The 57,491-nt window shown below is 34.1% G+C and overlaps 3 protein-coding genes across 4 annotated transcripts; 2 read left to right on the plus strand and 1 right to left on the minus strand.

Annotated features, from left to right (window-relative positions):
* Positions 1-32,733: 32,733 nt before the first annotated feature.
* On the plus strand, positions 32,734-35,791 carry LOC139862879 (interactor of constitutive active ROPs 2, chloroplastic-like). The gene is given in 5 exon segments (XM_071851511.1): positions 32,734-32,790; positions 33,421-33,589; positions 33,968-34,630; positions 34,633-35,505; positions 35,615-35,791. Coding segments are annotated over 4 exon segments (1,704 nt in total). The 5' UTR covers positions 32,734-32,770; the 3' UTR covers positions 35,485-35,505; positions 35,615-35,791.
* Positions 35,792-42,411: 6,620 nt separating this feature from the next.
* On the plus strand, positions 42,412-46,856 carry LOC139861354 (pentatricopeptide repeat-containing protein At5g02830, chloroplastic). Its single transcript, XM_071849727.1, has 12 exons — positions 42,412-43,119; positions 43,270-43,357; positions 43,470-43,674; positions 43,867-43,974; positions 44,144-44,308; positions 44,507-45,013; positions 45,201-45,266; positions 45,421-45,501; positions 45,643-45,740; positions 45,930-46,146; positions 46,211-46,271; positions 46,351-46,856. Exons 1-12 carry the CDS (start codon positions 42,543-42,545, stop codon positions 46,662-46,664), a joined length of 2,487 nt encoding a protein of 828 aa, XP_071705828.1. The 5' UTR covers positions 42,412-42,542; the 3' UTR covers positions 46,665-46,856.
* A 123-nt stretch (positions 46,857-46,979) lies between these two features.
* Positions 46,980-50,625, minus strand: LOC139861355 (thioredoxin-like protein AAED1, chloroplastic). Of its 2 annotated transcripts, none has more exons than XM_071849728.1 (9): positions 50,316-50,625; positions 50,111-50,242; positions 49,884-49,929; positions 49,579-49,638; positions 49,313-49,349; positions 48,611-48,690; positions 48,411-48,502; positions 47,224-47,284; positions 46,980-47,115 (listed from the first exon to the last, which is right to left on the minus strand). In XM_071849728.1, exons 1-9 carry the CDS (start codon positions 50,513-50,515, stop codon positions 47,056-47,058), a joined length of 768 nt encoding a protein of 255 aa, XP_071705829.1. In that variant the 5' UTR covers positions 50,516-50,625; the 3' UTR covers positions 46,980-47,055. The 2 variants fall into 2 exon arrangements, with proteins under 2 accessions (XP_071705829.1, XP_071705830.1); XM_071849729.1 differs by having other exon boundaries at positions 50,111-50,237; positions 50,320-50,620.
* Between the last annotated feature and the right edge of the window lie 6,866 nt (positions 50,626-57,491).

Genomic DNA, 57,491 nt, shown 5'->3' on the forward strand with positions numbered 1-57,491 from the left:
AAAATATAGAAAATAGATTTTGACGAACGGCCATTTGGTGTCATCTCAAAACATTTCAAAATTTTAGTGATAAATTATACTCAGAAACATTGTTTTAGCAAATTTGTACAGTTTCGCAAACCTTTACAGACTCATCAGTTTTTAATCATCAACTGGACACATCACTTAGACGAGCATATATCTCATGACAAATCATGTTCTCACAAGTTCGCATACAAATGAAATATATCAATGAACACTTATACTAACATATTCCAGAAGATCAAAGTCTCAATCATCTCCTAGTTCACTCTAGCAATTTTTATGTAAATTTAAAAACCGATTCAGCTCACTTTAAGAACTAAATCTTCATTTTGACATAACGGGAGCATTACACAACCTTTTGACGCAAATCTTAAGTCCAAATTTCATAACTTTTCATAAATAATACAGTGGTACAATTTTTATAGGCTAAAACACAAAGCATTCAACTCGGAAAATTCGGATTACGAACAAAACCTAGTCAAATCTTCGATTAAGCATATCTTAAGCATATGATAATGAAATCACGCAAAATCGGAGTCTAAAATTAATAAATTTTCGATATCTTTCTATTTAAACATATTACAAGATCAGTTCTCATGTCAATTTTATCATATATACAAGAAACAAATTCATTTTTCATGTAAACAACGTTAATTAAGCAATCAAACGATAAATAACAACAAAAGACACCATTAATTGAGCACTAGACTCTAATACACTATGTAATTGAACAAAATTCAGATTTATAAAAACTAGGGTTATCAATTATACCTCTAATGATCAAATTGCTTATACTACCGCGTAGAGAACGATGTAACGACCCGAGTTTTTCGACTTGCTTTTGTGCTTTGTGCTTTCACGAAACTGCGTATTTGTGCGTACTGAGCTATATTATACTCTGGGAACTTCCTACACATGGATTACTTTCATTTATATGTTAGAAGGTGCCATTAAGTACGTAGGGTACTTAACTTGATCCCCGGAAGCCTTTATGACCGTTAGTGTCACTTGACGTTTAGAACGACTGCGTACTTTGTACACATTTAACTTTTATCTTAATCGGAATATTATGACTATGAAATACTAATTGTTATTTTACAATAACAATTACTTAGGTTTTTGGATGCTTAATTACGCTTAGTAATTTACTAGAGCACACTAATTAGTCTTGTTGGACTTTCTACCTTGTTGGACTTTAGCCCACCCTACACTAGCTAGTGGACTATTTAATTAGCCTAATTTTAATAAGTTAGTGACCCATATTAATGTAAGATAAATGTCCATTTATTAGAGGGAACATACTAGCATTTTTGTTAACCATTATCCTTAATGTTGCATGGGATCCTAACATAAGCACAAACTTTAAACAACCATTAACCAAAAAGCAAAAAGGTGTCCCCTTGTCCCCCCTCTCAACCTAAGGCCACCACCACCATGTCACACCCTCACCTTCTATAAATACCAAGCTTATTCATCTCATTTCACACTTGATTTCATTTACAATTTACACACACTTACTCTCTAATTCTCTCTCTAGTCTTTTTCACTCTAAAAAGTGTAAGTTTTAAACTTTCTTCTTCTTCTTCCCTTCTCACTCATGACATCATCATCATCAATGGATCTAGCTCTTTAGCTTTTAGATCTTGTTATATCTTGTAGATTCAAACATGGATTTGAATCCTTCAAGAACATGGAAGATTCAAGCTTTCTAGCTTTGAATCTTCACTTATTTTGTAGATCTAAACCTATTTAGCTTTTAATCACTTTATTTTGTTGTAAAGATTCAAACTTGTGTTTGTAATCTTCATGTAACTTAAAGATCTAGCTTCGTGCTTCAAGGATCTTCAAGAACAACCAAGATTCAAGCTTTCTAGCTTTGAATCTTCATTTCTTTTGTTGGATCTAAGTTTTCTAACTTATGATCTCATTATTTTGTTATAAAGATCAAAACTTGTGTTTATGATCTTCATGTAACTTGAAGATCTAAGCTTTATGCTTCAAGATCTTCAAGAACACCAAAGATTCAAGCTTTCTAGCCTTGTAATCTTATAACTTGTGTGAAAAGGATCCAAGCTCTCTAGCTTAGGGTTTCATTACTTTATTTGATCAAGTTTATGTTCATACTTGTTGATTGATGGAAAGTTTGTAGCTTTAGTTGTAAATAGAACTTGTAATTGTGTTAAGACTAAGAATATGATGTAACCTTGGTTCATCATCCTTCTAAAACTCTTAAGTGAGTTGTATTCTTACTTGGTCTTAATATATTATGTGTTGATGGTTGAATCTTGGTCAAAGTGATGCTAACACATCAATAAGTTGTACACTTGAAGCTACAAGCATCAAGGATGAGAACCGTGATGAGCATCAAGCACCAAGAATCCCACTGGAACAATTGTTTGCTGTTTTTCAGGGTCTGATCACACTCCTAGACTCTGTAAAATTGATTTTCAGATAGTTCGTTTCGAGTAGATGACTTTTCGTTTAGGCCTCGCCTTAATCCGATATACGGTTTAGGATTTATAGCCTTCCGAAAGTCACTACGCCTTTGTAACGTTGTGCTGAAATTTCTGACCTACTCGCACTTAAACTGTCGCCACGGTCAAACAAAGACGAGTTAGGTTCTAAACATTGTTCAGAGTTAGAGGACTCACATACGGAGCCATGGCCACTGACTATGTGTCTTTTCGATTTGTATAGAGGTCGTAACAGCTGTCCAAAGTCAGCCTTTTGTTTCGATCTCTATTCTTGTTAAACTTACCTTAGTATTGATGAATGATAATGATGATGATGATGACACTTAAACTTAATTTATTCAATTTTAAACTTATGGGGACAACATACTGTCCTAGTGACCCTTGACTTAGGTTGACGACCTTTCGGACCGACTTAATACTTGCATACCTTTCCTATCGACTTTTACTGCTTATTCACTGTGAGTTATAGCTTTCCTTTTTACTTTAACTATTTTTGGGACTGAGAATACATGCGCTTTTTATGTTTTACATACTAGTCACGAGTACTTAAACTTTACATATGTGTGGGTAACATAACGACACAAAGATTCCCCTTAGCTCAGTAATGTTTAATCATTGGTTTCCTAACCGTGAACGCGAATCTTAGATATGGATCCATAGGGTTTGACAACCCCACTCGGGCTAGTCGCGCTATCATTCAACGGATGTTTAATACTTCGAGGACAAACGCACTCGCCAAGTGCACTTTTAGGGGGTGATACACATACGTTAAGTCTAGTTACCGGGTGCCCACAGTTAAGCATATACTTTTCATACTGATTTAAACTGCTGATTGAAGCACTGAAATCCCGTGGTCTACATTACTTTACTGATTACAAACTATAGCTCACCAACATTCGTGTTGACTTTTAAGCGTGTATTTCTTAGGTGCTTAGACGATGTTGCTTTCACTGTTAGACTTGCTGTCTTGGTGTATTAGACTTGCTGTTATGGACCTGCTGTGTTAGATTTCCACTGCATTACTTAGAGATGTCTCAATCATAGAACTTTTCTTTTGCATTCGTAACTTATGTTATTTTTAAATAATGACTTTGTAATGACCTTTGGGTCACGTACTTATGTTAAGGCTTCTATTCATAGGAAGCACGTTATCTTTTGTAAAATGCTATCTTTTTATGAATGGAAAACTGGTTTTCAAACAGCATATAGTGTTTGACCTTGTAATGATCCTGTTGTTGAAGAACCGTACATAATGGTTTTGTACGGGGCGTCACAAACGATGCGTAGAACGACGTTCGTGTTGAAGGCTTCTTCTAATTTCGACTTTTGAAGGTGGTGGTGGTGTGATGGTGGCCGACGGCCAAGGGGGAGAGGGAGAGGAGAGAGTGTCGATTGAATTAGGTGAATTATGAGGCTCCTAGCTTTCTAATTTCCTTTTATATCTAGGTTTAGGGCTTAATAATTCCCACTAATGACCCAACTATCAAGTAATGGACCAAAACAATCCAATTAAGAGGTGTTGGGGATGGTTCGGCCGAATGGCCCTTTTATGGGGTCTCGGGCTCATTTTTGCTTAACCCTTGGTACGCGCGTGGTCCGTTTCGAGTGCCGTTAACCGTACCGGGTCTCCAGAGCGTTAACTAGTCGTTGAAACGCAATCACCAGATTTAATTCACTAAATAAATAATAAATTAAATTAGTTTTTCTTAAAGTTAATAATTATTGAAAATAATTATTTCGTCGTTTTTCTGAGTTCCGTAAACTGAAAAGCTTTCTAGGGGATTAACTTAATCGTAATGTTTTCTAGTTATTTCACCTTCCAAAATAAATTCATAAATTAATATAACCTATTAATTCAAGACTCTCTCTAATAAGCATGTATTTAATTCTATTAAACACACAAGTCTAAGTAAACACCGTTAAATACTTAACGGACAAGTGACGAAAGTAAACGAAAAAAGTCGGGTTGTTACACATATAAATTACCAAGGAAAGATTACATTTTATCAAAACTAAAAGATAATAAATGGTTTAGTACTTTAGACCCGAAGTCGGGATATTGGCTAATTAAATTTACATAAGAAACGAAAAAATTAACAGCTTTTAGTTGTCCACCCCAAAATCATTATCAGTTTACAGTATTACCCTTTGGATTAAAACAAGCACCAGGAATATGCCAACGATTTACGGATACAAATCTTCAAGGATTTGAAGATTATAGCCTTGCATATATTGATGATATAATTATTTTTACTGATAAAGAAGAACAAGACCATTACGAAAAATTAAAAACAATTTTACAAAGATGTAAGGAGATAGGGATAATTATTTCAAAAGAAAAGGCCGTATTAGCAAAACAAGAAATAAATTTTCTTGGCTTGCAAATCGGAAAGAAAGGAGAATTAAAACTCCAACCACATATTTTAGAAAAACTACAAAGTTTTCCTGATAAAATGGAAAATAAAAAGCAATTACAAAGATTTTTAGGAAACTTAAATTATATATCAGAACAAGGTTTTCTAAAAAAAAATCTAGCGCGTTATCGCAAAAAACTTCAAAATAAACTTTCAAAAAAAAAAAATACCTTGGCAATGGAAAGAGGAAGATACCATTGAAATACAAACATTGAAAGACTTATGTAAGGATCTACCCGTTTTACATAACCCATCGAAAGACGAATTACTTATTATATATACTGATGCATCTATTGAAGCATGGGGAGCAGTTATGACTACAGTACCCTCACAGTACTATAAGATCTCTGATCTAAATACAAAACAATTGAAGGACGAAAAAATATGTAAATATTTCAGTGGAACCTTTTCCACCACAGAACAAAAATATCCAATACATGAACTTGAAACTCTTGCAGTTTTAAGAACAGCCCGAAAGTGGCGAATTGATTTATTACCAAAAGAATTTGTTTTAAGAACTGATTCAAAATCTGTTACTGGATTTATAAATTATAAATTCAAGGCAAATTATAATCAAGGAAGACTAATTCATTGCAAATGGAGTTGATTCAGTATCCATTCAGGTGTCAATACATAAAATCAGAAGACAATTCACTAGCAGATTCATTAACAAGAGAATGGAAGCAATAAAAGTTATTGAAGCTCAAATTCAAGAAGAAGAAAAGAAAGTTGAAGGAACAAACAAGAAAATTCAATGATTAAGAGCAGCATTAGCAGCAATCAAAGGAGAACAACTGAAAGAATCGAAAGAAATGAATCATTTAAGAAAAAATATTATGTCATTTTTACAGGACCAATGAAAGGAATCTCCGACGATTGGTCAAAAGCAGCAATACATGTACAAAACCATTCAGGAGTCATCCATAAGTCATATGCAACAATTGAAGAAGCAAAGAAAGCCTTTCAAGAATCAACCACATATTCAACCATTACCCAAAAACCAGTTAGCCCATATTACAAACCATCATCATCAAGAAACATGTTAGTTATGACAAAATTACAACCAACGATATCCACCATACCCTCAGCACAAGAAATAGAAAAAATCAAATCCATTACGAAAGAAAAATTTATTCACTGCTACAATACCCTTGTCAACTATGAAGAAAAATATAAAAATCTATCATTCTACCCAAAAGAAAATATTACCTATGGACCAAAAGCTATAATACTACCAGAAGCCTCATCGCTTACGGTATATGAATATTTCAGCCTAGGACTTACAGATTGTATTTACACAAAAAGGGAAAAAATAAACTGAATGTTCAGATTTTTTTTCCCGAATATTTCTGACAAGTACTTCATCAGTACGCAGAAAAATAGCTAAAGAAAGATCCATTTTCTTGAAAACTTATAATATCTATCCACTTTTCGAGGGGGAGAAGCTACAACAAGTAAGCTTCGCAATTGTTAAATTAGGAATTAGCAACGAAAACTATTCACTAATTCCACAAATTGAAGATAAGGAAATAAGCTCAGAAAAAATAATGGCCAACTACATAATGAGTTATAAAGGACTTTGTGAACATTCGCAAAAAATTCAACCCAGTTCAAGACTCAATTACAAAAGCCCAACAATGTTGGTATACAGCAATAGCCCAAGAAAAATGATGACTGAAGCCCAAGACAAAGCAATAGCAGCATTCGAAAGACCCATTATCGATCTACACGAAAGCATAAAGATTCCAGAACCTGCAAGAAAAAGAATTTGTGAATTAATTCAAGGCGTAGCACATCATAAATGTAATTACTGTATAAGCGACAGCTCATCAGCAAAGGAATCAGATAAGGATGACAGCTCATTTGAAGTTTTCCTAGAAGATAAGGAGAGTAGTAATGTAATATAATTAAAGTAGTGTTTACGCTCAATAATGTAAATAGTATGTAGTACTGTGTAATAGGTTACTGTATAATAGAGTAATAATGTAGTGTTAATGTGTAATATAGCAATAATGTAGCCCAAGTATGTAAAACTCCTCTATATAAAGGAGTAGTTATCGTTTGTGTAAGACATAGTTTGTAATTTCACTTATCAATAAAACGTGTGTTTTATTTGACTTTTGCTCTTAAGCATAAGTTTGAAGAATTGTTGAACTTTTATAGTTCTGAATAGCAGTTCGCACTTTTCATATACTCAAAATAATAAATTAAAAATACAAAATCGTAACCAAGAAAGAAATTACTCATCAAAAGCAACATCAATTCTAGAAGACAAATTCAGGTATGAAAACTCAATACTTTGATCTTATTGATTACTATAATTTGCAATATCATGCTATAGGACTAATTAATAATCGTATAGTAATAATATTAATAGACACATGATCATGTCAATCTTTTATTAATCAAAAAATTTTAGAATATGAAAAAAGATATAGGTTAACAACACCAGAGGAAGCAAGTTTTTTAGGATCAACATATGTAATAAAAGAATATGTTATTATAAATATAATATTGTGTGAAACTTTAGTATTAAAAACAAAAATAAAAATATTAGAGAAAGAAAACCCTGTTCAAGTATTATTTGGAACAGACCTTATAGATCAATTTGATCATTTTGAAATAGCTAAAGAAAAAATATTAACTAAAATAGGAAATACTAGACATATAATTCCTAGAATAATATTAATGGAATCTAGTATTGCATTCTTTCTATAAATGGAGAAAAATACAGATATATTTACTTATATAAATACACAAGACACAGAAGAAGGATATAGTTCAGAAATATTAATAGAAGCGGCAAAAATAAAAGAAATAGAGAAAAATAGTAAAATAAATATAAAAGAAAGTCAAGGAATAAAACATACATTATTTAATAATCTATGGAGAAAAAATATAATATATTTAGGGAAAATGGTATCCGAAACACCTATAGAAATATTTGAAGTAAAAGGAACACTAAATTTACCAATAATAGAAAGAAATAGTATAAATAATAAGCTAAGAGAGATACCTCGAGAAAAAAGAGCAAAAATTTCATATATACACATAGGAAGAATACAAATAGTATTAAAATCAACCTATCTAAGAGGAATAGATTCTCCAATAGATTTATTAATTACGGATAATAGAATTAAAAATCAAGAAGAATCAATAATAGGGATTATTCAAGGAAATTTAGGATATACTACAGTAAAATTTGAAGTAGTCTTACAATATGGAATACCCCTAGATACAAAAAATTTAGATAACTCAGTAAGAATAGCTTTTAATTTTAAAAGACAAGATATAATGGAACAAGGAGATTACCCATTTAGTATTTCATATGCAATAGGATACACACTTAGTAACTAAAATCATTCAATAGAGTTTAAAGATAGAGAAAGAATTTCAATAGATGAAATATTTGAAAAAACTAGTACTCAAAAAAGAATGATTAAAAAGAAACCTTTAGAAAGAAATAATCAATTAAGATGAATAAGCTCTTCTAGATCAATTAGAGAAATCCATATAGAAAGACCATTGGTTGTAGGAGCAAACAATAAAGAAGAAAATAATATAGAAGAAAGTATAAATCTACTTAAAAGGCAAGTATCTACTCTACAAAATTTAGCAGAAGGAATAAATGAAAAACTATGAGTTCTAAAATACAAATGAATTGTTCAATATCTAATAAAATTAGAGAAGAATGTTTAAAACATAGATGGTTTAGAATAAAAACCCTACAAGAAGAAATAACCAGATTAGAAAAAGAATTAGAAATATTAAAAGAAGAATTGATAAAAACCCTGAAAATATCTTAGCAAAAGTTTGTATTGCAATAATAACCAACCAAATTAAATATAATCGAATAACAATAGATAACCATTATAAATATATCCAAAAACAATCCACGGAGCTTACTCAATTTACAAGTTAAAATAATGAGTTCAAAAAGACTAATTAGTTGTTAAGAAAGTAATATTTTTTGGAAAGAATTAATAGATAAAAATGGCAAAGTAATTCAAGAATAAGTAAAGCTATAGAACGACTAAATGAAAGTTTAGAAAAAGAAAAAACATATTTACATCAAGTAGATGAAGATATATATGATTATATGGAAACAAGTAGAAGAATTCGAATTATAACGATAAATATAAAACATCATCAAAAGTTTATTAACATATATCTTAATGGAATTAAAAATATCTCTAATAATCTAACTGAATCTACTTGTTAAAATTATCTTGAATGGTCGTAAGATTGAAAGTAGAAAAATATACACATTCATTACGTACAATTATTAATAAAGATCATTAATGCTATTAACACTAGTAAAAATGAACACGATTGTAATTATCATAAAAAGACAAAAAGTATGCCTGTAATCCCCCGTCAGAATCCACTAACGGAATATTAACTCCTGGTCCCACAGCTTAGCGGTCACGCCCTCTATATGAGACGTTTCTGAAAAGTATTCGCATTAATTATCAAATCAAAGTCATTTATTAAAGAAAATGTAACTGGAAAACGTTTGACATAAATGACTAATGTATATGAACCCAAAACATCTCGAAAGAAAGTAGTTTAAATGCAAATATTTGTTCTTGAAATGAAAATGACAAATATGCTGGACGTCGTCCAGTTCTAGCAGCAAGCAGCATAATAACTTCAGTTAAGCGGAAGCACTACCTCTATGTACCTGGGATGAAACATGCAAAATGTCAACGAAAAATGTTGAGTGAATCTATAGGTTTAGTAAATCATTTCGTAAGTTAGGCCATAAGATTTTCTTGAATAACATCATAGAAAAAGTATACATTATCATGAGCACTTGATTATAAAGCTTTAACCTTTGCGTGAGCCGAGCCACACGTCTTGGTTTACCCTATCATGGCGATACACCGATCAAGTGTACGAGTAACAACAAAATAAGCACCAGTTTATGTTGCGGTGAGGTTTGTCAAATCTAACGGTATCGTCCCTATAAGTCGAGCTTACAAAGTAACTAATATAATCAAGCTAAGGGATTTTTAATCTGAACTCATATGTATAGTTGTTTAAGTTACTTGTGCCTAATATGTAAAACATTTGGAAAAAGCATGCATCTCATCCCTATAAAAATGTAGTAGGGACTGTAGACTCACCTTAGCAAAAGCACTTGTATATTTCTTAGCAAAACGTACGGTTGTCGAACAATCTCGACTGAACAACGCAACCTAAATAAGTAAATCATCTTAAGTATACACTTATAGTTCAAACCATGTCAACCCATAGTGTACGCAAAGTCCTTGTGCTCAGACTGACTCAACGAACAAATAAAAGTCAAATAATCCAAGCAAGTCAACCAAAGTCAACCAAAGTCAACCCTAGGTCAACTCGGTCAAAGTGGTCAACTAAAGTCAAACATCTCACTAGGTCATGCAAACATGGTCAACAAGTCAAATCTAGATCAAATATCATTTTACAAGTCATAGGAAAGCAAATTGCACTTTTGCATTTTAAACATGTCTTAGAAATTCGTACGTCGTAGAAAGATCAAACTATAGCTCATAGAACACAAATCATTAAATTATGAACAACTCCAGATAATAACTACACTTAAAATAGATTCCAAAAAGTCCAGCCAAAGCCTCATACGATATATAAAAGTCCAATATCAGAAAGGGTCTAATCATAGTTCATTACAGCAATTTCTGCCCGCGCGTCAGTTTTTAAACAATTTTCAAAAAATATAGAAAATAGATTTTGACAAACGGCCAATTGAAGTCATCTCAAAACATCTCAAAATTTTAGTGATAAAATAATCAGAAACATTTCTCTAGCCAATTTGTACAATTTCGGAAACCTTTACAGACTCATTAGTTTTTAATCATCAACTGTACACATCAATTAGACGAGCATATATCTCATGGAAAATCACGTTCTCGAAAGTTCGCATACAAATGAAATATGTCAAGGAATACTTAGACTAACATATTCCAGAATATCAAAGTATAAATCAACTCCTAGTTCACTCTAGCAATTTTTATGTAACTTCAAAAACCGATTCAGCTCACTTTAAGAATCAAATCTTTGTTTTGACATAACGGGAGCATTACACAACCTTTTGACGCAAATATTAAGTCCAAATTGCATAACTTTTCATAAGGAATACAGTGGTACACTTTTTATAATCTAAAACACAAATCATGCAACTCAGAAAATTCGGATTACGAATAAAACCTAGTCAAATCTTCGATTAAGCATATCTTAAGCATACAATAACGAAATCACGCAAAATTGGAGTCTAAAATTAATAACTTTTCGATATCTTCCTATCTAAACATATTACAAGATCAGTTCTCATGTCAAGTTTATCAGATCCACAAGAAACAAATTCGTTTTTCATGTAAACAACGTTAATTAAGCAATCAAACGATAAATAACAACACAAGACACCATTAATTGAGCACTAAACTCTAATACACTATGTAATTGAACAAAATTCAGATTTATAAAAAATAGGGTTAGAAATTATACCTCTAATGATCAAATTGCTTATACTACCGCGTAGAGAACGATGCGTAGAACGACGTTCGTGTTGAAGGCTTCTTCTAATTTTGACTTTTAAAGGTGGTGGTGGTGTGATGGTGGCCGACGGCCAAGGGGGAGAGGGAGAGGGGAGAGTGTCGATTGAATTAGGTGAATTATGAGGCTCCTAGCTTTCTAATTTCCTTTTATATCTAGGTTTAGGGCCTAATACTTCCCACTAATGACCCAACTATCAAGTAATAGACCAAAACAATCCAAGTAAGGGGTGTTGGGGAGGGTTCGGCCGAATGGCCCTTTTATGGGGTCTCGGGCTTGTTTTTGCTTAACTCTTGGTACGCGCGTGGTCCGTTTCGAGTGCCGTTAACCATACCGGGTCTCCGGAACGTTAACTAGTCGTTGAAACGCAATCACCGGATTTAATTCACTAAATAAATAATAAATTAGATTAGTTTTTCTTAAAGTTAATAATTATTGAAAATAATTATTTCGTCGTTTTTCTGAGTTCCGTAAATTGAAAAGCTCTCTAGGCGATTAACTTAATCGTAACGTTTTCTAGTTATTTCACCTTCCGAAATAAATTCATAAATTAATATAACCTACTAATTCAAGAATCTCTCTAATAAGCATGCATTTAATTCTATTAAACACACAAGTCTAAGTAAACACTGTTAAATACTTAACGGACAAGTGACGAAAGTAAACGAAAAAAGTCGAGTTGTTACATTTCCCACCTGTGATGAAAAATTTCGTTCCGAAATTTTAGTGTTCATCCGCCGTAGTCGTCTCCTCGGGAAACAGTTGCGGATACTTAAGTCTCATCTGATCTTCACGTTCCCACGTGAATTCTGGTCCTCTACGGGCATTCCATCTAACATTAACGAGCGAAATTCTACTTTGCTTTAGTTGCTTAACCTCGTGTCCCATAATCTCAACAGGTTCTTCAATGAAATTAAGCTTAGGATCAACTTGCACTTCGTCTAAGGGAATTACCAAGCTTTTGTCTGATAAACATTTCTTCAAATTGGAAACATGAAATGTATCGTGAATCTCACTAAGTTCCTGCAGTAACTTTAGTCTATACGCTACCGGTCCAATTCTATCGATAATCTCAAACGGTCCAATATACCTCGGACTTAACTTTCCTCTGTTGCCAAAACGCACTACACCCTTCCAGGGTGACACTTTAAGCATAACTTTGTCTCTAACCTGAAATTCCAAATCTTTCCTTCTAATATCGGCATAAATCTTTTGACGATCTCGCGCTATTTTCATTCTCTCTCGTATCTGCGCGATCTTCTCAGTCGTTTCATGTACAATCTCAGGACCAATTAAGTTAACTGACTATCTCCTAACTTAGTCCAACATATAGGTGATCTGCACTTTCTGCCATACAGTGCTTCAAAAGGCGCTGCCTTTATACTTGCGTGATAACTATTGTTGTAAGAAAACTCTACTAACGGTAGATGTTTATCCCATCCAATTCCAAAGTCAATAACACACGCTCTTAACATGTCTTATAGTGTCTGAATGGTTCTCTCACTTTGACCATCAGTCTGCGGATGGTATGCTGTACTCATGTTTAAACGGGTTCCCATGGCATCTTGCATAGCTTGCCAGAATCTAGATGTAAATCTACTATCTCTGTCAAAAATAATGAATAGCGGCACTCCATGTCGAGAAACTACCTCCTTTATGTATATTTGTGCCAACCTCTCCATCTTATCCGTTTCCTTAATCGGTAGAAAATGAGCAGACTTTGTAAGACGATCAACGATAACCCAAATCGTATCATAACCTCCTACAGTTTTAGGCAACTTAGTGATAAAATCCATTGTAATATTCTCCCACTTCCATTGTGGAATCTCTGGCTGTGTCAACAATCCTGACGGTTTCTGATGCTCTGCCTTAACTTTAGCACAAGTCAAGCACTTACCAACATAAGTAGCGATATCAGCTTTCATATTAGGCCACCAATACAGTGCCTTAAGATCTTGGTACATCTTGTGGGATCCAGGTTGAATAGAATACCTTGTCTTGTGTGCCTCTTCTAGCACTAGTTCCCTTAATTCGCCAAACTTCGTTACCCAAATTCTATCGATAAAATATCGGGTTCTATCGTCTCGAGTAATGAACTTCTTATCGATTCCTCGAAGCGATTCGGTAGCAACGTTCTCTTCTTTCAATGCCTCTAACTGTGCATAATGTATCTGAGAAGTAAGGTTCCTTCGAATAGTCAAGTTCAATGCTCTAACTTGAATAGGCTTAACTCTTTCCTTCCTACTCAAAGCATCTGCCACTACATTAGCCTTACCAGGCTGATAGCTATTGTCACAATCGTAGTCGTTCAATAGTTTGATCCAATGTCTCTGTCTCATATTAAGCTGTTTCTGATCGAAAATATGCTGCAAACTCTTGTGATCCGTGAAAACAGTATACTTAGTACCATACCGATAGTGTCTCCACATCTTCAGTGCAAAGACTACAACACCAAGTTCTAAATCGTGAGTCGTGTAATTCAACTCATGTATCTTCAATTGCCGCGATCCATACGCAATCACTTTCGTACATTGCATCAACACGTAACTAAAACCTTGCCGTGAAGCGTCGCAGTAAACTACGAAATCCTCGGTTTCTTCGGGTAAGGACAAAATCGGTGCAGTCGTTAACTTCTCTTTTAACAACTGAAATGCAGCGTCATGCAACTCTGTCCATTCATACTTCTTACCCTCGTGAGTCAATGCTGTTAACGGTCGGGCAATAGTAGAAAATCCCTCAATGAATCTTCTATAATAACCGGCGAGACCTAAGAATTATCGTTTCTGCGTTGGCGACTTAGGAGTCTCCCATTTCTTAACCGTCTCTATCTTCACAGGATCAACTTGGATACCATTGACACGTACAATATGACCCAAAAATTGCACTTCTTGCAGCCAAAAGTCACATTTCAAAAATTTCGCGTACAACTGCTCCTTCCTGAGCATCTCTAGTAACAAACGGAGATGTTGTTCATGTTCCTTCTCATTCTTAGAGTATACCAAAATATCATCGATAAACACAATAACAAACTTGTCTTGATATGGCTTACAGACATGGTTTATGAGATCCATGAACACAGCTGATGCGTTGGTCAATCCAAACGGCATTACAGTAAATTCATGATGACCATAGCGTGTCCTAAACGCTATTTTCGGTATATCTATCTCTTTCACTCTCATCTGATGATAACCTGATCTCAGATCAATTTTAGATTAACACGCTGATCCTTGCAATTGATCAAACAAATCATCAATCCTCGACAACAGATATCTATTCTTGATAGTTAACTTATTCAACTCCCTATAATCAATACAGAGTCTCATAGATCCATCCTTATTCTTCACAAAAAGTACTAGAGCTCCCCATGGTGACGATCTCGGTCGAATGAATCCTTTATCTAAAAGCTCTTGCAGTTGACTAGACAACTCTTGCAATTCTGGTGGTGCGAGTCTATACGGTACACGTGCTACTGGTGCTGCTCCGGGAACTAAATCAATCTGGAACTCTACATCTCTATGTGGAGGTAATCTGGGTAACTCATCAGGAAAAACATCGGGAAATTCTCTAACAATAGGACATCTTCGAGTTTCTTGCCTTCAGATTCAGTTTTGCTCACGTGAACCAGCATAGCAAGACAACTCTTTCTTATGTGTTTTTGCGCCTTCAAACAGTTAATAAAATGTAAAGGCGTATTGCTTCGCTCTCCATACACCATTAGAGGTTCACCTTCGATAACAGGAATGCGAATTGCCTTCTGATGACAAACAATGTCGGCTCTATTCTCGGCTAACCAATCCATTCCAACCACAAGGTCAAAACTTCCTAGCTTAATCGGTATCACATCTATCTTAAATGACATTCCAGCCAAAGTCAAAGTATAATCACGGTAAACCTTATCAGCACTCATTAGATTACCATTTCCTAGCTCTATAGACTATAAGTTTTCTAATGACGATACAAGATTCTTAAGATTATGGAAAAAAATCTCTAGACACAAAGCTTCTATCAGCTCCAGAATCGAAAAGTACATAAACATGTTGATTATCGAGAAGAAACATACCCGTGACTAGCTTAGGATCATCACGAGCCTCATTAGAGTTAATGTTGAAAGCCCTTCCTCTAGCAGGTTCAGCAGCCTTACTAGCAGTTGGGCAATCCTTCCGGAAGTGACCTTCTTTTCCGTACCCATAGCACATATTTGTACCAGCTCTGCACTCGGCAGCCACATGTCCATTCTTCTTGCACTTATCATACCTCTTCATACAATCTCCCGAGTGATGCCTATTACATTTAGCACACAACGGGAACTTTCCCTTATAACTAGTACTAGCATTCGGAGTTGCAGTGTTGCCCTTAGCAGTATATTATTTCTTAAAGGGCTGCCGATTTAAATTCTTCCCCGAGTTATTATAATTGTTACATTTCCTCTAGTTACCATAAGTTTTAGTCTTAGTTGAGGCGTGAGTCTTTCCTCGCTGTTCAACTTGGTCTATCAACTCACCAGCCATCTCAACAGCCTCTTGTATAGTTCTCGGTTTTGAAGTAGTCACACCGCTTTGAATATTATCGATCAAACCTCTCGCATACAAAGTGATCTTGCGGCGTTCGGGAGTAACCATTTGTGGACACATGAGAGCGAGCTTAAAGAATCTCTTGTTGTAACTGGCCAGATTAGTGAAATGTTCCGTTCATATTGATTATAAACGTTCCATATTAATTGATTTCGTTGCGAGGTTTTGACCTCTATATGAGACGTTTTTCAAAGACTGCATTCGATTTTAAAACAAACCATAACCTTTATTTTATCGATAGAGGTTTAAAAATGATAATAAAAAATATAGCATTTTTACACGACCATTACATAATGGTTTACAATAATATTACACAACAATATATGTCTTCGAATGCAGTTTTCAAACAATATTATACAAGCATGGACTCCAAATCTTGTCCTTAATTTAGTGTGCAACAGCGGAAGCTCTTAACAATTACCTGAGAATAAACATGCTTAAAACGTCAACAAAAATGTTGGTGAGTTATATGTTTAACCTATATATTTATCAATCATAATAATAGACCACAAGATTTCATATTTTCATTTTTCATAAACATCATCCCATACATAGAGATAAAAACATTCATATGGTGAACACCTGGTAACCGACATTAACAAGATGCATATAAGAATATCCCCATCATTTCGGGACATCCATCGGACATGATATAAAAACTCGAAGTACTAAAGCATCCGCTACAACGGATGGGGTTTGTTGGGCCCAATAGATCTATCTTTAGGATTCACGTCAATTAGTAGACTGGTTTATTAATTCTTAGGTTACCAAGCAAAAGGGGCATATTCGGCTTCGATCATTCAACCATAGAAAGTAGTTTCACGTACTTGTGTCTATTTTGTAAAACATTTATAAAATTGCATGTATTCTCATCCCAAAAATATTAGATTTTTAAAATTGGGACTATAACTCACTTTCACAGATTTTTACTTCGTCGGGAAGTAAGACTTGGCCACGGGTTGATTCACGAACCTATAACAAATATATACATATATATCAAAGTATGTTCAAAATATATTTACAACATTTTTATTACATTTTAATGATTTGAGTTTGTTAAGTCAGCAGTCCTCGTTAGTAACCTACAACTAGTTGTCCACAGTTAGATGTACAAAAATAAATTAATATATAATATCTCGAATCAATCCATGACCCAGTGTATACAAGTCTCAGGCTAGATCACAGCTCAAAGTATATATATTATTTTGCAATTAACCTCAACCCTGGATAGCTAACTCCAGCATTACTGCATATAGAGTGTCTATGGTTGTTCCGAAATATATATATAGATGGGTCGATATGATATGTCAAAACATTGTATTCGTGTCTATGGTATCCCAAGATTACATAATATATGTTAGAATATATGTATAATACAATATAAGTTAGTTAAGTTATGATTTGTATAGATTTGTTACAAATTTCACGTAGCTACAACAAGCAAAATTATCCAATTTTGTTTTACCCATAACTTCTTCGTTTTAAATCCGTTTTGAGTGATTCAAGTTGCTATGGTTTCATATTGAACTTAAGTTTATGAATATAAACAGAAAAAGTATAAGTTTATAGTCGGAAATACAGATTACAAGTCATTTTTGTAAAGGTAGTCATTTCAGTCGAAAGAACGACGTCTAGATGATCATTTTGGAAAACATACTTCCATTTTGAGTTTAACCATGATTTTTGGATATACTTTCATGTTATAAGAAAAATCATTTTCCCAGGAGAATAGCTTTTAAATCAAAGTTTATCATAGTTTTTAATTAACTAACCCAAAACAACCCGCGGTGTTACTACGACGGCGTATGTCCGGTTTTACGGTGTTTTTCGTGTTTTCGGGTTTTAAATCATTAAGTTAGCATATCACATAGATATAGAACATGTGTCTAGTTGATTTTAAAAGTCAAGTTAGAAGGATAAACTTTGTTTGCGAACAAGTTTAGAATTAACTAAACTATGTTCTAGTGATTACATGTTCAAATCTTCGAATAAGATAGTTATATATATATGAATCGAATGATGTTATGAACATCATTACTACCTTAAGCTTAGTAGGTAAACCTACTGGAAGTGACAAAAATTGATCTAGCTTCAAAGGATTCTTGGATGGCTTGAAAGTTCTTGAAGTAGAATCATGACACGAAAACAAGTTCAAGTAAGATTATCACTCAAAATAAGATTGTTATAGTTATAGAAATTGAACTAAAGTTTGAATATGAGTATTACCTTGAATTAGAAAGATATCTTACTGTAAATAAGAAAGATTTCTTGAGATTGGATGATCACTTGAAATGGATTAGAAAGCTTGGAAGTAGACTTGTAAACTTGAGAGTATTCTTGATTTTATGAAACTAGAACTTATAGAATTTATGAAGAACACCTAGAACTTGAAGATAGAACTTGAGAGAGATCAATTAGATGAAGAAAATTGAAGAATGAAAGTATTTGTAGGTGTTTTTGGTCGTTGGTATATGGATTAGATATAAAGGATGTGTAAGTTTGTTTTCATGTAAATAATTCATGAATGATTTATAATATTTTTGTAATTTTGTGAGATATTTCATGCTAGTTGCCAAATGATGGTTCCCACATGTTTAATGACTCACATGGGCTGCTAAGGAGCTGATCATTGAAGTATATATAACAATAGTATATACATCTAGAAGCTGTGTATTGTACGAGTACGAATACGGGTGCATACGAGTAGAATTGTTGATGAAAATGAAAGAGGATGTAATTGTAAGCATTTTTGTTAAGTAGAAGTACCTTGATATGTGTCATGAAGTCTTTCAAAAGTGTACAAATATATCTAAATATACTACATGTATATACATTTTAACTGAGTCGTTAAGTCATCGTTAGTCGTTACATGTAAGTGTTGTTTTGAAACCTTTAAGTTAACGATCTTGTTAAATGTAATTAATTCATTATTATTATACTTAAATGAGATGTTAAATTGTTATGTTAACATGATAACATGGTGTATGAATATATCTTAACATCATATATATATGTTAAAATACTATTACAACGATAATCATTACATATATGTATTGTTTCGAAATCCTTAAGTTAGTAGTCTCATCTTACTTGTATAGTTCATTGTTAATACACTCAATGATATACTTAATTATCATTTTATCATGTTAAATATAGTGTAACAATATCTTAATATGATACATATGTACTTAGTAAGACGTTGTCATAACGATAATCGTTATATATATCGTTTCCAGTTTCTTAATTCAATAGTCTCATTTTATGTATATAACTCATTGTTAATATACCTAGTGAGATACTTTCTTATCATAATATCATGTTAACTATATATATGTTAATATATATATCACCATGTAGTTTTTACAAGTTTTAACGTTCATGAATCACCGGTCAACTTGGGTGGTCAATTGTCTACATGAAACTCATTTCAAATAATCAAGTCTTAACAAGTTTGATTGCTTAACATGTTGAAAACATTTAATCATATAAATATACCAATTTTATTATTATTATATATATATATATATATAAACATGGAAAAGTTCAGGTCACTACAGTACCTACCCGTTAAATAAATTTCGTCCCGAAATTTTAAGCTGTTGAAGGTGTTGACGAATCTTCTGGAAATAGGTACGGGTATTTCAGCTTCATTTGATCTTCACGCTCCCAGGTGAACTCGGTTCCCCTACGAGCATTCCATCGAACCTTGACGATTGGTATCTTATTTTGATTGAGCCTTTTAACCTCACGATCCATTATCTCGACGGGTTCTTCAACGAATTGTAGTTTTTCGTTGATTTTAATTTCATCTAAAGGAATAGTGAGATCTTCTTTAGCTAAGCACTTCTTCAGATTCGAGACGTGAAAGGTATTATGTACATTGGCGAGTTGTTGAGGTAATTCAAGTCAGTAGGCTACTGGCCCCACACGATCTAAAATCTTGAATGGTCCAATGTATCTTGGATTTAGTTTCCCCCGTTTACCAAATCGAACAACGCCTTTCCAAGGTGAAACCTTAAGCATGACCATCTCTCCAATTTCAAATTCTATATCTTTCCTTTTAAGGTCCGCGTAGCTCTTTTGTCGACTCTAAGTGGTTTTCAACCGTTGTTGAATTTGGATGATTTTCTAGGTAGTTTCTTGAATTATATCCGGACCCGTAATTTGTCTATCCCCAACTTCACTCCAACAAATCGGAGACCTGCACTTTCTACCATAAAGTGCCTCAAACGGTGCCATCTTGATACTTGAGTGATATGTAACATCCCGCTTTTCCCGTACATATCTAAAGGTACACACTTAATCATTAGTACATTTGTAACCCGTTAGTTTATGTGTAAATGTATAGATGTATGTGTAGATATATATATATATATTTGAGAATGTGTGCATGTACATGTATATACATGGGTTTTGATAGCGTTAAGTCTTGTGAGACTATTGTTGAAGGCTAGGTGGATATAGGAAGCGGGAATGGAATGTACAAATTAATTAAATCGGAAATTTGTTTAAGGTTGTCGAGCTGGTCAGGTGCAGCCTTAAGCCGCGCCGCGATGACCATAGTCGCGCCGCGATAATAAACGCAAACCAGAGTCAGGAAGGGGTTTAAATAGATCACTTGTGCACGTTGTTCGCCGCGCCGCGGCAAAGGGGCTCGCACCGCGGCATCTCAAGCAAAACTGAAGTCAGGAGGCCTGCTAAGAAGGGTCGGATTTCCCTTTATACGTCGCGCCGCGATAAATAGAGCCGTGTCGCGGCAGTCCTGCTGGACAGATTTCGGACTTAGCTCATTTTAAGGGATTTTAAGGGGAAATTTGGTAATTTGACGTGTAGATCTGATGGGAGCATTAAATCTCCACCACTTATCCATTTAATTCATTTTCTTTTCTCTTTTCTTTCCATTTTCTCTTCCAAAACATAAAACCCATTTGGATTAAAAATGAGATTTGAGAGTGAAGGATTGAGAGTTGATCTTTGGAGCAAGAATTAAAGTTGTTCTCCTTGTTCTTAGCTACAAGTGGATAGTGTTGGTAAGTTTTAACTCTATATTTTGAGTTTTAATTGGTTTATGCTAGGGTTTGTTCATTTGGAACTTGTGTGACCCATTTGAGGGTTAAATGGGTGGATTTTGGGTTAGATTGTTGAAAGTAAACCCTAATAGCCATAACCTAGGGTTTGGTCTTATGATTTGAGGTTGTAAGTGTTAAATGGTGTTGTTAGTCACTAATACACTTTTAAATTGATGAAAGAATTGTTAATGGGTAAGTTTGACTCGATTGTGAGTCTAAGTATTTAAAATGGGTCAAATGAGTACTAGTTGACCTAATTGGGTAAAATGGGTATGAATTACCCTAAGTTATGTTAGTTGATGTTAGTAGACTTTAAATCACTAGCCTTAGTGATTTAGTATGAGTCTTGGCCATTTATGGGCGGTTGTGGTGTAGTTGAGTCATTTAATGCAAATTGGGTCATTAAATGCTCAAGTGTAAGTATTGTGGTTAATTCCACTAGTTGTGTGATTGAATGTGTACTTAATGAATTAGGTACATTGCCTTGAAGTTCGGACGTGCATAATCATCATCCTTGTGTCAAGGTGAGTGGAATAAGTATACTTGTATGTATATGATGTGTTTATTTGTACGTAAGGATATGTGTTGTCATAGTTAGTGATATATGTGTTGTACACTAACGATTTATGAACAGATATGTGTTGTCCAAGTTAGTAATATATGTATTGTACACTAACGGTTTTATAAATGGATATGTGTTGTCCAAGTTGGTGATATATGTGTTGTACACTAACGATCTTATGAACGGATATGTGTTGTCCAAGGGTTGGTGATATATGTGTTGTACACTAACGGTTGTTATGAACACCGATGGGAAATTCGAGTACCATTCCTTTTACTATTGGTTAACCATGGTTGTGTGAATTTGGTATTAGCATAATTAATATTGAACTATATGCTATTGGTGTTGCTAGTTTCTTGTGAATTGTGGATAGTAGTTTATGCATGATGTTTGCATGGTCGTCGTATTGCTAGCTTGTATGCGGTGTTGCGTAAGTGGTTGCGAATAAGTAGGTTATACATGAACATGTATAATTATTGTATTCATTAAGCATTAGCTTACCCCTCTCGTTGTTTATCTTTTTAGATGCAGGTGTCGATAAGGGCAAAGGGGTTATCGGGCATTAGGTATCCCTTGATGATGTTTTGTTGGAGCTTTGAAGTTGGCCTAACGTTTTGGGTAATTTAGTCCCAAACCATGATCGAAGTGTCGTTTGGATTATAAACTATCATTTGTAGTGGGTCAAACTTGTATTAAACTTAATTAATGGCCTTCGTGCCTTGTAAACATTTAAATTGTGGTACGTTTTAAATGAAACTTGTGGAATGGTTTACATATTTTATTAGCGCGTAAATGTGTATTAAATAAAAAAAAATTATCGTATGGAATACAAGTTGGGTTGTTTCATGATAACTGTTGTTGTAGGAAAATTCCGCTAACGGTAGGTGTCGATCCCAGCTGTTTTCAAAGTCAATAACACATGCTTGTAGTATGTCTTCAAGCGTTTGTATCGTCCTTTCGCTCTGCCCATCAGTCAGTGAATGATAGGTGGTACTCATGTCTAGAAGAGTTTCTAATGCTTGCTGTAATGTCTGCCAAAACTTTGAAACAAATCTGCCATCCTTATCGGAGATAATAGAGATTGGTATTCCATGTCTGGAGACAACTTCTTTCAAGTATAATCGCGCTAACTTCTCCATTTTGTCATCTTCTCTCATTGGCAGAAAATGTGCTGATTTGGTGAGACGATCGACTATTACCCAAATAGTATCATAACCACTTGCATTCCTTGGCAATTTAGTAATGAAATCCATGGTAATGTTTTCCCATTTTCATTCTGGGATTTCAGGTTGTTGAAGTAGACCTGATGGTTTCTGATGTTCAGCTTTGACCTTAGAACACGTCAAACATTCATCCACATATCTAGCAATATCAGCTTTCATACCCGGCCACCAAAAGTGCTTCTTGAGATCTTTGTACATTTTTCCCGCTCCGGGATGTATTGAATATCTCGTTTTATGTGCTTCCCCAAGTACCATTTCTCTCACATCCCCAAACTTTGGTACCTAAATTCTGTCATCCCTATACCGGGTTCCGTTTTCCCGAATATTAAGATATTTCTTTGATCCTTTGGGTATTTCATCCTTTAAATTTCCTTTTTTTACAACTCCCTGTTGCGCCTCCTTTATTTGAGTAGTAAGGTTAGTACGAATAATTATATTCATGGCTTTTACCCGTATAGGTTCTCTGTCCTTTCTACTGAAAGCGTCGGCTACCACATTCGCCTTTCCCGGGTGGTAACGAATCTCAAAGTCATAATTATTTAACAATTCAATCCACCTACGCTGCCTCATGTTCAGTTGTTTCTGATTAAATATGTGTTGAAGACTATTGTGGTCGGTATATATAATACTTTTGACCCCATATAAGTAGTGCCTCCAAGTCTTTAATGCAAAAACAACCGCGCCTAATTCCAAATCATGCGTCGTATAATTCTGTTCGTGAATCTTCAATTGTCTAGATGCATAAGCAATTACCTTCGTTCGTTGCATTAATACACAACCGAGACCTTGCTTTGAGGCGTCACACTATATCACAAAATCATCATTCCCTTCAGGTAATGACAATATAGGTGACGTAGTTAACTTTTTCTTCAACAATTAAAACGCTTTCTCCTGCTCATCCTTCCATTCAAATTTCTTCCCTTTATGCGTTAATGCAGTCAAGGGTTTTGCTATTTTTGAAAAATCTTGGATGAATCTCCTATAATAACCAGCCAACCCTAAAAATTGGCGTATGTGTTTCGGAGTTTTCGGGGTTTCCCACTTTTCAACGGTTTCAATCTTTGCCGGATCCACCTGAATACCTTCTTTGTTCACTATGTGACCAAGGAATTGAACTTCTTCCAACCAAAATGCACACTTTGAAAACTTAGCGTACAATTTTTATTTTCTCAACAATTCTAGCACTTTTCTCAAATGTTCTTCGTGCTCTTGATCATTCTTCGAGTAAATAAGTATGTCATCGATGAAAACAATGACAAACTTGTCAAGATATGGCCCACACACATGGTTCATGAGGTCCATGAACACAGCTGGTGCGTTAGTCATTCCAAATGGCATAACCATAAACTCATAATGACCGTAACGCGTCCTAAAAGCAGTCTTCAGAATGTCATCCTCCTTCACTCGCATTTGATGATACCCAGAACGTAAATCGATCTTCGAATAAACTGACGAGCCTTGTAGTTGATCAAATAAATCGTCGATTCTCGGTAATGGATAACGGTTCTTGATGGTAAGTTTGTTCAACTCTCTATAGTCGATACATAATCTAAATGTACCATCTTTCTTTTTGACAAACAAAACAGGAGATCCGCACGGTGATGTGCTTGGTCGAATGAAACCACGCTCTAAAAGTTCTTGTAATTGGCTCTGAAGTTCTTTCATTTCACTGGGTGCGAGTCTGTATGGAGCAAGAGCTATTGGTGCAGCTCCCGGTACAAGGTCTATTTGAAATTCAACAGATCGGGTAATCCCGGTAATTCTTTCAGAAATATATCGAGAAATTCTTTTGTGACGGGAACATCATTGATGTTCTTTTCTTCGGAGTTGACTTTCTCGATGTGTGCTAGCACAGCATAGCAACCTTTTCTTATTAGTTTTTGCGCCTTCAGGTTACTAATAAGATTTAACTTCGCGTTGCTCTTTTCTCCGTACACCATTAAGGGTTTTCCTTTTTCTCGTATAATGCGAATTGCATTTTTGTAACAAATGATCTATGCTTTCACTTCTTTCAACCAGTCAATACCGATTATCACATCAAAACTCCCTAACTCTACTGGTATCAAGTCAATCTTAAATGTTTCGCTAACCAGTTTAATTTCTCATTTCCGACATATATTATCTGCTGTAATTAATTTACCATTTGCTAATTCGAGTAAAAATTTATTATCCAAGGGCATCGGTGGGCAACTTAGTTTAGCACAAAAATCTCTACTCATATAGCTTCTATCTGCACCCGAATCAAATAAAACATAAGCAGATTTATTGTCAATAAGAAACGTACCCGTAACAAGCTCCGGGTCTTCCTGCGCTTCTGCCGTATTAATATTGAAAACTCTTCCGCGGTCCTGCCCATTAGTATTCACCTGATTCGGGCAATTCCTAATAAAGTGGCCGGGTTTTCCACATCCATAACAAACTATGGCGGTGTTATTTGTTCCGACATTATTTGTTCTTTTAGTTCTGTTATGCATTGGTCCGTAGATCTCGCACTTCGTTGCGCTATGACCATTTATTTTACACCTGTTGCAAAATGTCGTGCAGAACCCCGGGTGATGCTCTTCACACCTTTGGCATGGCTATTTTTGGTTTTTGTTGCCATTGTTGTTATTGAGATTGTTGTTGGGATTGTTATTGTTGTTGTTGTTGTTGTTGTTGTTGTTGTTATTGTTGTTGGGACGGTTATTGTAGTTGTTGTTGGGACATTTGTTGAAGTTGTTGTTGCGATTGATGTTGCGGTTGTTGGGATAGTTATTGCGATTGTGGTTGTGATTGTTGTTGTTGTGTTGGTGATTCTTGTCACTGGTTTCTTCCCACTTTCTCTTGACTTGTTTCATGTTAGCCTCTTCGGCTGCCTGCTCTTTAATCCTTCCTTAGATCTGGTTCACTAGTTTGTGATCCATTCGACTTGCCTTTTGTATGGAGGCGGGCTCATGTGAACTCACATCTTCTTGAATTCTTTCCGGTAACCCTTTTACAAATGCGTCGATCTTCTCTTATTCGTCTTCGAACGTTCTGGGACACAATAGGCACAACTATGTGAATCGTCGTTCGTACGTGGTGATATCGAAACCTTGCGTTCGTAATCCTCTAAGCTCAACCTTGAGCTTATTGACCTCGTTTCTGGGACGATACTGCTCGTTCATTAATTGCTTGAATGCTGACCACGGTAGTGCATAAGCAGCATCTTGTCCTACCTGCTCGAGATAGGTATTCCACCATGTTAACGCCGTACCTGTGAAGGTATTCAAGAATGAATTTGCAAATGTTGCTCACGTCCTTTCTCACTCTTGGAGAAGTTCAAAATGTCATCCGTGAAAACAGTTACTAACTTATGGCTGGCTAGTTTTAAGTTACAGTCTTTATAGACTTGGTTAACCTTCATATCTTTGATAGTTATGGACGTTGTGGAAGACGTAGTCAGACGAGGAAATTATGAAACATCGTGGTAAGAGTTGGTGTAGTTGGACGAACCATGATTCTTCACTACATAAGGGTGTATAGAAGTTTGATAAATCTGATAGGTCATAAGTTTGAAAAATTTTAAGCAGGATAAAGATGAATATGATATAAACGAAACACTTTATATTATTAAGAACGAGGCATTAAATAAGCCTTTTTTTAATACACGATTCGAAAATAGAAATGGTTTAAGTCATAGCCTTTACATAGATGGGAAATTAGAATAGGATAAACTAGGAAATATTAAGATTGCAGTAGTCTTCATATTTCTTTTTCTTTCCTCAACCTTCTTCATAAACTTCCCAACTTTCTCATTCTTCGCCTTTTGTTTCTCATGCAGGAAATCGAGGCGGTTTTCCTCCATCTTCAATTTAAAGTTATCATCTTCTCTTAGGTAGGCAAGAGATTGCTTCCCCCATCGGGCATTTCTATCACCTTCATACTTCACCAACTTTATCTCCTTCTTTAGCTCAGCGTTTTCCTCCATGAGCTTCCTGATCGCTAGGTCTTTTTCCTTTATTTGAACATCGATCCTTGCAATATGGCGAATTAGGTCATCGGTAGTTTTTCGCAGATTCATGATATCGTACTTGGCATCAACTTCTTCGTAGGAAGGAGATCGGGATCTTTTCTTTGACGGACCATCTTCTTTAAAATCAGCAGGGCGTTTCCCTTTACTTTCCGTTCTTGGAGTCTGGTAGTATTCGGGAGAATTAGGTAAAGTATCCGGAATATAGTTTGGTGAGGGAGGACCACCAAAGCCATAAGGTGGACTTTGGACTGGTCTTGCAGTTGAAGGATATCCAATATCTTCTTCGATAGCAGGTTTGAAGTGAGTCATTACTTCAGATGGTTTGAAAAGAATTGTCTTGTCATTTTTATTAACGCTTGACATTCTATCATTAGGAAAGAGACTTTGATTAACATTTTAAGCCAAGATTATCAAGGCAAGTGTGACGATCCGGAGATTTCCGACCAAATTTAAACTTGATTCTTATTTAATTGTTGACACGATATGCAAAGTCTGTTAGGTTGAGTCTCAAAAATTTTGAACTGATTCATATATGCAATTACCCTCGACCATTCCCGACGATTCACGAACAATTAATTGTAAATAAATATGTAGATATATATATATATATATATATATATATATATATATATATATATATATATATAGGTATATAAATAATAATTAGAGATATTAAATAAAGTATTATATGAATTGATGATTTGAATTAATAATTAAGTTGTTAGTTAATATATATTTATGTAAATATAATGTAATTCAAAAATAAATGGTTTTGAATTCATTTAGGAAACAATAATAACACTCGTTTGTCATTCAAATGATTAGTTTAATTCGAACTTATATGATTTTAAAATAAACGGTGATTCGAAAATGAGTTCTATAAATTTTAGGCTTATTAAAAATGTATTTAGGACCTAGTTATTAAATTTTAAATTTTTTTATATTTTACTTGGGGTTGGGAGTGAATAATTAATGTAATTTTTATTTAATAGTTAATGACTGAATTTTATACCATAATGACCAAAATAAATAAATATAGTTAATTTAAAATTTTGAAATTTTTCTGAACACTTTTATTTGCCACCGAGTTAAACAACGGAGTACGATATATCATTCCATAGAAAACTGTCGGCAGATAATATCAAATATAAGAAGTGTAAAGTAATTGATGATTGGGCACGTTTTTGCTGTCTTCATTTAAAATATATATTGTCTTTCATTTAAAAATATATAATTACTATTTGAGCTTTGTATATATATGATTTTAGTCAACAAAGATACCATGTAATTTGTTTTATAAGTTTAAACATTCGGTGCATATAGATATATAAATATATAGGTAATAGACACATGGATAATACACTCACATACATGATCACATTCCTTCTTCTTGATTCCTCCTTTTGTTATCCATTCAAACCACCCTTGAAGCCACACCATCCTGTGTTACACTGTTACTGTCCGATATTTCTACTACCATCATCGCTATTAAAATATCAAAACAACCACCTGCTACTGGTTATTATTATCCTGATTTGTTTGAGAATCAACACTGTAACACCCCAGCTTAACATGACCACAATATTGTCCGCTTTGCCCGCAGGCGCACGGCTTTTTCTTGGCGACCACACTCGAGAAGCACTTTCCCAGGAGGTCACCCATCCTGGTAGTGTTCTCGCCCGAGCACGCTTAACCACAGCGTACTCGCACTTCTACTCAGCCTGTGATCCCAAAACGCGTTGTGTCATTTAAGCGTGAGTATTACCTTATAATCCCATGATCACTCATGTTCGTGGGCGATGTGAGATTTGCCTAGGGTGTTACAAACACAACACCTATTGAAATGCTCAGTGTTCAAACTAAACCCACTTCACCCATTTCATCACCGCCATCACCACACGATCATCCCCACCAAAACCCACTAACCACTTATCTATTATCTAATACTTATAAGATATAATCCATAATTACGTAATATCTCTAATAGGGAGGTAAGATGTAGACAGTCCTTCCCCTATCCAAGAATAAAGACAAGTCATTTCTCCACCCAGAGTGAAATACCCTCAAGAGTAGAGAAATTCATCCCTCTCTTTATTCGACGGATAAAGAGATTGCTTCCGAGAGGACCTCCGGCCTTTACGTAGGAATTTTTTTTTTTTATACTAAAATCACACCTTTATTACTTTGTTTTTTATACTAACTTATCTTACTTTAACCCATACTTAAATAATAATGTTATATCTTATCTTGCTTTAACCCATAACAAAACAATAATGTAGTACTTAATTACTCATTACATTATCTTTCACCCATATATCTATAGTCTATATAAGGAATACATCTTTCTCCAAAAAAAAATATAAGAAACACATACATATGTGTATCAGTTCATATAAGAAATATTTATAATTAATCGTTTTTATAACATTCACAATTTGTATCGATTTATAACATTATAAGGAATAGTTATGTCAAGTGTATCAGATTTTTCAACTGATCAGGTATAATATTTCATTTAATGGCACATTAAACCATATTTTATTATTAAATTGAAACTAAATAACTTGCATTTTCAGGTGTTCAATAGTCGTGAAGAGTTGACCGAATGGGTAAAAAATGAAGCACGTTCTCATAACCAAGTTATTGTCATCAGAAGATTAAAAGAAAAAAAGGGTTACGTAGTCAAGATTGAATATGTACATTCAATATATGCGTTCCAATTATGTACATTCAACATATGCGTTTCAATTATGAGTCTTCGCATGTAAATCTAGATTAGAATATTAATTTCAGATTATTTTTTGTTGTTAATTATTTATTTTATTGAAGGAAATTATTTATTTTGTCAAATAATAAACTTATTGAGAAAAATAAAAAAGTATAAATAAATTAACATTTAATTAATATTAATATAATTATAATTAATAAATAAAAAATTAAAATGAAGCTATAAAAAAAAAAAAAAATAGAAATCGGTGCTTACCACTTAAACTATACTATTAACTTATTAGGTAGTATTTATATTTTCTATTTCCTATTAATATAATTGTAATTGTAATTGTAATTGTAGTATAATTTAATAATAAAAAGGAAATAAAAAGGACTTTTGTGTCAGGACTCAGAATTGCAGAGGCTAGGGAGGGTGTCCTTTAAGAATTTCCCTTAATAAAAATGTACTACATAATAATACATCAAATATAATATAAATATATAAATATTATAATTATAAATATATTTTGATATGTTATTAATTTGAATTCGCTTTTTAATTCGGTTTTCGATTAACCAAATTAAAAATTTTCAAAACCAAAAACCAAACTAAAAACCGAATTACAAATTCGGTTTCGGTTTCGATCGATCTGAAAACTGTTTAAAAATTTATGTTTGATTTTTTTTTTCGATTCGATATTTATTTATTCGGTTTGAAACTAAATGGTGCACACTCTTACTGGAGAGTGCATAGAGCGCGTGCATAAAGATGCGCGTGTAAATAAACGTGGACCCCGCCCAAAATTTTAATTTTAGTCACACAAAACAAACACCCTCTCTTCAGTCTTCCCTCACAGTTTTTGTAGAAAGAGAAGAAGACTTGCAAAACTTGGGAACTGCAACACTTCCTGCCTTTAAAAATAAAACACCAACACACATTTCATCTTCATCTTCCTTCACTTTAAACCTTTTTTTTTTTTTTTTTTTTTTTTTTTTTTTAACAAATTAGGGTTTTCAGGTTACTACAATAGCAGACACACTAGCTAACTTATTGCTTCATACACCTCTCATTTATAAGGTAAGTCCCCAACAAAATTTGTTATTTTTTGATACATCTTCCAATTTTTTTAGTTGGGTTTGCAAATTTTTTGAACATTACAGTGTTAATAAAATGCATTTTAAGTGCTTATACCTTATTTTAAACTTACATTTGCATTAGTCTATTTTAAGTGTTTGAAATAATATTCTTTCTTTGATAGTACTAGTTATAGTTATAATAATCCTACTGCATTTGGATAGTTTTGGTTTGTTATTTTACAAATATAATAAAATAAAATGAAACTAATTTTTTTCTTTCTTTAAATATCAGTAGTATACTGTAACAATGTTTGTGTGTTTATGCGTTTGTAAGATTCATAAAATCTGTTAAGTAGATCTAAGCGTTTCAAACTTAGAATTTATTGCACATCATTGTGAGCTTCTCTCCTTCCATAAAAAGTATTTTTTTTATTATTTAATGTTTTTCATGTGTATTTGAAGATGGTATTAAATTCAGTATCTTGAAAGCTTGAATGCAGCAGCTGCTTTGTCTATAGATCCACTTCCCAGTCAAATCAATTATGGGTTCATTTTTTAATTTTTAATATGGTTTGGGTCCAGTATGTTACTATTATAATTATAATTATATAAATTATAATTATAAAAATATATTTTTATTTGGGGTTTTCTTGAATTATACTCCAGTAAGTAAAAAATATACAATTATGTAGCTTATATAACAACATTTTACCTATGCATTAGTACATTTTTACTATTATAATTATAATTATATAAATTATAATTATAAAAATATATTTTTATTTGGGGTTTTCTTGAATTATACTCCAGTAAGTAAAAAATATACAATTATGTAGCTTATATAACAACATTTTATCTATGCATTAGTACATTTTTAATCTGAAATTAAATTAATAAAATATCTAGCAATTTAAGATGTTATCTTGGAAAATTTCAGTTTTTAAAGAAAGGGTGTTTGGACTTTAGTTCAAGTATGTACCACATTTGGATTTACATGTGGGCTTCAAGATGCTGCTATTGTTTTTATTTTTAAATTTGAAATTTTTTAACCTGTGTAAATAAATATAAAAATCAAGATGTTTGTAATAATAGATGAAATTGGACCCCAGACCTTATGCAGTAGCCAGTAGGTCACCTTGTACTGAGGCAACCCTTGGTTGAGGAATAACCTTTTATGTATCTGTTTTCTTTGTAATAGTGTTGAAGTTTTGTGTGTAATAATGATCTTTAACACTGTACACGCGTAAAAAAAAAAATTTAAATGTTCATTAAATTATTGGTCAAACTTGTTATTTGATGCACAGAAGGTTCATGTGACGTTCTAGTGTCAAATGAGTAAATTACACGTAACGCTAGTATATAAAGTAAAAGTTGTGTTTGATGAAATAATTAAGTATTGAGTATTGTGTTAAACATTCTGGAGCTACCAAAGTGAAATTTGGTTTTTTATATTGATTTATGCGGTACGATGTTGTGTAAATCATAATGTTCATAAAATACTTTATGAACACACAAGATTGAAAAAGAAGTTAAAGAGGAAAAGCAAAAAGATTGATTTGATTGATTATATTTGTCTTTCTTCTTATTGTTACATCTTTTTTCTGTATTAGTCCTCTTTGCAACAACAAGAATCATTTTTATGATTTTGTAAATCCAACTTAGTACTTCCTTCACTCATTGTCCCTTGCAAATATTTTTTAAAAAATATTCGACCATCATTGAAATGTCTTAAGTACCCTTTTAAAGCTTTTTTGTAGTGTTAGTTTGGTTGTTGGGAGTGGGGGTTGTTTATATGGATTTTGAGTTTGTTTAAAGGTTTGTTTGAAACTTAGTTTTGGTTTCTTTTAGTTGGCATTGATTGAAGTTTAGGTTTCCTACATGACATCATATGTTGGTATGCTTTTGCATATGCATTTCATTGCATACATATACATACGAGTATAACATATACATATCTTACATATATATTATATAAACAAATCTTTCTTTCTGACTGAAGCATTCATCTAAAACCCATTATAGGAATTGTGGGTAACCTGCTTTATTCAAGTGGGCCTTTTTACAGAATTGATTTACTCAAGGGTATATTAGTCATTTGACAATGCAAACTCCAAAGACAAGGTATGATCTTCAATCTTTTTTATATCTCATTAGTCATTGTTTATGAGGTACAAGACTCATTTCCAGCTTTTTTACAGACACAATTAATGTTGCTTTTGGATTTCAGATGGGTTTTAGAACAATAAATCTAAAAATTATGACTTTATTGGACTATATGCTATACATCTTCTAGAGCCATAGCTACTAATAAGGAAAAACATTTTTTTTGTTGTTTTTTGGGAAAGGCAAACTCACACAGATATTAACACGAATAGATACAATAATCTACAAATATGTCCACTAAAGTGTAATCGGGTTAAGATGTCGATAATTAAGATTTTTCCTATTCAGACTAACCTATAGAAAGGGAGTTTTTTTTTTTTATTCAAATGCATACGGTCTAACCGGGTTATTCCAAATAACCATTTCTAACTATTCTGTAAAACCTTAAGATATGTTGCTAGTGACTTTTGAACTCTTGTAAATTATATTGTTGATAATGCAAATTCTTCTAGCCTTCACCATTTTGGTCATATCTTTTTTATACGAACTCTGATTTGATTGATTCAAAAGCCATCATATTAAGCACTTCTATTAGTGATGTCATGACTTTTTTTTTGTAAAATATAATACATTTTTTAATGAAAACAGAGCTGCAACGTTGGATGTGCCACATAGGACAAGTAAAACTGCTAGGCAGCTCAAAACTGCAGGGGCTTCTCCAGACAATTTATCGTCTCCAAATCCATCAAACCGAACACCTAAAGCTAGAAGTCCGAAAATTGTTGACCGTAAATCACCTCGTACTCCAACATCTGAGGTACAATAATACTACTACTACTATATTAGCCAAGTGGGCAAGGTTGCTTGTTTTTTAACTTTTATTTTGATCTATATAGTTAGCGTGTTGAAGTATTATTGCCAAATTAATAAATTATATTTATATATCTATAATTTATAATAGTTTGTAAATCAAAGGAAGTTGAAGGTATTACCACATTACGCACTTGAAATTTACTTTGGGTTGCAGTTGACCCGTTACACTCTATACAATGTCTTTATTATCTAAAACATAACAAAAAGCGACCCATTGATAAGTAATGCGATCGAAGGTTTGTTATATATATATATATATATTGTCTTTTTTTATGTATATATTATTTGGTACATTTTTATAAGTTACATGTGTAAAATGCAGAAAAAACGTCCCGGCAGAGTGGCAGAACTCGAAACTCAACTTGCTAATCTCCAAGAAGAACTTAAGAAAACGCAGGACCAACTCAACCAATCAGAGTCATCGAAGAAACATGCACACGAGGAAACCGAAGAGGCCAAAATGCAGCTTACTTTAATGTCCAATAAGCTTCAAGATTCACAACAACAACTTGACGAAATTTCGGCATCGGAAGAATCTCGACTTCAAGAACTCAAAAAAATCTCCCAAGACCGGGACCGTGCGTGGGAATCCGAACTCGATGCGGTTCAAAAGCATCACTCGATGGACTCTGAGGCCTTAGCGGCTGCGCTGAACGAGGTCCAGAAACTCAAGATGCAGCTCGAAAAAGTAGCTGAATCTGCTGATAATGAGATGCTGACGTTAAGACTAGATTTATCTGAAACTCTTGCTATCGTTGAAGAATTGAAAGTCCAATTGAACGATTCGAAAGAGTCCGAAGCTCGAGCTTTGGAAGATTTGAGTCAAACCCGAGAACAATTGGAAGTTTTAAAGTCAACTGAGGAGACTTTGAGGTCAGAGAAGATTAATGCTACAGAAGCTTATGAATCTTTAAGTATTGAGTTGAAGGATATGAAATTGCAAGTGAGTTCCTTAGAAGGAAATGTTAGTAAACTTCAGGTGAAACGTAACGTAACGATGATGATGATGATGATGATGATGATGATGATGATGATGATGATGATGATGATGATGATGATGATGATGTCAGCGATGGAGAAGAGGTTAAAAGTGTGAAAATGGAAGTGGAAAAGTTAAGGGAGGAACTCGAGGGAGCTGAACAAATAAGATCTGAATCGAGCCAAAAAGTTTCAATCTTGGAGACGAATTTGGAATCTTTGAAAGCTGAATTGGAAGATTTGAAGGCGAAATTACAGGAAAAAGAAGAAAAATTGCAAAATTTGTCAGAGGAAAACAAGAATTTGAATGAAAAGCTTGAGAAAACAGAGTTATCAACTGAAAAAGATACAGAAGATGTTAAAGAATTAACAAAGTTGGAAGCGGATTTTGAACAGATGAAAACCGAATTAAAGAACATGGTAGAAGAAAATGAAAGATTAAAAATGGTGAAAAATCAAGAAAATGATGAAGCTGTTGCTGCAAGAGTTGCTGAAAAAGAAGCAATGATGAAAGTCGGTTATTTAACCGAAGAGGCGGATAAAAGTAGTCGAAAAGTGGTTAGGGTAACTGAGCAATTGGATTTGGCTCAGGCGGCAAATGCAGAATTGGAAGCGGAGTTAAGGCGGCTGAAAGTGCAGTCGGATCAGTGGAGAAAGGCGGCAGAGGCGGCTGCCGCCATGCTTTCTACTACTGGTAATAATGGTAAATATGTGGATCGAACGGGTTCTCTTGATTCGCATACTATTGGTGGTAAGTTGAATTTGCCGTTTTCTGAAGACATGGAGGTTGAATCACCGAAGAAGAAGAATGGTAATGTGTTAAAGAAATTTGGTGTGTTTATGAAGAAAGGACAGAAGTAGTTTGTTTTAGACATTTACCAGGTATAATATAGTACTTTTAAATCTTGATTATAATTTATATATTATAATTGACATGTTAACTATAACGTTAACTTTTTTTCTTCGTTGGTGAAATGTTGTTTGTGATTAGGGTTGTTGTTTGGAGATGAATGAGTGAAGGTGGATGCTTCTGTTAGGTATTTTTAGTTTTATGTTTTGAAGGGAATGGAGTTGCAGGCTGCTGCTGTTGTATAGTGAAAGTTAAAATGTAATGGTATTTGACTTTGACTTTGACTTTGACTTTGAATTTGAGAATGCATGGATTTGAAGGAGAATGCATGGATTTGTAATAAGATTGATCTCATTTTCTAGTTAAGTGCAACATTTGACATCTTTTTATACCACTATGATGAGTTAAAAACAACAGTTTTACTTAATGTCAATATTAATAAAAAAAAAAAAAAGTAAAGAATAAATTATATATATCAAAGCTATGATGAGTTATTCTATTCTATTACTAATAATAGCGAAAGCATGTGATGTTTCCATCATTCAATTAGTAAATAGTTAGATGAATTGTTTTGAATGGATCGTTTTGTTCATAAGTCTAAAGACAAGGGACTGGAAGTTGTAATATCAGGTATCCAAGGACCTTTTATGTAATTTTCTGGATACAAAATAACGGTCTAGTTTTTTTTGCAAACAAACCCCGTGAAATCTTTCCATTTTCTCTTGTTTAAACAATTGGGTATTTTTTCTTGACAATTTGGGTCCAGATTAGGGTTCCAAATCTCCGGCCTATAGAACCCAAAAAATAATGGGTTAGGCTGGGGGTGCTAAAAAATTAATTTCCCATCAATTTTAAGGTAATTGTTATTGTTTCGATTGCATGAATGTTGCATATAATCAACCATATAATATTCTCATTATTATTTTTGATTATAGATATGTTAGATCAAGAACTAACATAAATTAGGATTCTTGGTCGATTTATCTATCGCCTTTTTTTTCATTTCACCAAAATTATACTCACAATGTGATACCAATTGTTTCCCAAAAGCCAATGTGACAAAGTTGTACATCCGGGTTAAACGGTAAACTTGGGAAAGAGGAGTATTTTTACTCAAATGTACGTGGTCTAACTGTGTTATCCCGTGACCGTTTTTACCTTTTTCTTTGACCAACCAAGATGTGCTCTAGTGCTAGTGACATTTGAATATCGCCTTAACTACCCTAAATTGATTAAAACTTGAAGCTATAACAAAAGAGTTTCGTAGTTCATAAGGTGTATTACATAATATTTGAACAATTTTTTAGCGTTCATTTCCACACCATCTTTTGCACAATGTTTATTAACATTGTATGTAACTTGTTCATATTTAGTCCAATAATCAATTCTTTGTTAATCTCAATATGTTTTTTTATACTATCATTATTATATTATTAGATATCAATTAATTGTTAAATGCAGCACTTCCAGGACTCAGGAATCAGACATAAGTAGTGAGCTCGTAGCAACATTTAATAAAGCAGTGAATATGGTTCGCAACACTAAACGGGAAAAGATTACGGAAGATAATAACTTAAAAATGCGTCGAAGTTTTTCATGGGATAAAGCCTTTTTCACTAATGAAGGTATGCAATAACATATAAACTTTGCACTTTACATTTTCATCGGCTACAATTCTTTATAAAAAAACAGGTTTTCTTGATGCTGAGGAGTTATCAAGCATGATTTCTGGAGGTGGGGACGGCTTAAAGCACGAGTTAGACAAACTTTCAGATATGGAGAACGTCGAGGCTAAATTATTCGAAAATATTAATTCTTCAAAGGATAAATCCAGTACAACATCGAACAAAACGAATTCAAACATTAAACTGTCATCGAGACATAAGGATTCTCAAGAAAAAAAAGTATCTGGATCAGGTGGGCCCCGTGCAGCTGCGGTGACTACTAAATCATCATCTTTGAACGCTTCGATACCGATCAAAAAACAGCCAACAAAATCGCCTACCTTATCTCCAGTGGACAACGTTAAATCCTCAAGAAGAAACATTACTTCGAAAACGCCACCTGGAATCGGCACACGGAATAAAACGCAATTAGTTAATACTCGTCTTCCTAAAACATCGCCTGCTAGCCCCGTTAGTCCAGGATCATCGTCATCAATGTCTAAAGTCAAACAACGGTCAAAACGGGCTAGTAGTGTTCCTCGTAGATCTTCAGTGAACAACGATAAACTTTCGTCCCCAAATGGAAACAAAAAGGATGAGCGATATCTTACATCACCATCAAACGTCAGTTTGAAGCATAAACCGCCACCTGGCAGTTCTTATCCTACATCACCATTGGGCCCATCTAACTCATCTTCATCATCCACAACTCAACGTTCGTCTGAATCATACAGAGCTCGGTTATTAGATCGTTTCCCTAAAAGTGTATCTAATAAAATAGGGAATCCGAACACTGCAAAAGCAAGAAAACATGTTCCGCAGTCAAAAACAGTTGCAGATAAAACAGGCTCGAAAACGAATTCCCAGAAAAAAACTAATCCAAAAACATGTAAAAACCAATCGAGTGGTACGAAAAGTATATTTATATCTCCTGAAGTTCTGGACTTAAAAGGTAAATTAAATGCCTTGAAGATGGAAATCAGTATGCAAAAAAAAGACAGGTGCAGGGTAACCAAAAAAGTTACTGCTGGAAGTGGTAAAGGTGACCCAAAATGAATAAAATTCGACGAGTCGACTCAATATTTTGTCTACGATGCATCCGATAAGTCAAGACGATCTGCAGATATAGGCAAGTCGAGCGACTACATCGTGTGAGTGCGATCACTACTGTATGCATAACCTCCTTTTAATACAGTATTGTTTATTGTTTATAATGCATCGTAATTTACTATGTTCATCGGGTTTTTTTTACCACAAGAAATACATTGATTAAAGTTTGAGCGTAAAATCAAGTTGATTGATTCAGTCTAGTTTCTTCTAATTAACAAACAGGTTTTTATCGTTCTGAATGAGGTTCAATCCCATTTGGATTATGAACTATTCAGTTAATTATTCCGTTTTATCAAACGCAACTTTAGGCGTTATAACTTTTCCTCCCTCTGTACATGTACAACACCAATATTCAATGGACAGAACTAGACATATTACACAACTTCAGGCATTATTACTTTTCCTCTGTTACACCAATATCCGACGCGCGCGGGTTTTCGACGCGCGTTTGCGACGCCCGTTTTCGACGCGCGTTTGCTACGCCCGTTTTCGACGCCCGGTTCGACACGCGTTTTCGTTGCCCGGTTTCGACGCCCGTTTTCCGAGGTGCGTTTTGGACGCATCTTTTTTATGTGCGTTTTTTATGCGTGTTTTCAACCCGCATTTTCGACGCGCTTTTTTCGGGACGCGTGTTCGGAAGAGATACATCAAAAAATACAAATAATAACTATTTTATTAGCCCGACCCAACCGACCCGGGTCTTGACCCAACCCGGCCCGTTTGACCCATTTTAATTCTAACTCATTTCGATCCATGACCAGTTTCAACCCAAACCCATTTTATCTTTGACCCATCTCGACCCATTTGCCAGGTATAGTACCAATTAAGAACGCGTCCCTATGATTTGATCATCACATGCAATAATCCCAATGCTCTGATTGTTTGTAAACATTGACTGTCGAAACCTTTATAGTTTTAGAAGAATTGCTATCACATGATGACAAAGACCTTTCTTTGAACCAGTGGCGGAACTTGAACCCGATCACAGATGGGGCGGGTGCAAAAACTAATTAAAATTTTCATTGATAGCTGAGGCAAACACTAAAAAAAACTTATTTTATAGTTAAAAAAAAAATTTAGTGTAAAATATATTTTTTTTAAATCCAGCTGGGGTGCCCCGCCCTGTCCTACATATAATCCACCCCTGCTTTTAACACTGGCGGAACTTGAATATGTGACTAGAGATGAGACGAAACTAGTGAAAATGGGTAAACACTAAAAAAAACCTTATATTTTTACCTAGTACTTTTTATTTAAATCGAGTTGGGACAATACCCCTTTAGTTGCACTATGTTCCGCCTCTGCCGATCAACATCATTTACTGGTCAAGACTACTAGAATCGCTAGTATATTTAATACTATGAAAGCAATATATCTAGTGTCCTCACATATTCTAATTGTTGATTAGAAACTTAAGTACGTCATTTAGCCGTCTAATTGACATTTAGTAACTACCATATAATTTTCAACAAAAGTTAGTACAATAATAAAATCAAATCAATAAAATCAACTATGATCAAACGAAAAATATATTGTTCGGACGTAACATGTGAAAATGAAGCTTTATTGGGTATATTTAGGGCTTTAGGCTTACTGAAGATAAGTTGGGCTTAAATAGTAGCAACAGATACAGCCCAATAAAAATTGCTGCTAAATTACATATATACCCTCTACTTTTTTCAAACGTACAAAATCTAAATAACGAAAAGACAAGAGCAAAGGTTTGAGTTGTGTGGTCAAAATTCAATAATCTGGAAAAAATGGATATTAGAGCGATGAGCATCGGCAGCTTAACGTCATCATATCGGAAGCAAAAACCTCCAAATCGACGTTATTATTGTTCTACCAGAGATCCACCTCCTCCACGGCCACCGTCTCCCGGTAACGATCGGAATAATAATAACAAAGGTATAATAATCGTAACTATACTTAATTTAACGACTTAATTTTGTATAGACATTGACAATTGACTATATTTAGTAGAAATGTTTAGAGAATTTGTAGGTGTTTGTGGTAGCTTAATCATAAGTGCTCAAATATTTACATTATTAGATATTATATTAACTAACGGTAACAAATTCATATGTTGCTCGCCCCAAATTACAGCAATAAGTCATGTTATCCATGAATAACTCTTGTTTTGCACGAAACAATAAGTAAGCCTTATTGGATAACAAGACCATTACAAGTTTTTAGAATGAATGCTTCTTTGCAGTGCCTCCTTCCCTTCGTCCTCCTCTTAGTCCTCGAGGATGCCATTGGTAACAATTAGTCGAGCCTTCCTCCCAGCAATTAGTGCAGCCTTCCTCCCTTTTCCATGTCCATTTTAATCATATTCGTGGACGGAGGAGTATGGTAAAATGTGTGCTACTTTTTGCTTCTTTACTTGTACATTTAATTAATTACGGAGTAATTAATATAGTGGGTGTAGACGTTGTTTCTAAGGATCTTAGGTCGCTTGTAATCCGTTCTAGCGGCGGAAATCACTAGAATGAATGTAAATCGAATATTGGGTTGTATTGGGGTCGAAATAGTCGAACCTAGGGTTGAATCTAGATTAGAACGACTCCTAAACGATGTTATTCGGTGGTATTTGGTATTGGGATCGACTGGGACGCAAAACAAACGAAATAGGGTTATTAGGATGTCTAACCTCGTAATGGAGGTTAAGATATATACTGCATATCAGACACAGTCGGTCGACTGTGTTAGACAGTCGGTCGACTGAGTGACACAGTCGGTCGACTGTGTCAACACACTCGGTTGACTGTGTATGCAGTTTAACTATTGATATATAAAATATTAAAGCACACACATAGCAAATCAATAGTGACAAAGATAATGTTATTACATGACCAAATGTATTAAAATGATAAACAACTAAGAACTAGGGATTACATGCACCAACAGTGGGTCCCGAATGATTTGAGGAAGTATATCATTGTTGGTAGTGTTTAGTCCAGGGTTAGTCGTGGGAAGGAAGTGCTGATGTAGCGCTGATGTGGCAGTTAGTCCTGGGGAGGAAGTATGTCATCATTGGGAGCACTCTAAGAGGTCATTGAAATTTAAGTTTCACTATCATGGTAATTGTCGTCATCAGACATATCCATTTTGTGAGGGATGAAAGTTGTTTCGTCCGTTATTAGTTTATGGTGTTCGTATGTGTTTCACAATGTATATTACATGGTATAGCGTTGTTATTTATATTGTTTTGTGCAACGTATACAGATAAATCATCTACAGATTGGGACAAGGCCTAGTCAAGTTTCAAGAAACAAGGGAAAAAGAGTTTGTTTTCGCAATTTTCACCAAACAAATATGTAACATGGAACCCAAGGCGATCCAACTTCCCTTTATCGGAGGAGGTTGATCCCATCAAAAGGGCAGAGAGATCGAACTTGAGTTTATGGACGGGACCAGGTTTCACACTTGGAGGTGCAATTGTCATTGTAACTTTTCTTCTGGTGTACACCATTCTTTCTCCCCTTAAGTAAATTCTATAGTTTAAGTTTACTAGGAGAAAAGTATATGGTGATGTACATAATTCATGTCTATTCTGATGGATATTGCTTCGGTAGAATATATCTAATGTATATGTAATTTATTCTACAAAATGTTTAAGTGTTAGATATCATTACAAGTGCTACGTCGTTACACCTTTCGACCTAATAAATAAACTATGAGTTTCGATCCATTAACATTATAAGTTTATAAATTTAATCCGTTAAAAAGATAAATACCGGCACTCAAAGCATGGCACCTATCCAAATGGCTGTTTAGAAATAAAGGCAGACTCATACACTCACTATGACGAATTAATCTGCAAATATATGTAATTTACTTGAACCATTAATTACACGATTAAAAGGACCACCTCATTATCTACTGGAGTATAATTTAAAGGACACTTGATGATCTGCATTTTTGGGTGACTGTTGTTATCAGGGGAGGATTCAAGCCAATTTGATCATTTGTTGCAACTGATAACAGTATGTGAGTATATATTTAAATAGAAATTGACATTTGTTAGGCAATATAAATATAGATATATAAACATAAATATATAAATATATATAAATATATAAACATAAATAACAAGAATCTCTTTGTTTTACTAATAAAAATAAATAACGACTGATTATTCTTATTTCATTTTTATGGTAGAGAGATATTATACCATCTTGATCAAACAACCACCTTTCAAATAAAATCTTTAACTACAATCCCCTTAACAAAACAGCAACCGGAACAACTGAAAATACAACTAGCCAGATAAACCGCTGGTTAACCGGGAAATGAGCACCACCATAACCACCACCGCAACCACTCTTATCACAATTTCATCATCAATTGCACCTCTTCCTAAACACACACACACTTCAACTAACCCTAAACAATCACCTAAACACTCAAAACCACCACTGCAACCGTCTTCATCTTCTTCACAGACTCACCGTCCTCCGTTACTCTCCACCGTCAGACTAGGCGAACACCGCCGGAACCACAACCGGAACAATTACTACGCCGAGTTAGCTTCCAAGCTCGCTGAAGACGCTAGGTTCGATGATTTTTTCATGATTGTGGAAACAGTTACTAGTGGTAGTTCTGTTAGTTATGGATTGACGGCGGTTGAATTTGAAGCATTGTTGAATGTTGAGAGTGTTCGTAAGGGGATTTTGAGTTTGATTGGCAATGATGAAGGTGTACGGAAGTTAATTGGCGTTTTGAATGGTTTTCAAAAGTTAGGGTTTGGTGGTGGTGCTGCTTTGTTATCTGATCGTTCTGTTTTCGATGCGATCCGCGGAGAATGTAAACGGATTTTGAGTTGTGGTGGTGTAGAGGAGGTTGTCGATTTGATGGAATTGCTGGCAGGTAATTTATATCTGCAGCTCATTTTCATCTCCTTTTGTCTTAAATTAATACTGAATTCAACATAATAGATTGATTTGAACTGCAAAATGTGTAGTTCTTTGGTGTTAAAAGTAACTAGATTCGTTTAATCTATACGTCAATCTGTTTTAGGATTTCGTTTATCTGTCGAAGATGCAGTAGAACCAATTGAGCTTATTAGAAACTGCGTCAACACAAGGAATCCACATGCAGCCATAAGGTAAGCTTTCTTTTTCGTTACATCAGCTTGGAAATGTAGAAAGTATACAGACAAAACTAGTCTTTCGATTTCAGGTGCATTTTTCATGTGATTAATCTTCAATTGTTTGCAGGTATGCAGGTTTTTGTACGCGCTCTGATGAAGTATTCTGTACCGCAATTCGTGAATTTGGAAAGAGAGGAGATATGGCATCTGCGTTGACAGTTTTTGAAGCATCCAAAGATAGTCTGGGTTGTGTGAATATGTATGCTTACCGCACTATCATAGATGTATGTGGTCTTTGTCATGACCATTTGCAATCCAGGTCCATTTACGAGGTATGGTCATGGTTTCCTTGAATTCTGTAGAGTGTAGAGTGCAATTACAGTCACAAGTCCCAATTTGGTAGGATTTTATATTAGAAATATAATTTTTATTTCATGTATTTTCTCAGTATTTATAAATCAAGGATATTCTTGGTTTTATCTTTATTTCACTTACAACATGTCGTTTGTGTGAATTTGGTGCAGGAGTTAAGTGCTCAGAAAATCAACCCAAATTTGTATGTTTTCAACAGTCTTATGAATGTTAATTCATGTGACTTGAGCTATACGATGCAAATCTACAAACATATGCAAGTAATACCATCTTTCCTTCTCCCTTTTGCGATTTTCATTGTTTTATTTCTTGCTTCAAAGTATGCAGCATTATTAGATATCATTAGTTTCTTCTTATCGGAAACTTCACTTCTAACAACAACGTTTGCATATATATCATACTTATGACTAATGCAGTTCACTTCTTCAGACTCTAGGTGTTGCTCCAGATATCGCATCCTTTAATATCCTTCTAAAATCATGCTGTGTAGCTTCTAGACTCGATTTAGCCCAGGAAATATACAGGGAGGTAGAGAATTTGGAATCTAGAGGATCATTAAAGTTGGATGTCTTCACATATAGCACAATGATCAAGGTACCATTTTTTAATTTCAATTGTTCATTTTTACTTTACTTGCAATGAGAATGTTAGATTTACAACCCTCCTCTAAAATAGTCATATTCCAAAATTTAGCATCAAGATGAACCTGATGATCCCAAGACGTAAATTTGTAAATTAGCGTTGGAAAGCATTATGATGTGATTTAATCATGTTTTTTCTATACGACGTCAGGTATTTTCCGATGCAAGAATGTGGCAGATGGCATTGGGAATGAAAGATAAGATGATTGAAGCTGGTGTAACTCCAAATACAGTTACATGGTCATCATTAATAAACGCATGTGCGAAAGCAGGTTTAGTAGATCAAGCTTTTGTATTATTTGAAGAGATGCTTTTAGCTGGTTGCATGCCGAACGTACAGTGTTGTAATGTCCTCCTTTACGCCTGTGTTAAGTCATTCCAGTACGACCGAGCCTTCCGTTTATTTCGGTCCTGGAAGACTAATTCATTTCAGATTGACAATAGAAAAAATACGACCTCACAAGTTCCTATGAAGGTTCCTTTTAAACCTACTGTTTCAACATATAATGTACTGATGAAGGCTTGTGGTACGGATCATTTTCTTGCAAAGGCTTTAATGGATGAGATGGACACAGTTGGCCTCAGCCCTAATCATATAAGCTGGTCAACTCTGATTGGTGTTTATGGAGGCGCGGGAGATGTAAAGAATGCTGTGCAGGTAAGAGTATGGGCCTATTATATCAGCAGTGGTCAAACTTGGTCAAGCTAGGTCAAACCTGAGATTACTCGGAAATTTAAATATCGGTCAAAACTCGGGATTACTTGGAAAATCGGTCAAAATTCGGTCAAAGTCAAACTTGGTCAACATTACATAAGCTCTAATAACTATTGCCTATTCAGTGCAGGTTTTGAGAACCATGCGTGAATCTGGTGTACCGCCTGATGTTGTTGCATATACAGCAGCTATAAAGGTATAAATTTATCTTACTTATAACTAATAAGGTTTTAGTATATGTGAAATATCAGCTTCTATATTCATATTCATATTCATCTATGTTATAACGGGATACAATATCAAGCATTTTTTATCTGTCTGATTCTGACTAGGAATAATTTTGTCTACAGGTTTGTGTAAAACAAAGGGAGTTAAACTTGGCATTTTCATTGTTTGCAGAGATGAAGAAGTACCAAATACAACCAAATATGGTGCGGATTATAACAACTCTATAGAACAGGAATAGTATAACATCCTGGCAATGTTAATTGATTACAGATTTTGTTATATAATGTATTTCCGAGACGGATCTCTGAAAACAATATTCTAAATCAACTTGTTTTAAATTTCAGGTGACATATAACACACTTCTCAGGGCGCGTACCAGATATGGTTCCCTAGTAGAAGTGCAACAATGCCTATCTATATATCAGGACATGCGTAAATCCGGGTACGTGTATATAGCTACAATACACCCTAACAGAATTTACAGACTGGACATGTTTACAGAAACAACCCCTGACTTTCCAGAAGTTACATAACCAGTCCCTGAACTATAAAAGACATGTAATAACCACGCATTACTACTAACCCCTTATATGTTATCTGTTGTACTAAAATAGAAGTAATTATGATGTAGATTCAAACCCAATGATTATTATCTTAAGGAACTGGTAGAGGAATGGTGTGAAGGAATAATACAAGATAACCATCGGCCACCGGGCCAGCTTAACTCTAACAACCGAAGAGATTTAGGGCGACCTCAAAGTTTACTTCTTGAGAAAGTTGCATCACACTTACAAAAGGGTAAAGCAGAAGCCCAATCTATAGCTGTTGATCTTCGAGGCCTCACCAAGGTATTTCAGTTACTTGATGTTATTAGATATATCTATGTATCTATTTAACACAATTTATCAACAGGTTGAGGCACGCATTGTTGTCCTAGCAGTTTTAAGAATGATAAAAGAAAACCACAATCAAGGTAACAGTTTAATTCTCCATTACATAGATGATTACACTGGTTATTATGAGTTTTGATGACGAAATATGTTTGGTTGCAGGAGAATTGATAAGTGATGACATGTTCATCATCTTGGGAGTCCATAAAATTGGTGAAGATCATCAATTTGGTGTAAAAGATACGATAATTAAACTTCTACGTGATAATCTCAACCTCGAGGTTCTCTCATTAGGACCTAAAATCCCAACGGAGATAAGAATAAATGTGGAGAATCCTTTTAATCCACAACCTGATTTAGACGAAACCCTTGAGAACATGAGATCAACGTCGCCTAGTAGAAGACCCGTAGTTTTGCAGAGGTTGAAAGTGACAAGAAGGTCCTTATACCGTTGGTTACAAAAGAAGTCGAAATGAAAATAGAAAACAAGTATTTTATACCAACAATTAGTATTTTGTAAATAGGCAAATGAGTTTTTTCGTCAATAGTGATACTAATACAATAATTCAATTGTACCGCTATTATTGTAAGTTTAATTGAATATAAATAAAAGTCAATTTCGCTTTGTAGCCATCTTACACGTTTACGAACTTGTAAATTGTTTGTGGTTGTAACATTTCTCGTCAATATATACATTAATGATCTATGATCTATGATGAATATTAAGGAGACATAGAGTAGCATAACATCATTGTGTATCTGTTACTATCTTATGAGCAACATGCATATACATTAATGATCTATGATCTATGATGAATATTAAGGAGACATAGAGTAGCATAACATCATTGTGTATCTGTTACTATCTTATGAGCAACATGCTGCAAGTATATCTTCTACTTCAGGATCATCCCCTGCCTCTTTGTCCTGTGTTAATCATTTGAAAGCACAATTATATTACGGCAAGAAACATGTGAACGGATTCAAAAACAATAATGAGTCGTTTATTCAAGAGAATCGGTCAGGGAGGCTCACCTTGTGGATGTATGAGATGTTGCTTATTCCTGGACCAGCAACTATGATGCCACCTTGTTGCCTAATATGATTAACATTTATTGTATTGATTAGCTTTCAATCTCCAAATTCAAACATTTTATGTGTCACTACTCACTAGTATATAACGATTATTAATTATTCGTTGTTAACAAGCCATCGTTCTTGTGAAAATATGATACCTATTACATGTACAGAATATAAGAAGTCCATTCTAAACACTTGTGTAAATATAAATATAACATAGGTTGTGTTGCTGCAGTTCAGATGGGCGTGGTATGCAAATTTAAAACCTTACCTAAAAAATTAGTATCAGGTTTTATAAAATTTCTAACAACAACAACAACAACAATACCCAATCCCACGAGAATAGGGTATGGGGGAGGTGGAGTGTAGACAATCATTCCTCGAACCCTAGATTAGAGGGAAGTCACTACTCCACCCGCGGGTATAAAACCCGCGCCTAGATAAGATCGTCCCACCCTCTACTCGAGAGCCAAGAGATTGCTTCTTAAAGGACCTCTGGCCAGGAAAGCTCATTAAAACGAGAAAGTGCGGGCATACATACCTGTAAGAGTTATATGCGTCTAGGAAGATGAGACCATACGAAGAAGCCAAAAAAGAAAACACATACAGCAGTAATGCACAACAGTAAGACAGATAGCATGAATAATATAATGCGCAGTAATAAGTAATTTCAAGTAAAAAAAATAAATAAATAAAAAAAAAAATAAAAAAAAAATAAAAAATTAGATACAGACATACATATACACTTAGATACATACATACAAAGACAAAAACAAAACATATACATGTGACCCTATATATATAACCTAAAAAAAACACACACATACCGTGATGCAATATACAACTATACACAGAGAACAGATACCATGTAAAGGGATATGTATGTATATATATATATATATATATATATATATATATATATATATATATATAAAATATGTAGTGTAGCTATATATTATATAGTTATAGTTAATATAAGGTTGTAAAATAAAAATATATTCAAGGGAAAAAAAAGAAAAAAAAAGCGCCTATATAAGGTTTTAAAATTTCTAATAAGGTTTTACAATTCTAAAAGCAGTCTGTTTGATCGAATAGCCTTTGGCGAACAAAAAAGAAAGCTTTAGTGAAAATAACTAACATACCAGCCACCTTTCGTACGTGTATCCTTTTCAAAAGAAAGCTCCCAATCCTGTCGATAACCTTCCATGTATGCTTCTATAATCTTCAAAGCTGCCTGTATAAAAAAAAATTTCATGCGATTCAAAAAGTCAATACATTTGAATTTGTAAAATGTGATGAACAAGAAACATAGTTCAAGCATCTTGGCATAGGCTAAACATACCCCAGGTGTAAATGTAGTTGTAACTCCAGAAACAAAACTCAATGCCTTGTACGATGCATAGCTAGGATCTGCATATACTTCTGCAAAGTATAATTGTTATTATCAGAGGCGAAAATGATGAAGGGCAGGGGGGGCCGGGCGCCCCCGGTGGATTTTTTTTTTCAGTGTAAAAATTTTGGGTTTTTCGACTTTGCCCCCGGTGGATTTTTTTTTTTTGCCCCCAAACCTACATATTTTGCCCCAAAACCTTCAAATTTTGCCCCAAATTCTCCAACTTTTGCCCCAAAATCTTCAAATTTTGCCCCAAAATCTCCAACTTTTGCCCCAAAATCTTCAAATTGTATCCAAAAAAATTGCTACAGTTTAAAATTTTTTTTTTGCCCCCGGTCAAAAAAATCCTAGTTTCGCCTCTGGTTATTATGTTACGATTTTATTATACATTTTTATAATTGTCATTATGTTACGATTTTATTATACATTGTTACCATGTGTTGCAGTTAAATGACACGACAAGGGAGTTATATATGCTACAAGTGTAGTATGAGTGAACAATGAGAACCAGTTATTCATATTTTTTGTGGTATGGGAATACAATCGGTTTCTTGTTTATTTAGTGTCAATAACTTGATGATGTGAACTAGAAAATGGAGAAGAAGAAGCAACCGATACACTATATTAACATGATGATGCGTGAAAACATACCTCCTTTAAAATTTGTTTGCTCAGAGAACGCTCTAGCCTACACAAAATGAATACGAACATAAGCAATTCATTTACAGGAACATGATAATTATCAAACTATTTAACTAATACGCAAATAACTCTTAACATCAATAAGTGTCTTGTTGGTACTTCATTGAACATTTGTTATAATCTAAACATGTTAAAGTTCCTTGTCATTATCACATCAATATGAACTCTCACAAATTCAAGATAATCAACATACACAACGAAAGATATAATCACACCTGCTCAACATTACCCGGCCCAATCAAGACAAGTGCCACACCCGGGGCATCCATCTTATCCTGATACAACAAAAAAGTCACATCAATATTAACGTTACAAGTAAAAGTGACCGACTAAATTTCATTACACTCATTTTCTCGATCACTTGAACATTGACTCATATATATATATATATATATATATATATATATATATATATATATATATATATATATATATATATATATATATGAAGGAAAGTTGAGAGTTTCAGCATATTACTTCCAAACATAAAGTTCTACGATTTTCGCTTAAAGATGTATACCTTCTTAGCAGCAAGCATATCAGCTCGTTTTCGACACAGGACACATCTGCAGTTTAATATTACAAAACATTTGAATGGAGTTATCATTATGTTATTTAATAATTAATAATTAAGACTGTTGTTAAGGTTCTCCTATGCATATGAATTAGGGCACCAAATTCGTCATTCAATTTCCCTAATAGTAAAACTAAAACCATAAAATCAATAAGACTATATATGTACATCACCCGAAATGACGAGCAAATGCGACAACGGCCTTCCGATCCTTCCATAAATCAGAAATCAAAATCGAATTTCCATTCAAATCAATCACCTCTACCCTCTCCAACAAATTTCCCGTTTCAATAGTAGTTCCTGCACTATCAATCAGCCAAATTAGATAACTATCAAATTTTCTAATGAGTGTCTGAATAGAATATAGTTGAATTAAACTTGCTGGAGGAGCTGGAGACGGCGGCAGAGACAGGGCGGCGATAAAGCGAAAGAGATGTGAAAACTGTTTTGTTAGTAGAAGATGAGAAGAGTGTAAGATTATGATTACTAGAAGTAAAATTTTGTGAAGAATTAACATTAACGGCAGGCGAGATATAGGTATGAGCGATCGGAGAGATTGTTGAGATTGAAAGCGCCATATTTATCGTCGGAATTTGATACTTTGTTGTCGCCGGTAAATAATATAACGGAACTAATTTTAGCCGTTGAGTGGTTCGTTAGTTTGGTGGCAAATATCATTACACGTGGGTTTATACTTATTTTTTTTTTTCTCCAGAATTTAGGAACGTATACCTCTCAAATATTTATTTATTGTTTAAATTGTTACGGAGTATAAAATTTGATATTGGATAAGATTTACTCAGAAGGAGAGTATTTTTACTTAAAAAATACATATAAGGAGAGTACTTAGAAAATTGCTTATGCATAAAACAACTTCACATAGAAATTGATTACGCATAAAACATCTTTACAGTTTAACTCGAATGCTTGAAAAACTAATCGTATGTATTGGTCGTGGGCAATACGTCAAAATGAATGTAAAGGGCAATACATACTAGGCGGTCACGGGTATCCAAGATCATGCTAGAAGTCCTTGCCTCACACGACAACTGTATTTGACATGCATATTTTGAAATAGCGTGATCGACCAAGCTTCTCCGTTGTTCGATACACCGCTCCCAAAATTTCATATGAAGTTGGAGATGTTGATTACTAGTAGCACGAGTACTATCTTGATGATGAGGTATACTTCTCATGAGCTTTCGTGAAAAGTTACTCGAATGTTATAGACTTAAAAAGAAATGGCGTACTTTACAAAGAAACAAGTTTTTGCTTGGAAAAATATTGATAGAAATTTTGGTATTCACAAGGTCTTTGGGCACGTTACAACAACCAACATGATCATATAGTGTAAATGCTTTAAAAAGAATCATGTATGCTCCCTCTTGTTGCATAACATGATTATTGAAGAGAACAATTTTAATATCGTTAAAAGCGAAGAGTATTGCGTGTCGGTCAAGGCATTACTTGGCAAGAGAGGTGTGAAGCCATTTAAAGAAAGACGAATGAGTTACGAGACAGAGAAATTCATTAAACATTTCAACATGACCTTGTGAACTATTATTTCGTGACTAGTTAGATGTTAATTTATTTAACGAATTTTTTTTATTTGATGAAATTGTATTATTTTACTTATTAACCCTAAAATATATTAAACTAATTATTTAATCTTGTAAAAAAAATAAATACTATAATATTTTCACTATCACTATATACTAAAAGGAGTGCAAAAATTAGTGGTTTTGCCTTCCCAAAACTTTCCCAACGACAAAACCCCACCACCACCCAAAATTTATGTTTTTCCCCACTCAACTTTAGATTCTAAATCTAATTTTTAAGGAACTTTGACGTATTTAACCCATAGAGTGTTAAATGTAACTTCTAAATTATTATAATATCCAATAAAAAAAATTCCACCCAAAATTTTAACGGGATTTATCTTTTTTTTCGCCGCGACTTACGTGTCTCCGTTATCACCGTTAAACTCAAAATAATTTTGCAAACAAAACGCAACTAACGATAGTCAAAATGGAGTTATTTTTTTTTATAAGGAAAAATATACATAATAAATAAATAAATTCAACTTATTATACCGAGTGAATTACTAAAGCAAGTGGTAAGTTCATGAGTTGGTAAGATAAAAAAATCTGAGTTTGAGTCCTTTTGGCCCTTTTTTCTTTTTGTTCACAATTTTTTTCCACAGTTCTCGCTCAACATTAGTTTTATAAAAAACGTTAGAATGTTTGTTCACAATTTTTTTTCCTCAATTCTCGTTCAACATTAATTTTATAAAAAACGTTAGAATGTTCGGCCGCAACGTGCGAACCAAAATTTTTCTAGTTTATTTTAAACTAGTCTTTAAGAGCCCGTGCGTTGCACGGCGGACCCTAATAAAATAAAACTAAGTATAAAATGTTAACGAACTTGTGAAAAATGAACATAACAACGTCAATATAAAACATCACACTTGATATGTAAACAAACAATGTTTTTAATTCAACCAATGCATAGCAGTTCTTCTAAGGATTGTTGTAAAGATTAATAAAGATCTAAAGCACGTTTACTAAAGTCGTAGGTGAATAAGCAAATTAAATTGATATGTAAAACGCTATATCATTTGTCTTTATCATAAGCTAAATATGACAAGTATATTTGTGCATCTAATAAACTAAAAGTTATTATATTGTTTGACAGTATTATAAGCTCACTTTGATAAATACATAGTGAAATTGACCCGTTCAACCTCGTTTCCCAACCTAACCGACCCGTTCATGTTGACATAAACAGCCATAACAATTTCACTTCAGTCACTTAAAACTGAAATGCATTCTTACAAATTAAAACAACTTACATGTTGGTTTTTGGTAGAGAGATGACCGAGAGTTAAGTATTAAAGATTAGATTACCTTCTTTCTTGATTTCGCGATGAGAAATTATCTGTAAATATCTCTCCACACTCCTGCAAAGTCAGTACTTCATCAATTAAGTAAGAAACTTAGATGCAATTTGGATCTAGTTGATTTTTACATGAATATTTTAGCTTCAATCACCATAATCACCCCTATTAACACTAATACCTATTAACACTAATAGTCATTAGTACTTAGTAGTAATAAGCTCATTAAGCAAATGGGTTATAATTAGAGATCAAACTGCTATTGAATTTGACTGACCCATATAAATGGTCTAAAATTGCCACTGTTCAAGTTCCATTTTTAAGCCACAAACAAAAAGAATCCAGTGATGAGACATAATAATTAAAGAAGTTTTTGAAACATACCTAGCAAGTTGAGCAAAAAAAACACAGTTCGAATAAGTGATAACAATATACAGTATACCTTTGAACCAAAGCACCAAAGTCATTATAATTTAATAGTTTTAACTGAATTAGAGGTATTTCGTAAATCCCATCGTCATACTATATGCATTGGACTTCAAAAATGCTTTCGAGTCCACGAAGTTCCTGAGTCAATTTCACATCCTAGATTTAATAAGGCATTCATGAATCGAGTTTGAATAATAAATAAAAAAATCATTCTTGCAATATACATCCCAGAATTGCTTGCTTAAAAGTTTCACACCAAAGCACTATAGTAGCATATACAATCTCAATATGATAGAACCAAGATCCACTTTGACCCGTTACCGACCAACCCGGCCATCTTCCCACCTTTACATATAATGATATGTACTACACCACCACCACCACCACCACCACCAGCAGCAGCAGCACACAAATAGGTAACCGGTGTACAATTTAGAGACTAACGTTAATATTCCGCGTGGTTTGTTATCAACTATGATACAACGGGAGAGTTAGCGTGACACTCCGCACCATGGTTTTTGCTTCCGTAAGTATTGTGTAGGATGGTGAAAAGTCACAAGCCTGCAATACAGAGAATTACAAAAATAAGTAATTTATTATCATGTCAAAGTCATTAATATATGTTGTATAAACAGGGTAATGGAACGTTTATCAAGTAACCAGTATTACCTATAATGATTTTTTCTGAAATTATGGTTAATAACGAAGGCTTAAACAGACACTCCCAAAGTATTTTCGCGAGTGTGTTTAAACCTTTTTACTAACAAATTAGCATATAATTAAAACATTTAACAAATTAGAGGGTTTTAAATGTAACCATATTTGACTAACAAAATCTGACTTTGACTAACTAATCTGATTTTGGCCCATTGACCGGCATTGACCGATTAATTAGACGTATTTTGAAAATTCTAACTAATCCAAAAATTTCCTAGCATGGGTGTTAATCACTTAAATGAAGAGAACGACCTCTAAGGTAGTAAAAGGTCTGCTACATATCAGCAAAAGTCAATATACATTAAAACAAACCACAATCTTAAATTTAGCTATAACACATCAGTTGACATTTTCATACCACAGCCACAACAACTTATCTATAACCATAAATGATAATTATATATATATTTAATCAGGGGTATCAAAAGTCAAGCACTTTTCGACAACGTTGGAGGCAAATTTTTGTTGACTCATTTGAATTATTTGACCGGTCAACTGATCTACAACTCAAAGTTGTAGTACATGCTGTCAAACCATTCAAAGTAAAACGTTAAAAATACATTTCAGTAACTGTTGTAAAAGTCGGCCTACAAGTCGATGCAGGGACTTAAACCATCCCGTTTCGCTTAAAAACGCCTAAAAAGTCAGGTCAAAGTCGAGCTGAGTCAGGTTTGGATCAGGTATGGGTTGGTCAAATTCAAAGGTAGTCAAACTTTTATATTTTTTTAAAATTACATTTTGTGCTCTATATCTATATTTGAAAATTGAAATATTTATGTTTTGTGGTTGATATATTTATGTGCAATATATATGTTAAATTATTGATTTCTTAAAGTCAACGGTGGTCAAGGCCGACTCGGCTGACTCGTCCCTCCAAGGTCCCGACTGCCCGACTTTTACAACCTCGATTTCGGTGGCTTAAGAGTAATTTGAGCCCTTCTTTTTTAAGCTTTAGTTTATTTGATGCGTTAGAGATAATAAGACATAACGCTAATAATATGCTCTTCAAATCAAATTTTAATAAGACAGTAAAATGTTAATCTCAACATAATTTCCATATTGGTCTTGCGCTAGGATTAAAACTTTGGGTCACTATCAATTGGTTAGACACCAATTGGCGTGCACCCTCTTTAGCTAATATTTTATTTATCCATTCATAAGGAAATTGGTTTAAATTTTTAGACATTTAAATAATTTCTCTCTTGAAATTAGTAAGCACGTGTGATTACTTTTAAAGACGGTATCTAAGTGAAGTACCTGAACCGGTTCTCATACATCAGTAAACTTGGCTTAAGTTCTGGGTGTTGGACAGTAAGAACATTGGGATTGTGAGGAATAACAATGTAAGAAAGAAACCATGTTAAGAGGCTCACATGATAGGATCGCCAATGTCTATGTAGTAATGTAGAAAACCTGCATGTAATAGAGAAAACAATATTAGGGAAAAATTTATAGAATTATTTATCACGGACATTATAAACCATGCCTAATCTAACAAATAGTCCAGAACTATATAGCAGACATAAAAGGCATGATTAAATGTCCTTAGGTTAACATATACATCATAAATGTCCTTATATAGCAGACATAAAAGTTACGATTAAAAAACATTGTTTGCAATAGTCGTTAACAACAAACATGTAAGGCAGTCATTTAACTTCCAAAGTGATTTCGAATGTTAACCCTTGTTATGTAGGTTCTGACTAACATTAACAAACAAATATTAAGTACGGTTCGTTAAACATAAATCGAGATGAAATCGATTAAGCAGTAAGGAAATGTTTAGCTTCGAAAGTGATTTTGATTGTTAACCCTTGTTGATTCAGACTGACAATAACAAACAAAAAATTAAAAAACGGTTCGTTAAACATAAATCGATATATTACTAATTAAGCATACCTGACGACCTTTTTAAAATCCGAATCAATTCGATGAATTAACTCCGATTCTTCCCTAAAAAAACGATGATGTGGTGTCCGTTTCTGTTTCCACCTTTCGCCGGCGAAAAACAACGATATATCTTATGTAACAACATAATATGTAAAATATCAATGATCAGAGAAATTAATGTAATTGAAAAATCAAATAACCAAATATGCAATCTAGTAGTTTTTATATTATTAGCATTAAAAAATCATTACCAGTGGATTGTGACGGCAGAGATGAATGTGACGGTGGTTACAGAGGCGACGAAAGTGATGCCCACGGTTAAAGTTATAACACCTCGAAGGCTCGAACCCTAATATTTACCCCAAACAAATCACACTCCATTAAAGTATTAAGAATCAGTGAAAAATATAGGATTGGAGATGAACAGAATGTGCAATAGAACAACAACCACAAACCTACGATTGTTCAATCATTGTAAGGGTATGTTTGAATCGTCGCCGTCTTCCGCAACGGATCCGATTAACTGATTGGAGAAGCTTCCGGCGATTAAGAGCGTTGCCGGATATAATTGTGTGATTTTTGAATGTCTGTAGAGAGAGAGTTTGAGGGGACGATCGATGCAGGGGTTTAATTTTTTAAATTGAATGAGGAATGAGGTAGGGGTGTTTGAGATGGGGTTGGGTTGGTGCCAGGTGGCGTTTTTCTGGGGTTGAATTTGGTGGCTAATAGTAGAGTGACAAATGGATTGAGAGAAGGTAAATGAATGGAAGAGTGACATACTGACATGTGGCAGTAAGGTTTGTAAAGGGTAGTGACATGTGGCAGTAAGGTTTGTAAAGGGTAGTGATGATGATGTTATTGACATTATGATTGACACTGTTCTTATTAAAATAATCACGTAAAATACATTAAGGGCCTGTTTATTTTTTTCTCATTAAGTTCTGTATGTATATAGATGGCACAATATGGATATAGATGGCAGAATGAATATATCAGTAAATGATTAATGTTGTTTACTTTTTATGCTGAATAAAAAGTCTAAATGGTAAAATTGAACTTTTTACCCTTTTTAATTATATAAAAAATTTATTTAATTTTCTTTTATATTTTTTGTTTTTCATCTTCTTTCATTTGTTGGTAATATCTTTACAGCAACCATTGTCATTTCAATATTCCACTCCACCTGCAAACTTATTAAATTGCTTGTAACTCTAAATTAAAACCAAATCATATCAAATGCAATAATAAAACCAAATCACCCTTACACTATCATCTTCTTCGATTACAAAAACCAACAAATTAACGCCTAAAATCTATCTTGACAAAAGCCCCAACAAAAGCCAAATTAGTATTATCCCAACAAAAACCATAGATTTATTCTTAACAATTTCCAAAAACTGAAGAAAGGTCCACCTCCACTTCTTTAATTTGAATCGAGTCTACCATATTTCTCGAATTTTTGGTGCACCGGAATAAAGATGGTTATCATATTTGTAACGATTTTTAGAGACGGTTTGGGACCCGGAAAATGATTTAAGTGTGGCTCACCGGAAAATGATGTCCTCGTAGAAGTGGAAGAATGGACGAAGGAAGAAAGAGATTGGGAATTTGTGAAAAGGGGA

Source organism: Rutidosis leptorrhynchoides, chromosome 8 (genome assembly GCF_046630445.1).
Source record: "Rutidosis leptorrhynchoides isolate AG116_Rl617_1_P2 chromosome 8, CSIRO_AGI_Rlap_v1, whole genome shotgun sequence".
NCBI classification, from domain to species: domain Eukaryota; kingdom Viridiplantae; phylum Streptophyta; class Magnoliopsida; order Asterales; family Asteraceae; genus Rutidosis; species Rutidosis leptorrhynchoides.

Bases quoted from the DNA above. Each gene is read 5' to 3' on its own strand.
- LOC139861354 (XM_071849727.1), top strand. From the start codon at position 42,543: ATGAGCACCACCATAACCACCACCGCAACCACTCTTATCACAATTTCA. The intron at 45,502-45,642 runs GTGCGGATTATA...TTTAAATTTCAG, and splicing joins ACCAAATACAACCAAATATG to GTGACATATAACACACTTCT. The intron at 46,272-46,350 runs GTAACAGTTTAA...GTTTGGTTGCAG, and splicing joins AAAAGAAAACCACAATCAAG to GAGAATTGATAAGTGATGAC.
- LOC139861355 (XM_071849728.1), bottom strand. From the start codon at position 50,515: ATGGCGCTTTCAATCTCAACAATCTCTCCGATCGCTCATACCTATATC. The intron at 50,243-50,315 runs GTTTAATTCAAC...GCTGATTGATAG, and splicing joins GTCTCCAGCTCCTCCAGCAA to TGCAGGAACTACTATTGAAA. The intron at 49,350-49,578 runs GTGTGATTATAT...CATTTTGTGTAG, and splicing joins GGCCGGGTAATGTTGAGCAG to GCTAGAGCGTTCTCTGAGCA.